This window comes from Aegilops tauschii, chromosome 2 (assembly GCF_002575655.3).
Source record: "Aegilops tauschii subsp. strangulata cultivar AL8/78 chromosome 2, Aet v6.0, whole genome shotgun sequence".
NCBI classification, from domain to species: Eukaryota; Viridiplantae; Streptophyta; class Magnoliopsida; order Poales; family Poaceae; genus Aegilops; species Aegilops tauschii.
Window position 1 is genome coordinate 303,422,902 of NC_053036.3, and position 72,089 is coordinate 303,494,990.

General features: G+C 46.3%; 1 protein-coding gene and 1 long non-coding RNA gene across 2 annotated transcripts; one reads left to right on the forward strand and one right to left on the reverse strand.

Annotated features, from left to right (window-relative positions):
* The first annotated feature begins 32,038 nt into the window (after nucleotides 1-32,038).
* LOC109762917 (uncharacterized) lies at nucleotides 32,039-37,765 on the forward strand. Its single transcript, XR_002232796.4, has 4 exons — nucleotides 32,039-32,280; nucleotides 32,370-34,588; nucleotides 34,692-35,236; nucleotides 35,327-37,765. It is a non-coding gene; the product is annotated as an uncharacterized lncRNA (long non-coding RNA).
* On the reverse strand, nucleotides 37,617-42,224 carry LOC109762914 (fasciclin-like arabinogalactan protein 15). The gene is made up of 2 exons (XM_020321799.4): nucleotides 40,706-42,224; nucleotides 37,617-38,028 (listed from the first exon to the last, which is right to left on the reverse strand). Exons 1-2 carry the CDS (start codon nucleotides 42,015-42,017, stop codon nucleotides 37,955-37,957), a joined length of 1,386 nt encoding a protein of 461 aa, XP_020177388.1. The 5' UTR covers nucleotides 42,018-42,224; the 3' UTR covers nucleotides 37,617-37,954.
* Nucleotides 42,225-72,089: the final 29,865 nt, after the last annotated feature.

Consider the following 72,089-nt stretch of genomic DNA (forward strand, 5'->3'; position numbering starts at 1 on the left):
GCAAACAAACAAGCATACAATCAGTACTCATCTAATGCACAGGTAAAACTCGAGTAAAAGATCCAACCATAAAGTTCAACTTAAGAACTCCGGTTTGCAAAAAGAATCAACTCGAAAGAAGCAACGAAAGTCAAATGGCGAAAGAAAGAAGCTTCGTTTGCTAATCTGGATCTAGGTCAAATTTTATTGTAGCAAAAACTTGTTTGAGTAGGTTAAACGGAAAGATAATTTCGAGACGAAATTCTAGGCGCTTGAGTCGCCTAATTCCGATAAACGAGCGAGAAGTTAAACAGAAACGAAGATTCGATCAGAAATCGAATCTGAGAAAATAACGGAAAAATCCGACGAAAAAGAAAAACGGACGAACGGTTAAAGAACGGACGTTCGTTAACAGAGAAAAACCGACGAACGCGTTCGTTAAAACGAACGGTTCGGTGAACGCTCGCAAAATAATAAAACCGAAAAAAACTGATCTAGGGTTTTTTTTAAACGAAAGGTTTTTTTTAACAAAAAAAACCGGCAACGACGAACGGGGCAGCGAGGCAGTACCTCGTCGGGGCAGTGCTCCGGCGGGGCTTCGGCGGGGTGCGGGGCTCGGGGGAGGGCGAGGGGCGGCGAGGGGGCGGCTCCGGCGACGAACGGCGGCGGCGGCGGCTCGGGCTTCCGGCGGCGGCGGCGAGGGCAAGTGTGGCGGCGGCGGCGAGCGAGATGAGAGGAGAGAGAGAGGGGGTATATAAAGGGGGGGAGCCGGAGGTGGCTTGGGGGTGGGGCAAGGGCGGCGGCGGGGCTTCCCGTGTCCACCATGGACACGGCGGCAGCGGCGTCGTGCTGGGGAAGGAGAGAGGCGCGGGGTGGGCCGGCGGCCTGGGCTCGGCCCAGCGGGCGCGCGCGTCTTTTTTTTTTAATTCGTTCCGCGGAAAATAATTCGTAGAAAAATAAATAAAAGTCAGAAAAATATAAAATAAATTTTCCCCGTCTAGTTAGAAAATCTATAATAGGGTGGACATTTTTTTAACAAAAAATAAATATTTTGAAAACATGCAATATTTTTAATGCAATAAAAATTGCAAATAAAATCCAATAAATTCCAATAAATGATTTTAACATTTTCCCTCCAGTATCTCAATTGTTTTGGAGAAGTCATATTTTCTCCTCTCATTTATTTTGTTTAATGAAATATTTTTCCGGAGAGAAAATAATTAAAACCAAAATCCTCGTCTTATTATTTGATGAAAATCAAATACGAAAATTCGAGAAAATCCCCAACTCTCTCCGAGGGTCCTTGAGTTGCTTAGGATTTATCGAGGATTTGTCAAAATGCAATAAAACATGATATGCAATGATGATCTATGTATAACATACCAAATTGAAAATTTGGGATGTTACATCAAGTCATGAGTGAAGGTGAGAAAGTAACGATATCCACCGCGCGCGTCAACGCTCATCGGACCACAAACATCAGTATGTATGATTTCCAACAAGTCACTTGCCCGTTCCATTGTTCCAGAAAATGGGGTCTTAGTCATCTTGCCCATGAGGCATGGTTCGCATGTGTCAAATGATTCAAAATCAAGTGACTCCAAAAGTCCATCAGCATGGAGTTTCTTCATGCGCTTTACACCAATATGACCTAAGCGACAGTGCCACAAGAAAGTGGTAATATCATTATCAACTCTATATCTTTTGGCATCAATGTTATGAACATGTGTATCATCACTATGAAGATTCAATAAGTATAAACCCCTCACAATGGGTGATGACCATAAAAGATATTACCCATATAAATAGAACAACCATTATTCTTTGATTTAAATGAGTAATTGTCTCGCATTAAACAAGATCCAGATATAATGTTCATGCTCGGTGCAGGCACTAAATAACAATTAGTCAGGTTAATCACTAGTCCCGATGGTAATCGAAGAGCGAGTGTGCTGACGGCGATCACATCAACCTTGGAACCATTTCCCACGCGCATCGTCACTTCGTCCTTCGCCAGCCTCCGTCTATTCCATAGTTCATGCTTTGAGTTGCAAATGTGAGCAACCGAACCGATATCAAATACCCAGGCACTACAACGAGAGTTGGTAAGGTACACATCAATAACATGTATATCATATATACCTTTGTTGACATTGGGCCCCTTCTTGTCGGCCAGATACTTGGGGCAGTTCTGCTTCTAGTGGCCAGTTTCCTTGCAATAGAAGCACTCAGTTTCCGGCTTGGGTCCAGCCTTGGGTTTCTTCACGGGAGGAGCAACTGCTTTGCCACCCTTCTTGAAGTTTCCCTTCTTTCCCTTGCTCTTCTTGAAACTAGTGGTTTTATTCACCATCAACACTTGATGCTCCTTCTGGATGTTTGACTCAGCGACTTTCAGCATCATGAACAGCTCGGAGACTGACTTGATCATCCCTTGCATGTTATAGTTCAACACAAAGCTCTTGTAGCTAGGTGGTAGCGATTGAAGAACTCTGTCAGTGGCAGCCTCTGGCGGGAGCTCAATTCCCAACTCAGCCAGACGGTTGTAATACCCAGACATTCTGAGTATGTGCTCACTGACAGACCCGTTCTCCTCCATCTTGCAGGCATAGAACTTATCGGAGGTCTCATACCTCTCGATCCGGGCATTCTTCTCAAAGATAAACTTCAACTCCTGGAACATCTCATACGCTCCATGACATTCAAAACGCCTTTGAAGTCCCGACTCTAAGCCATACAGCATGGCGCACTGAACTATTGAGTAGTCATCAACACGCGACTGCCAGGCGTTCACAACGTCCACAATCACTGGAGGGGGTGGCGTACCAAGCGGTGCATCAAGGGCATAAGACTTATTGGAAGCCGTGAGGATAATCCTCAGATTACGGGCCCAGTTCACAAAGTTATTTCCATCATCTTTCAGCTTAGCTTTCTCTAGGAACACATTGAAATTCAAGGGAGCTACTGCGCGAGCCATTGATCTACAACATAATTTTGCACAAATAACTTAGACTATTGTTCATGATAAATGAGTTCAATTAATCATATTACCTCAGAACTCCCACTCAAATCAACATCCCTCCGGTTGTCTGAGTGTAACACGATCCAAATTCACAAACCCAAGTCCGATCATCACGTGAGATGAGGTGGTTTCAATGGTGAACATCTCCATGTTGATCATATCTACCATATGACTCGTGTTTGACCTTTCGGTCTCTTGTGTTCCGAGGCCATGTTTGTACATGCTAGGCTCGTCAAGTTTAACCCAAGTGTTCCACATGTGCAAAACTGGCTTGCACCCGTTGTATGCGAACGTAGAGTCTATCACACCCGATCATCACGTGGTGCTTCGAAACGACGAACTTTCGCAATGGTGCACACCTAGGGAGAACACAAGTTTATCTTGAAATTTTAGTGAGGGATAACCTTATAATGCTACCGTCGTCCTAAGCAAAATAAGATGCATAAAGGATTAACATCACATGCAAATCATAAGTGACATGATATGGCCATCAACTCGTGCTTTTGATCTCCATCTCCAAAGCACTGACATGATCTCCATCGTCACCGGCATGACACCATGATCTCCATCATCATGTCGCCATCGGGGTTGTCACACCAACCATGCTTCTACTACTATTTCTACCGCTTAGCGATAAAGTAAAGCATTACATAGTGCTTAAAGATTGACATGCAGGTCATACAATAATTAAAGGCAACCCTATGGCTCCTGCCAGTTGCCGTATGCATCGACATGCAAGTCGATATAAACTATTACAAACATGATCATCTCATACATCAAATATATTTCATCATGTCTTTGGCCATATCATATCACAACATACCCTATAAAAACAAGTTAGACATCCTCTAATTGTAGTTGCATGTTTTACGTGGCTGTTATGGGTATCTAGCAAGAACGATTCTTACCTACACAAAGCCACAACGGTGATATGCAAGTCGCTATTTAACCTTCTACAAGGACCGCCTTTGTCGAATCCGATTCAACTAAGGTGGGAGAGACAGACACCCACCAGCCATCTTTATGCAACAAAGTCACATCTCTGTCGATGGAACCAGTCTCATGTACGTGGACATGTAATGTTGGTCCGGGCCGCTTCATCCCACAATACCGCTGAATCAAGAAAAGACCAAGGAAGGAAACAATCTGAATATCAACGCCCACAAACCCCTTTGTGTTCTACTCATGATGTCATCTACGCATAGACCTAGCTTTGATACCACTGTTGGGGAACGTTGCATGGGAAATAAAAAAATTCTACGCTCACCAAGATCAATCTAGGAGATGACCATCTACGAGAGGAGAGATTGCATCTACATACACTTGTAGATAGCTAAGCAGAGGCATTAAGAAACGCGGTTGATGTAGTCAAACGTCTTCGCGATCCAATCATGATTCGTCTCGCGAACTCCCGATCCATCACGCGAACTCCCGATCCAAGTGCCGAACGGACGACACCTCCGCGTTCTACACACGTACGGCTTGATGATGCATTCACCTCCTCGATCCAGCGAGCGATGGTGAAGTAGTAGCTCGAGTCCTCCGGCAGCACGACGGCGTGGTGGCGGCGGAATCTCAGCAGAGCTTCGCTAAGCACTATGGAGAGGAAGAGGGATACGAGGAATAGGAGGGACAACATCGTGGCGCGGAGTTGTGCTCAAGAGTGCGGCTGCCCTCTCTCTACCTCTATATACAGGGGAAGGGAGGAGGGGGTGGCGCCCCTAGGGTTTCCCTTGGGTGGGCGGCGGCCAGGGTAGATGGGATATCCCCTAGGGTGACTTGGCCCCCAAGCCGGGTGGAGGGAACCCTAGAGGGGGGCGCCCCCCACCTCTCCTGGTCATGTGGAAAAGGGTGAGGGAGGCGCACAACCCCTTAGTGGGCTGGTTTGCCCCCTCCCCTTGGCCCATGGGGCCCCCTAACACTTGCCGGGGCCCCCGAAACCCCTTTCGGTCATGCTGGTCATCACCTGGTACCCTCGAAACACTTCCGGACTCCGATACCCTTCAACCAATATATCAATCTTCACCTCCAGACCCTTCCAGAGTTCATCGTCATGTCCGGGATCTCATCCCGGACTTCGAACAACCTTCGGTAACCACCATAATGACTCAATTATACTTATATCATCACCAAACGTTAAGTGTGTAGACCCTGCGGGTTCGAGAACTATGCAGACATGACCGAGACACCTCTACGGCCAATAACCAATAGCGGGACCTGGATGCCCATATTGGTTCCCACATATTCTACGAAGATCTTATCGGTCGAACTCAATGTCAAGGATTCGGCTAATCCCGTATGTAGTTCCCTTTGTATATGGTATGTTACTTGCCCAAGATTCGATCGTCTGTATCTCCATACCTAGTTCAATCTCGTTACTAGCAAGTCTCTTTACTCGTTCCGTAATACAAGATCCCGTGGCTCACTCATTAGTCACATTGCTTGCAAGCTCATTGTGATACTGTATTACCGAGTGGGCCCTGAGATACCTCTCCGTCATACGGAGTGACAAATCCCAGTCTTGATGCATGACAACTCAATAGACACCCTCGGAGATACCTATAGAGCACCTTTATAGTCACCCAGTTACGTTGCAATGTTTGCTACACACAAGGTACTCCTCTGGTGTCAGTGAGTTGCATGATCTCATGGTCATAGGAACATATACTTGACATACAGAAAACGATAGCAATAAACTTGACACGATCATATGCTACGTTCATAGTTTGGGTCTTTTCCATCACATCATTCTCCTAATGATGTGATCTCATTATCAAATGACAACTCATGTCTATGACTAGGAAACAATAGCCATCTTTGATCAACGAGCTACTCCGGTAGATCCTCACTAGGGACATGTTGTTGTCTATGTACCCATGATACGTCTCCAACATATCTACTTTTCGTAACGCATTTCCTCTTGTTTTGGACTCTAATTTGCATGATTTGAATGAAACTAACCCTGGACTGACGCTGTTTTCAGCAGAACTACCATGGTGTTGTTTTTGTGCAGAAATAAAAGTTCTTGGAATGGAACGAAACTTTGCGAGGAATCTTTATACAATAAACAAGAATTTCTGGAGACAAGACCCACCAGAGGAGGGCACCTGGGTGGGCACAGCCCAGCAGGGCGCGCCCCCCTCCTGGCACGCCCAGGTGGGTTGTCCCCACCCGGTGGCCCTGCAGACCCTGAAACCGACGCTATAAAATCCTATTTTTCCAGAAAAAAATCAGGGAGAAAGAATTATCATGATCCACGAGACGGAGCCGCTGTCACCTCCTGTTCTTCATCAAGAGGCCAGATCTGGAGTCCGTTTGGGGCTCCGGAGAGGGGGATCTTCGTTCTTCATCATGACCAACCCTTCTCCATCGCCAATTCCATGATGCTCCCCACCGGGAGTGAGTAATTCCTTCATAGGCTCGCTGTTCGGTGAGGAGTTGGATGAGATTCATCATGTAATTGAGTTAGTTTTGTTAGGGCCTGATCCCTAGTATCCACTATGTTCTAAGATTGATGTTGCTATGAGTTTGCCATGCTTAATGCTTGTCACTTTGGGCCCGGGTGCCATGAACTCAGATCTGAACCGTTTATGTTATCATCATTATATCCATGTTCTAGATCCGATCTTGCAAGTTATAGTCACCTACTACGTGTTATGATCCGGCAACCCCGGAGTGACAATAATCGGGACCACTCCCGGTGATGACCGTAGTTTGAGGAGTTCATGTATTCACTATGTGTTAATGGTTTGTTCCGGTTCTCTATTAAAAGGAGGCCTTAATATCCTTAGTTTCCAATATGGACCCCGCTGCCACGGGAGGGTAGGACAAAAGATGTCATGCAAGTTCTTTCCATAAGCACGTATGACTATTTACGGAATACATGCCTACATTTTATTGATGAACTAGAGCTAGTGATGTATCGCCCTAGGTTATAACTGTCTCATGATGAATATCATCCAACAAGTCACTGATCCAATGCCTACGAATTTATCTTATATTGTTCTTGCTAAGTTACTACTGCTATTGTTACCGTTGCATTCGTTACAAAACTACTGCTATCACTGTTACCGTTATCGTTGCTGCTACTACTATTATCAAAACTATCATACTACTTTGCTACTGATCATTTTGCTGCAGATAATTAATCTCCTGGTGTGGTTGAATTGACAACTCAGCTGCTAATACCTTCAAATATTCTTTGGCTCCCCTTGTGTCGAATCTATAAATTTGGGTTGAATACTCTACCCTCGAAAACTGTTGTGATCCCATATACTTGTGGGTTGTCAAGACCTTTTTCTGGCGCCGTTGCTGGGGAGCATAGCTATATTTGTTGAGTCATTTGGGATTATTATCAATTTATCACTATGAAGAATCTGAAGGATGCTAAGACTACGATTTTTCCCTCAAAGACGAGGGGAGGTACGGAACTGCCATCCAGTTCTGCTTTAGATTCACCTTCTGTTATAAGTAAACTTGCAACACCACCACATGCTATCAATTCTGGTATGTTGCAAGTTTTTGATTATGCTACTTCTGCTATGGATAATGCTTATGATGATTCTAGTACCTTGCTTGATAATGATGATGTGCCACTTGGTGATTTTCATGATGAACAAATTGCAAGAGTAATACAACATGATATTGTTGAATCTGATGATGAGCTTGAAACTGAAACTCCTGAAACACCTGCTAGAACTAGCCTTCCTACATATGAATTGCCTAAGGTACCGTAAGGTTATGTTATGAATGAGGAGACAACTAGAGATATACTTGCTTGTAAGGATAGACATGATCTAGAGAAATTATTATGCAAGTATAAAGAAAAATCTCTGAATGCTAGAATGAAATGTGATCCTAAGTTTGCTACCTCACCTATCTTTATTGATGATAAGGATTATGAATTCTCTGTCGACCCAAAGTCACTTTTCATATTCTTGGCAATGAGCATACGGTGCACTTTCCGAAGAAACAATTCCAAGTGAATGGTATTAATGTTATTGAAAAATCTCCGACAATCACTATTGGAAGTTTTCAAATACCTCTACCTACTGTTAAAAAGAAATATGAAATGCTTATTGTTGGGGACATTCATATCCCCATTGAGGTAACTTAGTGATTTACAAAAGTTCTTCGGTTTCATGCTAATCAGAAGTGGTTATTAATAAGACTTGATCAACCTTATTAATGGATCATTTTTTAGAGGTATGAAGTTGATGAATTTAGTAAGCACTACCTTCTGTCCCTACTTTTTGTTTTCTGTTTTTATTAGTTAAATAAAATAAAATGCCATGTTTTGTCTGTTTTCTGAATTTCCCGTGCAATAAAAATGACCCAAAAATAAAAGTTTTCAGAATGCTCTGAAAATTTAATACATTTTTTTCTGAATATTTAAGAATTTCTGGTGCAAATAATATCAGAGGGAGGTGCACCAGGTGGGCACAACCCACCTGGGCGCGCCAGGACCCCCAGGCGCGCCCTGGTGGGTTGTGGTCCCCACGTGGGCCCCCTCACTTATCCCTTCACACCACATCATCACTTACCTCCAGAAAAAATTCTCCATTGCTCTATCTCCCGTATTCTTGCTCTCAAACCCACGGATTTCGATCTCTTTGCTCGAAGCTCCGTTTTCGAAACCGTTTCGGGGGATTGTTGCTTGGTATGTGACTCCACCGTTTGTCCAATTAGTTTTTGTTTTAGTGGTTTATATTTTGAATAATTATCTACTCTTGTTGCTGCTGTAGATGAGCTTGCATGTTGAATTCTTAGAGTTCTAAGTAGTTTGAATGCTTGCTATGGCCTTATGTATCCCTATGAGTAGGTGCTATCAATTTTGTGAAGTTTTGTTGGAAAATTTTATGGACTAAAAATTTCAGAATTTTTTGTTCATAGGAAAAAGATGAATATCTTTAGGAAGTTTGCTTCCAAGAAGAACTCCAAGGGTGTTATTGGGGAGTCATCTGACAGTGATCTCCATCCTCGGAGGTTGGCGGAGGTACGACCGTGCGAATAGCCACATACCAGTTCATGGAAGAGGCTGGAATCCTCCAGGAGTTCACACAATATGCTGCTAATGCCGGCCTCACCGACTTCATCGCAGATGAGTGTGAACAGCATCAAATCCTCACAAACATCTTTGTTCAAAGTTTTAATTTCCTTTCTAAGAATAATCCTCCTGAAGTACAGTTTGATTTATATGCTGAAAACCATCAGATACCACTTACTGAATTTTGTAACATATGCATGATCCCTTCTGACGGGAGCTTAGTAGAGCCTAGGTCGGCTGAGTTTGAGGCCTTTTATCGTACCTTGACAGTGGGAGATGAGAGAGGGGTGTCAGCTATCACTGCCGCTGGCTTGCATTTTCCTGCTGTTCATTACTTTGCTCTTTTCATTGCAAAATGATTGCTTGCTAGAGAGAAGGTGGGTGCACTCAGTTCACCAGACCTTGCTACTTTACGTCATGCACTAGAGGGCGGCAACACTTATAGCTTGGGAGCTATTGTGGCTCGTCGCCTCCACATTAATAAGTCCAAGGGTAAAATACATGGCGGGATTTTCGCTACACGTTTGGCGGCTCACTTTAATGTTGAGATACGCCATCATGATTACCCTCTGACCAAGGTTTACCTAGACCGCACAACCATGGATCGCCGCCATTTCACTGATAACAATTCCCCTGGCATCCCTGTTCCTTATAACCTGGTTTTTAGCATTGAAACTCGTGATATTATTCCATTGCCTGCTCCTGCTTAGTTTGATCCTGTTGTCAGGGGCGGATATAGGATTATGCCTGCCGACATCATCGCCTACCGGAACAACCAGGCTGCTGCAGAGGAGGAGGAAGAGCCTCAGTAGTGGGATGAGTGGGTGCCCGCTCCTCGGTACCCCAACTACTATCCAGGCTACTGACTATTTACCAAGTTAGGCCAAAAGCCTAAGCTTTGGGGAGTACGTGTTTCTCACTGACATTACATTCATGTTCACATATTTCATTCCAGTTGTCGGCGTTCACACTTTTTCATTGTATCATCCATGCTTAGATTTATTCTTGCTTTCTTCTTGTGTGTTTGAAAAACCTTTAGAAAAACCAAAAACTCCAAAAATATTTCAGTGTGTTTCTCTGAATTTCTTTTCTTTTTATTCGAATCGTATCAAGGAGAAGACCACGATGAAAATGTTGAGTGGCTCTCTCATATGAATAATTGTTGATCTAATAAAGAGCCCATTTTACCTTGTCTTCTCCTGTTGAATAAAATGTTTTGCAGATTCCAGCTTAGTCCATGGCACTCTTGCACTATTATTATTTTCATATCGTTCGGTCGTGCAAGTGAAAGGCAATAATGACGATATTCGATGAACTGGCCGTGGCAGAGAGAAACAGGTATGAACTCGACTTGTTCTATTTGTGTAAATATGTTTAACCTAGTATCCATGATTCAACCCATTATGATTAAACATGTTTGCAATGACAATTGGAGATTATAGTTTCTCATGCCATGCATAAGTAGCTAGGAGTGGATAATGATTTATCTTGGATATCAACATTGCGTTAAAATGATTGTGATGTAGTATGATGATATGGTATCCTCCTCTGAATGTTCGAGTGGCTTGACTTGGCACATGTTCATGCATGTAGTTGAATCAAAACCAACATAGCCTCTATGATATTTATGTTCATGATGTTCATATCCTACTCATGCTAGTGTCCAATGTTACTTATGCATAATGCATGTTTATGACCGTTGTTGCTCTCTAGCTGGCCGCTTCTCAATCTAATTGCTAGCCTTCGCTTGTACTAAGTGGGAATTCTGCTTGTACATCAAAAACCTTGAACCCAAAGTTATTCCAGATGAGTCCACCATACCTACCTATATACGGTATTACCCTGTCGTCCTAAGTAAATTTGCATGTGCCACCTCTAAAAACTTCTAATAACTATCCTTTTTGTGTGCCTGGATCGTTCATGGAACGACAGGAGGTGGTCGGTATCTTTCATGCTAAGCGGGTTATTCTCAGGTCGAGTGTTTATTCACTCGCCATCGCACGAGAAAAGGGCGGTAATAGGGATGCCCAGTCCCAAATTACAAAAAGAGTTAATCTCTCACATATCAAATAAAAACTCCCAATGGAGTCAAAACCTTTACTTTTATCGCTTGGGAACCGCCACTAGCGTGCTTAGCATGGAAGATATTGATAACTGATGGTCGTGAAGTAAATGAGAAGGGTGCATGTCTCAAAATATCATTTATCTCTGTTTAAAAAATTGAGCTCTGGCACCTCTGCAAATCACTGCTTCCCTCTGCGAAGGGACTATCTATTTACTTTTATGTTGTGTCATCACCTTCTAAAACAAGCGCCAGAACCTGAGAGCACAGCTGTCATGACTTATGCATTGTGTGTAGCTAATGCTAGGTGCATCATGACTGGATCTTTTCTACCATGAATTACAATGTTTAGTCGCTGCTTGAACTTTGGAGGTGCCCTGCATTTATGTTTTGCGGTTTCAGAAAGGGCTAGCGAGATAGCACTATTGTCATATTATGTCATGGTTGTTTTGATAACGTGTTGTCGTTTGAGATATCTTATTATTGCTCGCTAGTTGATTATGTCATTGATCTGAGTTAATATAATCTTTAAGAGTTATTGTCAGCATGGTTAATTATAATGTTGGCTGAAAACCTAGGTGTTGTTTAAGCTTATTTATGCAAACAAGAGTAAAAGAGTTCGTAAAAGTTTTTCTTTTTCACTTTCAGTTTATGAACTGAATTGCTTGAGGACAGGCAAAGGTTTAAGCTTGGGGGAGTTGATACGTCTCTAACGTATCTACTTTTCCTAGCGCTTCTCCTCTTGTTTTGGACTCTAATTTGCATGATTTGAATGAAACTAACCCCGGACCGATGCTCTTTTCAGCAGAACTACCATGGTGTTGTTTTGTGTAGAAATAAAAGTTCTCGGAATGGAACGGAACTTTGCGAGAAATTTTAATAGAATAAAAAAGAATTTCTGGACCCAAGACCCACCAGAGGGGGGCACCTTGGTGGGCACAACCCACCAGGGCGCCCCCCCCTCCTGGTGCACCCAGGTGGGTTGTCCCCACCTGGTGGCCCCGCATACCCTGAAACCGATACTATAAAATCCTATTTTTCCAGAAAAAAATCAGGGAGAAAGAATTATCGCGATCCACGAGACAGAGCCGCCGTCACCTCCTGTTCTTCATCAGGAGGCCAGATCTGGAGTACGTTTAGGGCTCCGGAGAGGCGGATCTTCGTTCTTCGTCATCACCAACCCTTCTCCATCGCCAATTCCATGATGCTCCCCACCGGGAGTGAGTAATTCCTTCGTAGGCTCGCTGTTTGGTGAGGAGTTGGATGATTCATCATGTAAGCGAGTTAGTTTTGTTAGGGCCTGATCCCTAGTATCCACTATGTTCTAAGATTGATGTTGCTATGACTTTGCCATGCTTAATGCTTGTCACTTTGGGCCCGGGTGCCATGAACTCCGATCTGAACCGTTTATGTTATCATCATTATATCCATGTTTTAGATCCGATTTTGCAAGTTATAGTCACCTACTACGTGTTATGATCCGGCAACCCCGGAGTGACAATAATCGGGACCACTCCCGGTGATGACCGTAGTTTGAGGAGTTCGTGTATTCACTATGTGTTGATGCTTTGTTCCGGTTCTCTATTAGAAGGAGGCCTTAATATCCCTTAGTTTCCAATATGGACCGCGCTGCCACGGGAGGGTAGGACAAAAGATGTCATGCAAGTTCTTTCCATAAGCACATTTGACTATTTAGGGAATACATGCCTACATTATATTGATGAACTGGAGCTAGTGCCATATCGCCCTAGGTTATAACTGTCTCATGATGAATATCATCCAACAAGTCACCGATCCAATGCCTACGAATTTATCTTATATTGTTCGTACTAAGTTACTACTGCTATTGTTACCGTTGCACTTGTTACAAAACTACTTCTATCACTGTTACCGTTACAGTTGCTGCTGCTACTATTATCAAAACTATCATACTACTTTACTACTGATCATTTTGCTACAGATAATTAATCTCCAGGTGTCGTTGAATTGACAACTCAGCTGCTAATACCTTCAAATATTCTTTGGCTCCCCTTGTGTCGAATCTATAAATTTAGGTTCAATACTCTACCCTCGAAAACTGTTGCGATCCCATATACTTGTGGGTTATCAACCCACACATGTATTTCATTTTCCGGTCAATACAATTATAGCATGGATAATAAACGATTATCATGAACAAGGAAATATAATAACAACCACTTTATTATTACCTCTAGGGCATATTTCCAACAAGAAGGCTGCAAAGGAAAGGGCTCGTGAAGAAGAAAATTGTCGCCTTCTCAAAGATGATGTCGAGAAGAAAAAGGCTGAAGGAAAATATGAAGGTCACTCCAAACACAAACATGATCCCAGTGCAAAGCTAAAGAGTGCACCGAAGAAGAGGCCGGCTGAACAAACCGATAAAAATGCCGAAAGCAATTCTTCCGACAAATATGATCCTCCGCTCACTAAGGATGAGGTTGAAGCTACTCTCAGCGAGAAAGTGAACATCACAACCTCTAAGGTGCTGCCTGATCTTCTGGTTCGAAAGGTTCCTACTGCACCGCCGAAGAAAATTGCTGCTAGAAGAACTCCACCGACCACAGTCACCATAATAGATTTTGTGGATACAACTCCTTATACTGAGGCTATCAACTTGAAGGATTTGGTAGTTGATGCTCCTGTCGGCACTGCCAAGCCAGGCGAACCAATTCCAAAGAAGAAAATGAAGAAAATGAAGGCTCCAACCACCAAGCAAACTGCTCCTCAAGATTCTGCGCCGAAGGAAATGGCTGCCAATTTTGCCCCGACACCGATGCTGCCATTGGCTTCTATGCCTCCATCAGAGCAAGTTCAAGTGCAACATGCTCCAATGCCCCGTCTGGTGCACCTCACTATTACAATTATGTGTTCTCCATGGATAACCTTGCTAAGTTTGTAGACAATCCATTCGATGGTGAAGTGGCATCTTTGCCAATCCCTCCTAAAGTTGTTTCACAGGCAACTGAAGTTGTTCAAGAAATGAGAGAAGATTCCGTTGAAATCAACAACCTCATTGCCGAACTGAATGACCTGGATGGTCGAATGAAAACTACTTCTTCCAAGTTTGTCATTAGACAACTTGAAGACTCCTATAAGGATACAAACCGTGCACTGACTCTGCTCGCAACAGAAGACTCCACCTCCCAGCAGTCGTCGTGCCGAACGATTCCTCGAGCTTGGAAGACAAAGACGACGATGAGGCTTCCGGTTGGACCTCATCGAAGGAGGAGGAAGAGGGGGAGCAACCCCATGCCGGCGGGGCGGTACATGGTGGCGGCGTCATGGTGCCCCTGTGATACGTCTCCAACGTATCTGTAATTTTGATTGTTCCATGATATTATATTATCTGTTTTGGATGTTTTATATGCATTAATATGCTACTTTATATTATTTTTGGGACTAACCAATTAACCTAGAGCCTAGTGCCAGTTTTTGTTTTTCCTTTTTTTGAGCTTTGCAGAAAAGGAATATCAAACGGAATAAAACTTCACGATGATTTTTCTTGGACCAGAAGACACCCAGGGGACTTGGAGTGCAAGTCAGAAGATCCACGAGGCAGCGGCAAGGGTGGAGGGCGCGCCCAGGGGGTAGGGCATGCCCCTACCATGTGGACCCCTTGGTGACCCCCTGACCTAGATCTTCCTCCTATATATTCACATATATTCCAGAAACACCAGAAGCATCCACGAAAACCCTTTTCCACCGCCGCAACCTTCTGTTCCCATGAGATCCCATCTTGGGGCCTTTTCCGGCATCCTACCGGAGGGGGATTCGATCACGGAGGGCATCTACATCAACTCTATTGCCCTTCCGATGAAGTGTGAGTAGTTTACCACAGACCTCCGGGTCCATAGCTAGTAGCTAGATGGCTTCTTCTCTCTCTTTGATTCTCAATACCATGTTCTCCTCGATGTTCTTGGAGATCTATCCGATGTAATCTTCTTTTGCGGCGTGTTTGACGAGATCCGATGAATTGTGGATTGATGATCAACTTCTTTATGAATATTATTAGAATCTTCTCTAAATTCTTATATGCATGATTTGATATCTTTTTATTTCTGTTCGAATTATCAGTTTGGTTTGGCCAACTAGATTGGTTTTTCTTGCAATGGGAGAGGTGCTTAGCTTTGGGTTCAATCTTGCGTGATTTCACCCAGTGACAAAGTAGGGGTAGTGAGACACGTATTGAATTATTGCCATCGAGGATAAAAAGATGGGGTTTATATCATATTGCATGAGTTTATTCCTCTACACCATGTCATCTTACTTAAGGCGTTACTCCGTTCTTTATGAACTTAATACTCTAGACGCATGCTGGATAGCGGTCGATGTGTGGTGTAATAGTTGTAGATGCAGGCAGGAGTCGGTCTACTTGACACGGACGTGATGCCTATATTACATAATCATTGCCTTGGATATCGTCATAACTTTGCGCTTTTCTATCAATTGCTCGACAGTAATTTGTTCACCCATCGTATTATTTGCCTTCATGAGAGAAGCCTCTAGTGAAACCTATGGCCCCCGGGTCTATTTTCCATCATATTAGTTTCCAATCTACTATTTTTTAATCTTTTATTTTCAGATCTATAAACCAAAAATCCCAAAAATATTTGATTGTTTATTTATCTATCTCTATCAGATCTCTCTTTTGCAAGTAACCGTGAAGGGATTGACAACCCCTTTATCGCGTTGGGTGCAAGTGTTTGATTGTTTGTGCAGGTATTGGTGATTTGCGCGTTCTTCTCCTATTGGATTGATACCTTGGTTCTTAACTGAGGGAAATACTTATCTCTATTGTGCTGCATCACCCTTTCCTCTTCAAGGGAAAAACCAATGCAAGCTCTAGAAGTAGCAGGAGGAATTTCTGGCGCCGTTGTCGGGGAGATCTACCCCAAGTCAAGATTAGTCTCCTGTCAACTTGCCAATTTTTGGTAACGTTGCCAAGGAGATCTACATCAAGCCTACCAAGTACCCATCATAAAACTCTCATCTCTTGCATTACATTATTTGACATTCGCCTCTCGTTTTCCTCTCCCACTCTTCTAAAATGATTTTCGAAAAGATTTGCCTTTTTATTCGCCCTTCTTCCATTCGTCTTTTTCATTTGCTTTTTGTTTGCTCGTGTGTTAGATTGCTTGCTTTGCCATGATGGCTCAAGAGAATACCAAATTTTGTGAATTTTCCAATACTAATAATAATGATTTTATTAGTACTCCGATTGCTCCCGCCACTAATGCGGAATCTTATGAAATTAATGCCGCTTTGCTGAATCTTGTTATGAAAGATCAATTTTCCAGCCTTCCTAGTGAAGATGACGCATCGCATCTAAATAATTTTGTTGAGTTGTGTGATATGCAAAAGAAGAAAGATGTGGATAATGATATTGTTAAATTAAATCTATTTCTGTTCTCACTACGAGTTCACGCTAAAACTTGGTTTTCATCTTTGCCTAAAAATAGTATTGATTCATGGAATAAGTGTAAAGATGCTTTTATTTCCAAGTATTTTCCTCCCGCTAAGATCATATCCCTTAGGAATGATATTATGAATTTTAAGCAACTTGATCATGAACATGTTGCACAATCTTGGGAGAGGATGAAATTGATGATACGAAATTGCCCTAGTCATGGTTTAAATTTGTGGATGATCATACAAATTTTTTATGCCAAATTGAATTTTGCTTCTAGAAATCTTTTAGATTCGGCTGCGGGAGTTACTTTTATGGAAATTACTTTGGGACAAGCTACTAAATTCCTAGATAATATTATGGTTAATTATTTTCAATGGCATACCAAAAGACCTTCTACTAGTAAAAAAAGTGCATGCGATTGAAGAGATTAATGTTTTGAGTGGAAAGATGATGAACTTATGAAATTATTTGCTAGCAAGAGTGCTCCTATTGATCCTAATGATGTGCCTTTGTCTACTTTAATTGAGAATAATAATGAATCTATGGATGTGAATTTTGTGGGTAGGAACAATTTTGGTAATAACGCATATAGAGGTAATTTTAATCCTAGGTCGCTTCCTAGTAATTCCTCTAATAATTTTGGTAATTCCTACAAAAATTCTTATGGAAATTATAATAAGATTCCTCTGATTTTGAGAATAGTGTTAAATAATTTATGAGTTCGCAAAAGAGTTTCAATGCTTTGGTTGAAGAAAAAATTGCTTAAGATTGATGATTTGGCTAGGAACATGGATAGAATTTCTCTTGAGATTGATTCTTTGAAAATTAGATCTATTACACCCAAGCATGATTCTAATGAGTCTCTTAAAGCTATATAATTTCCATTGATGAATGCAAAGAAAGAACCGCTAAGATGCGTGCTAAGCGAGATTGGTTTGTAAAAGCGTGTTCTTCTAGTTTTTGTGAAAATAATGATAGATCTTAAAATGATTGATGTGACTCCTATTGAATCTTTGTTTTCCAATGTAAATATTGATAAAGATGGGATTGGAGATGAGTCAACTTTATTTAAAAGGCGTCCCAATGATTTGGAGTTTATAGATCTAGATGCAAAAATTGATAAAAGTGGGATTAGAGAGGTCAAAACTTTAAGTAGCGATGAACCCACTCTTTTGGATTTCAAGGAATTTAACTATGATAATTGTTCTTTAATAGATTGTATTTCCTTGTTGCAAGCCATGTTGAATTCCCCTCATTCTTATAATCAAAATAATGCTTTTACTAAACATATCGTTGATGCTATGATGAAATCTTTTGAAGAAAAGCTTGAATTGGAAGTTTCTATTCCTAGAAAACTTTATGATGAGTGGGAACCTACTATTAAGATTAAAATTAAAGATTATGAGTGACATGCTTTGTGTGATTTGGGTGCTAGCGTTTCCACGATTCCAAAAACTTTACGTGATGTGTTAGGTTTTTGTGAATTTGATGATTGTTCTTTAAATTTGCATCTTGTGGATTCCACTATAAATAAACCTATGGGAAGGATTGATTTTATTATTGTTGCAAATAGGAATTATGTGCCCGTAGATTTCATTGTTCTTGATATAGATTGCAATCGTACATGTCCTATTATTGTTGGTAGACCTTTCCTTAGGACCATTGGTGCAATTATTGATATGTAAGAAGGAAACATTAGATTTCAATTTTCGTTAAGGAAGTGCATGGAACACTTTCCTATAAATAAATAAAGTTGTCATATGAGTCTATTATGAGAGCTACTTATGGATTGCACACCAAATATGACAATACCTAGATCTATGTTTTTATGCCTAGCTAAGGGCGTTAAACAATAGCGCTTGTTGGGAGGCAACCCGATTTTATTTTTGTTGTTGCTTTTTTTGTTCTGTTTTTCAATAAACAATTCATCTAGCCTCTGGTTAGATGTGTTTTTGTGTTTTAATTAGTGTTTGTGCCAAGTAAGACCTTTGGGATGGCTTACGGTGATAGTTGATTTGATCTTGGTGAAAACCAAAAACTTTTGTGCCCAGTAAAATAATTCTCATTTTTAATAGAAGCGCGACAAAACACTGATTCTTTTTTCAGAAGATTAAGATACAAATTGCCTCTGCTGTCGCAATTTTTCAGAATTTTTGGGATTATAGAAGTATTCGAAGTGTCCAGATTGCTACAGACTGTTCTGTTTTTGACATATTCTGTTTTCTATGTGTTGTTTGCTTATTTTGATGAATCTATGGGTAGTATCGAGGGGTATGAACCATGGAGAAGTTGGAATACAGTAGATATTACACCAATATAAATAAAGAATGAGTTCACAACAGCACCCAAAGTGGTGATTTGTTTTCTCATACTAACGGATCTTATGAGATTTTCTGTTGAGTTTTGTGTTGTGAAGTTTTCACGTTTTGGGTAAAGATTTGATGGACTATGGCATAAGGAGTGGCAAGAGCCTAAGCTTGGGGATGCCCAAGGTAATATTAAAGGACAACCAAGAGCCTAAGCTTGGGGATGCCCCAGATGGCATCCCCTCTTTCGTCTTCGTCTATCGGTAACTTTACTTGAGGTATATTTTTATTCACCGCATGATATGTGTTTTGCTTGGAGCGTCTTGTATGATTTTAGTGTTTACTTTTTAGTTTGCCACAATCATCCTTGCTATACACACCTTTTGAGAGGGACACGCATGAATCGTGATTTATTAGAATACTCTATGTGCTTCACTTATATCTTTTGAGCTAGGCAATTTTGCTCTAGTGCTTCACTTATATCTTTTTAGAGAACGGTGGTGGCTTTATTTTGTAGAAATTATTGAACTTTCATGCTTCACTTATATTATTTTGAGAGTCTCTCTAAACAGCATGGTAATTTTCTTTGGTTATGAATTTAGTCCTAATATGATAGACATCCAAGAGGGATATAATAAAAAAATTCATATAGAGTGCATTTAATACTATGAGAAGTTTGTGATTCCCGCAGCATGCACGTATGGTGAACCGTTACATGATGAAGTCGGAGCATGATTTATTTATTGATTGTCTTCCTTATGAATGGCGGTTGGGGACGAGCGATGGTCTTTTCCTACCAATCTATCCCCCTAGGAGCATGCGTGTAGTACTTTGTTTCGATGACTAATGGATTTTTGCAATAAGTATGTGAGTTCTTTATGACTAATGTTGAGTCCATGGATTATACGCACTCTCACACTTCCACCATTGCTAGCCTCTCTAGTACCGCGCAACTTTCGCCAGTGCCATACACCCACCTATTACCTTTCTCAAAACAGCCACCATACCTACCTATTATGGCATTTCCATAGCCATTCCTAGATATATTGCCATGCAACTTCCACCGTTTCGTTTATTATGACACGCTTCATCATTGTCATATTGCTTTGCATGATCATGTAGTTGACATAGTATTTGTGGCAAAGCCACCATTCATAATTTTTATACATGTCACTCTTGAGTCATTGCACATCTCGGTAAACTGCCGGAGGCATTCATATAGAGTCATAAATTGTTGTAAGTATCGAGTTGTAATTCTTGAATTGTAAGTAAATAAAAGTGTGATGATCATCATTATTAGAGCATTGTCCCATGTGAGGAAAGGATGATGGAAGCTATGATTCCCTCACAAGTTGGGATGAGTCTTCAGACTTTAAAAAAAAGAGGCCAAGAAGCCCACCAATAAAAAATGAGAGAAAAGAGAGAAGGGGCAATGGTACTATCCTTTTTACACACTTGTGCTTCAAGGTAGCACCATTATCTTCATGATAGAGAGTCTCCTACGTTGTCACTTTCATATACTGGTGGAAATTTTTCATTATAGAACTTGGCTTGTATATTCCAATGATGGGCTTCCTCAAATTGCCCTAGGTCTTCGTGAGCAAGCGAGTTGGATGCACACCCACTTAGTTTTCTTTTGAGCTTTCATAAACTATAGCTCTAGTGCATATGTTGCATGGCAATCCCTACTCACTCACATTGATATCTATCGATGGGCATCTCCATAGCCTGTTGATACGCCTAGTTAATGTGAGACTATCTCCTTTTTGTCTTCTCCACAACCACCATATTCTATTCCACCTATAGTATTATGTCCATGGCTCACGCTCATGTATTGCGTGAAAGTTTAAAAGGTTTGAGAACATCAAAAGTATGAAACAATTGCTTGGCTTGTCATCAGGGTTGTGCATGATTTGAATATTTTGTGTGATGAAGATGGAGCATAGCCAGACTATATGATTTTGTAGGGATAGCTTTCTTTGGACATGTTATTTTGAGAAGACATAATTGCTTTGTTAGTATGCTTGAAGTATTATCGTTTTTATGTCAATATTAAACTTTTGTTTTGAATCTTATGGATATGAACATTCATGCCACAATAAAGAAAATTACATGGATAAATATGTTAGGTAGCATTCCACATCAAAAATTCGGTTTCTATCATTTACCTACTCGAGGACGAGCAGGAATTAAGCTTGGGATGCTTGATACGTCTACAACGTATCTATAATTTTTGATTGTTCCATGCTATTATATTATCTGTATTGAATGTTTTATATGCATTAATATGCTATTTTATATTACTTTTAGGACTAACCTATTAACCTAGAGCCCAATGCCAGTTTCTGTTTTTTCCTTGTTTTCGAGCTTCGTAGAAAAGGAATACCAAACGGAGTCCAAAAGGAATAAAACTTCACGATGATTTTTCTTGGACCAGAAGACACCTAGGGGACTTGGAGTGCAAGTCAGAAGAGCCATGAGGCGGCGGCAAGGGTGGAGGGCGCGCCCCCTACCATGTGGGTCCCTTGGTGACCCCCTGACCTAGATCTTCCTGTTGCGGAACGTAGCATGCAATTTCAAAAAAATTCCTACGATCACGCAAGATCTATCTAGGAGATGCATACCAATGACAGGGGGAGAGTGTGTCCACGTACCCTCGTAGACCAAAAGCGGAAGCGTTAGTTTAACATAGTTGATGTAGTCGAACGTCTTTGCGATCAAGTACCAAACATACGGCACCTCCGAGTTCAGCACCCGTTCAGCTCGATGACATCGCTCGAACTCTTGATCCAGCAACGTGTCAAGGGAGAGTTTCATCAGCACGACGGCGTGGTGACGGTGATGGTGATGTGATCCGTGTAGGGCTTCTCCTAAGCACTACGACAATATGACCGGAGGAGTAAATGGTGGAGGGGGCACCGCACACGGCTAAGAAACAATTGATGTGCTTTGGGGTGCCCCCTGCCCCCGTATATAAAGGAGGGAGGGGAAGGGGGCCGGCCTAGGGGCGCGCCAAGTGGGAGGAGTCCCACTTGGACTCCTAGTCCAGTTCGGAGTCCCCATGGGGGGCGCGCCCCACCCCCTTGTGGGCTGCCCTCTCTCTCCCCTATGGCCCATGTGGCCCATTACTTTCCCCCGGGGGTTCCGGTAACCCCTCGGTACTCTGATAAATACCCGAAACACTCCGAAACCGTTCCGGTGTCCGAATACTATCTTCCAATATATAAATCTTTACCTCTCGACCATTTCGAGACTCCTCGTCATGTCCGTGATCTCATCCGGGACTTTGAACAATCTTCGGTCACTAAAACACATAACTCATAATACAAATCGTCATCGAACGTTAAGCGTGCGGACCCTACGGGTTTGAGAACTATGTAGACATAACCGAGGCACATCTGTGATCAATAACCAACAGCAGAACCTGGATGCTCATATTGGTTCCTACATATTCTACGAAGATCTTTATCGGCCAAACCACAATGACAACAAACGTCATTCCCATTATCATCAGTATGTTACTTGCCCGAGATTCGATCGTCGGTATCCTCATACCTAGTTCAATCTCGTTACCGGCAAGTCTCTTTACTCGTTCCGTAATGCATCATCCCACAACTAACTCATTAGTCACATTGCTTGCAAGGCTTATCATGATGTGCATTACCGAGAGGGCCCAGAGATACCTCTCCGATACTCGGAGTGACAAATCCTAATCTCGTTCTATGCCAACCCAACAAACACCTTCGGAGATACCTGTAGAGCATCTTTATGATCACCCAGTTACGTTGTGATGTTTGATAGCACATAAGGTATTCCTCCGGTATTCGGGAGTTGCATAATCTCATAGTCAAAGGAATATGTATAAATCATGAAGAAAGCAATAGCAATAAAACTTAACGATCATTATGCTAAGCTAATGGGTGGGTCTTTTCCATCACATCATTCTCCTAATGATGTGATCCCGTTCATCAAATGACAACACATGTCTATGGTCACGAAAGTTAACCATCTTTGATTAACGAGCTAGTCTAGTAGAGGCATACTAGGGACACTATGTATTATCTATGAATTCACACATGTATCAAGTTTCCGATTAATACAATTCTAGCATGAATAATAAACATTTATCATGATATAAGGAAATATAAATAACAATTTATTATTGCCTCTAGGGCATATTTCCTTCAGTCTCCCACTTGCACTAGAGTCAATAATCTAGATTACATTGTAATGATTCTAACACCCAAACACCCATGGAGTCTTGGTGCTGATCATGTTTTGCTCATGGAAGAGGCTTAGTCAAGGGGTCTGCAACATTTAAATCTGTATGTATTTTGCAAATCTCTATGCCTCCCTCCTTTACTTGATCACGGATGGAGTTGAAGCATCTCTTGATGTGTTTGGTTCTCTTGTGAAATCTGTATTCCTTCGCTAAGGCAATCGTTCCAGTATTGTCACAAAAGATTTTCATTCGACCCGATGCACTAGGTATTACAACTAGATAGGATATGAACTCCTTCATCCAGACTCCTTCATTTGCTGCTTCCGAAGCAGCTATGTACTCCGCTTCACATGTAGATCCCGCCACGACGCTATGCTTGGAACTGCACCAATTGACAGCTCCACCATTCAATATAAATACGTATCCGGTTTGCGACTTAGAGTTATCCGGATCAGTGTCAAAGCTAGCATCAACGTAACCATTTACGACGAGCTCTTTGTCACCTCCATAAACGAGAAACATATCCTTAGTCCTTTTTAGGTATTTCAGGATGTTCTTGACCGCTGTCCAGTGATCCACTCCTGTACCTCCTTGCTAAACTTATAGCAAGGCACACATCAGGTCTGGTACACAGCATTGCATACATGATAGATCCTATGGTTGAGGCATAGGAATGACTTTCATTTTCTCTCTGTCATCTGCAGTGGTCGGGCATTGAGTCTGACTCAACTTCACACCTTGTAACACAGGCAAGAACCCTTTCTTTGACTGATCCATTTTAAAATTCTTCAAAACTTTATCAAGGTATGTGCTTTGTGAAAGTCCAATTAAGCGTCTTGATCTATCTCTATAAATCTTGATGCCCAATATATAAGCAGCTTCACCGAGGTCTTTCATTGAAAAATTCTTATTCAAGTATCCTTTTATGATATCCAGAAATTCTAAATCATTTCCAATCAAAAATATGCCATCCACATATAATATTAGAAATGCTACAACGCTCCCACTCACTTTCTTGTAAATACATGCTTCTTCGAAAGTCTGTATAAAACCATATGCTTTGATCACACTATCAAAGCGTATATTCCAACTCCGAGATGCTTGCACCAGTCCATAAATGGATCGCTAGAGCTTGCACACTTTGTTAGCTCCTTTAGGATCGACAAAACCTTCTGGTTGCATCATATACAATTCTTCTTTAACAAATCCATTAAGGAATGCAGTTTTGACATCCATTTGCCAAATTTTATAATCATAAAATGCGGCAATTGCTAACATGATTCGGACAGACTTAAGCATCGCTACGGGTGAGAAGGTCTCATCGTAGTCAACTCCTTGAACTTGTCAAAAGCCTTTCGCAACAAGTCGAGCTTTGTAGAAAGTAACATTACCATCATCATCAGTCTTCTTCTTGAAGATCCATTTATTCTCTATGGCTTGCCGATCATCGGGCAAGTCAACCAAAGTCCATACTTTGTTCTCACACATGGATCTCATCTCAGATTTCATGGCCTCAAGCCATTTCGCGGAATCTGGGCTCATCATCGCTTCCTCGTAGTTCGTAGGTTCGTCATGGTCTAGTAACATGACTTCCAGAACAGGATTAGCGCACCACTCTGGTGCGGAACGTACTCTAGTTGACCTACTAGGTTTGGTAGTAACTTGATCTGAAGTTTCATGATCATCATCCTTAGCTTCCTCATTAATTGGTGTAGGCATCACAGGAACAGTTTTCTGTGATGAGCTACTTTCCAATTCAAGAGAAGGTACAATTACCTCATCAAGTTCTACTTTCCTCCCACTCACTTCTTTCGAGAGAAACTCCTTCTCTAGAAAGGATCCATTCTTAGCAACAAATATCTTGCCTTCGGATCTGTGGTAGAAGGTGTACCCAACAGTTTCTTTTGGGTATCCTATGAAGACGCACTTCTCTGATTTGGGTTCGAACTTATTACGCTGAAGCTTTTTCACATAAGCATCGCAACCCCAAACTTTAAGAAACAACAGTTTAGGTTTCTTGCCAAACCACAGTTCATATGGTGTCGTCTCAACGGATTTAGATGGTGCCCTATTTAATGTGAATGCAGCTGTCTCTAATGCATAACCCCAAAATGATAGTGGTAAATCGGTAAGAGACATCATAGATCGCACCATATCTAATAAAGTACGGTTACGACATTCGCACACACCATTACGCTGTGGTGTTCCAGGTGGCGTGAGTTGCGAAACTATTCCACATTGTTTTAAATGAAGACCAAACTCGTAACTCAAATATTCGCCTCCGCGATCAGATCTTCGAAACTTTATTTTCTTGTTACGATGATTTTCCACTTCACTCTGAAATTCTTTGAACTTTTCAAATGTTTCAGACTTGTGTTTCATTAAGTAGATATACCCATATATGCTCAAATCATCTGTGAAGGTTAGAAAATAACGATACCCGCCGCGAGCCTCAACACTCATCGGACCACATACATCAGTATGTATTATTTCCAATAAGTCAGTGGCTTGCTCCATTGTTCCGGAGAACGGAGTCATAGTCATCTTGCCCATGAGGCATGGTTCGCAAGCATCAAGTGATTCCAAAAGCCCATCCGCATGGAGTTTCTTCATGCGCTTTACACCAATATGACCTAAACGACAGTGCCACAAATACGTTGCACTATCATTATTGACTTTGCATCGTTTGAATATTTGAATATGTGTATCACCACGATCGAGATTCAACAAAAATAGACCACTCATCAAGGGTGCATGACCATAAAAGACATTACTCATATAAATAGAACAACCACTATTCTCTGATTTAAATGAATAACCGTCTCGCATCAAACAATATCCAGATATAATGTTCATGCTCAACGCTGGCACCAAATAACAATTATTCAGGTCTAAAACTAATCCTGAAGGTAGATGTAAAGGTAGTGTGCCGACGGCGATTACATCGACCTTGGAACCATTTCTGACGCGCATCGTCACCTCGTCCTTAGCCAATCTTCGTTTAATCCGTAGCCCCTGTTTCGAGTTGCAAATATGAGCAACAGAACTAGTATCTAATACCCAGGCGCTACTACGAGCATTAGTAAAGTACACATCAATAATATGTATATCAAATATACCTTTCACTTTGCCATCCTTCTTATCCGCCAAATACTTGGGGCAGTTCCGCTTCCAGTGACCAGTCCCTTTGGAGTAGAAGCACTCAGTTTCAGGCTTAGGTCCAGACTTGGGCTTCTTCCCGGAGCAGCAACTTGCTTGCTATTCTTCTTGAAGTTCCCCTTCTTTCCTTTGCCCTTTTTCTTGAAACTACTGGTATTGTTAACCATCAACACTTGATGCTCCTTCTTGATTTCTACCTCCGCAGCCTTGAGCATTGCGAAGAGCTCGGGAATCGTCTTGTTCATCCCTTGCATATTATAGTTCATCAGAAAGCCTTTATAACTTGGTGGCAGTGATTGAAGAACTCTGTAAATGACACTATCATCCAGAAGATTAACTCCCAGCTGAGTCAAGTGGTTATGGTACCCAGACATTCTGAGTATGTGTTCACTAACAGAACTGTTCTCCTCCATCTTGCAGTTGTAGAACTTGTTGGAGACTTCATATCTCTCAACTCGGGCATTTTCTTGAAATGTTAACTTCAACTCCTGGAACATCTCATATGCTCCATGACGTTCAAAACGTCTTTTAAGTCCCGATTCTAAGCCGTAAAGTATGGCACATTGAACTATCGAGTAGTCATCAGATTTAGCGTGCCAGACGTTCATAACGTCAGCAGTTGCTCCTGCAGCACGCCTTGCACCCAGCGGTGCATCAAGGACGTAATTCTTCTGTGCAGCAATGAGGATAATCCTCAAGTTACGGACCCAGTCCGTGTAGTTGCTACCATCATCTTTCAACTTTGCTTTCTCTAGGAACGCATTAAAATTCAAGGGAATGGTAGCACGGGCCATTGATTTACAACATAGATATGCAAAAACTATCAGGACTAAGTTCATGATAAATTTAAGTTCAATTAATCATATTACTTAAGAACTCCCACTTAGATAGACATCCCTCGAGTCATCTAAATGATCATGTGATTCATATCAACTAAACCATGTCCGATCATCACGTGAGATGGAGTAGTTTTCAATGGTGAACATCTCTATGTTGATCATATCTACTATATGATTCACGTTCGACCTTTCGGTCTCGGTGTTCCGAGTCCATGTTTGTACATGCTAGGCTCGTCAAGTTTAACCCGAGTATTCTGCACGTGCAAAACTGTCTTGCACCTGTTGTATGTGAACGTAGAGCTTATCATACCCGATCATCACGTGGTGTCTCGGCACGACGAACTGTCGCAACGGTGCATACTCAGGGAGAACACTTATACCTTGAAATTTTAGTGAGGGGTCATCTTATAATGCTACCGTCATACTAAGCAAAATAAGATGCATAAAAGATAAACATCACATGCAATCAAAATATGTGACATGATATGGCCATCATCATCTTGTGCCTTTGATCTCCATCTCCAAAGCACCGTCATGATCTCCATCGTCACCGGCTTGTCGTTGTCGTCTCGCCAACTATTGCTTCTACAACTATCGCTAATGCATAGTGATAAAGTAAAGAAATTACATGGCGATTGCATTTCATACAATAAAGCGACAACCATAAGGCTCCTGCCAGTTGACGATAACTTTTACAAAACATGATCATCTCATACAATAGCGTTTATCACATCATGTCTTGACCATATCACATCACAACATGCCCTGCAAAAACAAGTTAGACGTCCTCTACTTTGTTGTTGCAAGTTTTACGTGGCTGCTACAGGCTTCTAGTAAGAATCGTTCTTACCTACGCATCAAAACCACAACGATGTTTCGCCAATGTGTTGTTTTAACCTTCAACAAGGATCGGCCGTAGTCAAATTTGATTCAACTAAAGTTGGAGAAACAGACACCCGCCAGCCACCTTTATGCAAAACAAGTTGCATGTCTGTCGGTGGAACCGGTCTCATGAGCGTGGTCATGTAAGGTTGGTCCGAGCCGCTTCATCCAACAATACCGCTGAATAAGATGTTGGTGGTAAGCAGTATGACTATGATCGCCCACAACTCTTTGTGTTCTACTCGTGCATATCATCTACGCATAGACCTGGCTCGGATGCCACTGTTGGGAACGTAGCATGCAATTTCAAAAAAAATCCTACGATCACGCAAGATCTGTTTAGGAGATGCATAACAACGAGAGGGGGAGAGTGTGTCCACGTACCCTCGTAGACCGAAAGTGGAAGCGTTAGTTTAACGCGGTTGATGTAGTCGAACGTACGACACCTCTGAGTTCAGCACACGTTCAGCTCGATGACGTCCCTCGAACTCTTGATCCAGCAAAATGTCGAGGGAGAGTTTCGTCAGCACGACGGCGTGGTGATGGTGATGTGATCCGCCCAGGACTTCGCCTGAGCACTACGACAATATGACCGGAGGAGTAAACGGTGGAGGGGGGCACCGCACACGGCTAAGAAACAATTGATGTGCTTTGGGGTGCCCGCTTGCCCCCGTATATAGAGGAGGGAGAGGGAAGGGGTCGGCCAAGGGGGTGCGCCAAGTGGGAGGAGCCCCACTTGGACTCCTAGTCCAATTCGGACTCCCCATGGGCTGCCCTCTCTCTCCCCTATGGCCCATGTGGCCCATTACTTTCCCCGAGGGTTCCGGTAACCCCTCGGTACTCTGATAAATACCTGAAACACTCCGAAACCATTCTGGTGTCCGGATACTATCGTCCAATATATCAATCTTTACCTCTCGACCATTTCGAGACTCCTCGTCATGTCCGTGATCTCATCCGGGACTCCGAACAATCTTCGGTCACCAAAACACATAACTCATAATACAAATCGTCATCGAATACTAAGCATGCGGACCCTATGGGTTCGAGAACTATGTAGACATGACCAAGACACATCTCTGATCAATAACCAACAGCGGAACCTGGATGCTCATATTGGTTCCTACATATTGTACGAAGATCTTTATCAGTCAAACCGCAATGACAACATACGACATTTCCTTTGTCATCGGTATGTTACTTGCGTGAGATACGATCGTCGGTATCCTCATACCTAGTTCAATCACGTTACCGGCAAGTCTCTTTACTCGTTCCGTAATGCATCATCCCGCAACTAACTCATTAGTCACATTGCTTGCAAGGCTTATCATGATGTGCATTACCGAGAGGGCCCAGAGATACCTCTCCGATACTCGGAGTGAAAAATCCTAATCTCGATGTATGCCAACCCAACAAACACCTTCGGAGATACCTGTAGAGCATCTTTATGATCACCCAGTTAGGTTGTGATGTTTGATAGCACACAAGGTATTCCTCCGGTATTCGGGAGTTGAGTAATCTCATAGTCAAAGGAATATGTATAAGTCATGAAGAAAGCAATAGCAATAAAACTTAACGATCATTATGCTAAGCTAACGGGTGAGTCTTGTCCATCACATCATTCTCCTAATGATGTGATCCCATTCATCAAATGACAACACATGTCTATGGTCAGGAAACTTAACCATCTTTGATTAACGAGCTAGTCTAGTAGAGGCATACTAGGGACACTATGTATTGTCTATGTATTCACACATGTATCGAGTTTCCGGTTAATACAATTCTAGCATGAATAATAAAAATTTATCATGATATAAGGAAATATAAATAACAACTTTATTATTGCCTCTAGGGCATATTTCCTTCACTTCCTCCTATATATTCTCATATATTCCAGAAACACCAGAAGCATCCACAAAAACACTTTTCCACCGCCGCAACCTTTTGTTACCGTGAGATCCCATCTTGGGGCCTTTTCCGGCATCCTGCCGGAGGGGGCTTCGATCACGGAGGGCATCTACATCAACTCTATAGCCCTTTCAATGAAGTGTGAGTAGTCTATCACAGACCTACGGGTCCATAGCTAGTAGCTAGATGGCTTCTTCTCTCTCTCTCTCTCTCTTTAATTCTCAATACCATGTTCTCCTCGATGTTCTTGGAGATCTATCGGATGTAATCTTATTTTGCGGTGTGTTTGTCAAGATCCGGTGAATTATGGATTTGTCATCAGCTTATCTATGAATATTATTTGAATCTTCTCTAAATTCTTATATGCATGATTTGATATCTTTGTATTTCGGTTCGAATTATCGGTTTGGTTTGGCAAACTAGATTGGTTTTCTTGCAATGGGAGAGGTGCTTAGCTTTCGGTTCAATCTTGCGTGATTTCACATAGTGATAAAGTAGGGGCAGCGAGACACGTATTGAATTGTTGCCATCAAGGATAAAAAGATGGGGTTTATATCATACTGCATGAGTTTATTACTCTACATCATGTCATCTTACTTAAGGCGTTACTCCGTTCTTTATGAACTTAATACTCTAGATGCATGCTGGATAACAGTCGATGTGTGGAGTAATAGTAGTAGATGCAGGCAGGACTCGGTCTACTTGACACGGACGTGATGCCTATATTACATAATCATTGCCTTGGATATCGTCATAACTTTAGGAGGGGTGTTTTGGCTCCTGGGTCCAGATGATCCTGAAATCTGGGTCGTGGGTTTGCGTTGTTGGATCTGTGCCAGGCATTATCCAATTTGATATACTAGTCCAGAATAAGAGGGAATACACACGCATGGGGTCCTGTACGTAGAGCATCAGTTAACGGCAGGGGCTTCGCGCGCGGCGCTCCGTTAACGGCGGGTGAGCGAGCAGACGTTTCTCAAACAGGTCGCGCCGTCCGCAGATGCTTAGGCCCTGTTTGCTTGGGCTTTAGCTTTCGCTGCTTCTAGCCCCCTAAAAGCTCAAGCCCAGCCAAACAGCTATTTCCTACTACCAGGCTTCCGAGAAGCACATCTCCAAATTGCACAACGAGGTAAAAGCACGTCCAGAGTAGCTTCCCGCAGCTCCGCTGGCTTCTCATCCCTCCCGCAAAAGCCTGCCCCTCCACTTCCCCGAAATTACATAAAAAATGCCACCAATACTTATACCTTGTGCCCCTTCAAAAATTTCCATCGCGCACGCCCCCGAGCTAAGGAGAGGAAGAACAGACGAGGCGTCGCTAGGGTTTGGGGCCGCCGCCACCGCCATCTCCGGCCACCCCGGCGGCCGGAGCTAATCCCCCAGCTAGCAAGACCTCCCCTCCCTTCCTCCTCTCCTCCTCCGCACTCCCAGAGGTCGCTCTCGGCCTCCTCCCCGCCATATGTGGGCACGCCACTGGCCGGATCCGGCGTTGTCTCCCCGTGACTGCTGCTTCGTCGCCTCCGCCGACCAGATCCGAAGCTGCCTCCCCCGTGACTGTTGCTTCAGCGACACCGTCGGCCAGATCCGGCGCTGCCTCTCCCCCCGCTGCTGCCTTGACCACGCCGTCGGCCGGATTCAACCTCAACCTTCCCGACGACAGCGCCTCCCTCTGGCCGTGGTCAACCACAACACTGCCGAGGCTCCTCGCCGATGAACACTACTGCTTGATGTGCTAAAAGCTTGGTAGTTTGTGATATGCTTGTCTTTTATTTGTATCGTAGAAGGCACGCTTGTTGTTTACTTGGTGTATGAATGCTATGAACAAATTTGACAAATTGTTGTGTATGTGTAATGCTAATGAACAAATTGACAACATGGGAATTTGACAATTTGTTCATAGAGTGAATGTATGTATGTCTTTGCATATTTAATGGAAAATTTAAGTGATAGATACTCGGCACTACAAAAATTTCGGCTAAATTAGGTGGTCAGCATGATGTTTGTGCTAATATACAACTCAAATAAGATAAATCAGTGTTGAAATAATATCTTCAACATTCAGGGGCATTATAGACTTTCATTACCAGCTACAGCCTCACCAGCCGTCCTAAAAAAGTTACCAAACAGGCTTTTTGCTCTTCTCAGCTTTTACCAGCTCCAGCCTGCTTCTCAGCTTCTACCAGCTACGGCCGCTTCTCATTCAGCCACAGCCCAAACAAATAGGGCCTTAGTATTGTACGTTCCTGGACCCACAGGCCGCGCCGTCCGCAGATGCATCCCTGTCCACCAGGTTGCGTCCTCTATTTTGGGGGAAAAGGGGATCGGGACCAGGGGAGCAAGTGGAGTTGGCGGGCGGCAGCGGCGGAGAGCTTCTCAGATTTGCGACGGCGCAGGCATGGCTATGGATTTTCCCGTCTCTCCGGTAGACAAGTAAGATAACCCTGCATTCAAACGAAATTTTATTCTTTCGATTTAGTAGGTAGTGTCAAGACTGACAGAGGGTGGATGAACACCCACAGGCTGCCAATCTTCCTCGACGAGGAGGCAAGCGCTGCGGGCCTAATGGAGTTGATTGGTGCCGCTAGCCGCGGAGACGATGAATCGGCCAATGGATCCAGGGGGCTGTGGTCGGCGGATTTGGCCATGGGTCATACGGGCAGATGCTGAACGAAGGGATGTCCAGCGAGGAGAGAACTGTAGCTGGTGGTGGCGCCGCCATGTCTGGGTTCAGCGAGAGCGAGAGGGACAATGAAGAAGCTCTTGACTGCTCAATCAACAGGCAAGGTCGATCCGCAAGCAGGGGCGGAGCCAGAAAATTTAGCCATTGGGTTCATTTGTTGACTTTGCTGTGAAGATTTGATATAAATTAATTAAGTAAAAACAGGTGTATCCCGTGTTGAAAACACCCACGCAAGATAGGCTACCCCAGCATAATAATTCTGCAAGGAAGCTGGTTGGAACTCAGGATCTCCAGGCCACAGTGGAGAGACTCTACCACTTTGTTAAGTGTAAAATTTAACTTCACATCATCTTACAACAAAGATTATAACATTAAAAATAACTTAATGTCTGGAAATATGATATCACTTATCATATATCATGTTACATAAATACCAAAGAGTGCATGACATACCTGTTACATGTTATAGCCAGTTCAGGACCAAACGACTTCATAGCTTCAGATAAAGCTTCTCATCTTCCTGTAAGCATTGAAGAAAATGACCATTAATTTCTAATGACTCACTCTCAGTCTTGTCCTTATTGTTATCCCTAAAAAGATAGCAGCAATAACAAAAGGTCGTACGCATCTTGTCACTATACTAAGTCAACAACCATATTCATAAAATCATTCCAGATTAAATCTTGGTGAAGCATCTCCAACTCCAATGAAGCTCTAGGAATAATCACAGGTGGTATCCCGTAATGTCTTATGGTTAGATATGTTCGCCTAGTCTCATATTGGTTCTTAGAATTTTTTGATCAGCCGGATTGCTTGCAACATCAGTATCTGATGCACTTTGCCTGAGTCTAACAACTGGACTTGATGTGTCTGTATCGTTATCTATATCTGGAAATTGATTTTTAGTTGAGAAATATCGTTCCACAGTATAGATCAATGAACGTATAAGGGATAAGCAATTAGAAAACTAGGGCAAACATCAATATTATAGTGCCATACGAGACTAGAGAGGAGATGTGGAGATTGTGATTCATTACCACGAATTTGGATTAGTTCTTGGCCTGTCGCTCAATAACTGGCATATGGCGACCAATCCACGACGGAACGCCGAGCAAGAGAGACGAGATTGTTGAGTTATTTTGGGAAGTCATTGAGCGATCAGGAAAGACGAGAGGCGGCTGCCGAGTATTCGTACAGGGAATTGGCGAACGAACAGACCTAGGCACTCTACTTGGGCTTTTGGGCTTTCGATTGGCTAGTACGTGGGTGGGTGGTGGGATCCTGTTTTTCTTTCCTTCCTTTTTCTGTACGTGCGATCCTGGTTTGATGGGTTCAGCGATGATTTTCTGTTGGGTTCATACCAAAGAAATACTCGTACGCACGTAGGGCCACGGGGAAATCGTTGGGTTCAGCTGAACCCAACGGCTCAACGCTGGCTCCGCCCCTATCCGCAAGCCCCTAGCTGGGCAAAGAGGTAAAAAGCATCTGCCTACAGTAAGTTGTTTGGGTGCAGTTGATAATCTGAAAAATTGAGAATGGCGAGCAGTTTAGTCTAGCTTAGCGTAAAATGCAATGGTTCAGTACAGCTAGGTTAGTCCTGATTAATGTGAGTGAAATGTAGCTATCCATTTTGATAGCAGGCCGGTAGGCGTCTTGCCATGTCTTATAGTCTGTCATTTTTTTCATGATTTGTTGTATCCTAAGATGAAAATGGAAGTACCGGAACTTGCATATTTAATTGTTGTGGAAAATCACAAGGAATAAAATTTGGTCTATTCTTTTTTTGTTTGCAGAGTAAGAGTCGGCAATCAACCGCCGGACAGAGCTCCATGCCCGGAAAGGGTAGGCGCGCTCGAGCAGACTATGAGGGGTTGTGCTGGTAAATTAGGCGGCCATGTAGTTGAGCCTGCCATTGGATTAACTTTCGATTCTTTGGATGAAGCATATGATTTTTATAACCTTTATTCGTGGGAGCATGGGTTCGGTATTCGGTACGGCAAAAGCCGCCTGAATGCAGAGAAGACAAAGTGTATGCAAGAAGTGGTTTGCGGCTATTCGGTTAGTTTCCAGTCATCACTTGAGAGATGCGAAAACACTACTGGCAAACATAACGAGTAGCCGCAGCTAATTTGATTGTGTTTGATGTTCATGTTTCCGACAGGGCAAACCGACAAAGGAGAACAGCAGGTCATGTCGCTGCGAGTGTCCAGCCATGATCAAACTGCTTAGAACATCGGATAATGGCTGGTACATTACAGAACACAGGGCGAACCACAAACATGGTTTGTCGCAGACATGCGGGAAGAAGGTGAGCATGTAGATGTGTACACAAAGGATCTGGTCAAGCAGCTTCGGCAGAACAATGTCAATGTAACAAAAGTGTACAGTATAATATCAAGTTTTTTGGGGAACGTCGATAAGGTTCCATTTACCAAAAGGACACTCGCAACTTATGCGGCAAGATTAACAAGGAGCAAGCAGAGGATGATGTGAGGAAGACAATTGATGTATTTGCTGCCGCTAAAGACCAAGGGTTCGTTTTCAGGGTGCAGAATAGTAGCCATGTTTTTTTTGGAGACGTAGATAAGGTTCCATTCACAAAAAGAATTCCTAGAATCTGTGTTGGCTCCCTCAATCAGCTGGCCGAGCTCTGGTGTGCTCACATCAGGCTTAGCATGGAGCGCTGACAGCTCCACCTTCTACATGGTATGTACCCAAGTTCATCTGCATCTGCTCTCACTTTTCTAGATTTGTCCCTATTACAAAATGCTTAGCTTCAATCTATTTCGTTACTAGTGGAATGGTGAAGATAGCCATGGCTTGAGGGGGAGAATGCTGTCACTGAATCATATCTGCAAGCGGACCAGGAGGTAATCGTCTTGGGCCAGGACGATTCAGGCTAGGTTCGCGAGATTCAGGATAGCTGTGAAATACTGCACTTTGCGCTTCAGGCTGAGCAGAGTTATTTTGATTTTATGGACGCAAGTGCCACCGCCGGCGGAGTTCGATCTACACAAAGCACTCGCGGAAGCTGCAGCGGTAGATCAAGACGACGTTGAGCACGCCGAAGAAGTTGTAGCACAGCATGATCCCGATGTCGAGCCACATCTTGTCGAGGCGGAGAAGCTGGTTATTGAAGATTATGAGGAGGTTGTGATGGTTTGGGTGACAAACGAAGAATCAGAGAGCGAAGAAGAAATGTCTAGCCCCAAGCGTCGTCACGTGTGCTAGACTAGGAAACAAATCAATCGACCAGTTGGCTAGGTTCTTACAATTAAATGCATGGTTTTTGTGTTCATGCCACGGTGTATTTTGTTGGGCTTTTCTTAGTGTCCACTGCTTGGTGGGGCTGTCCTAAAAAAGGTTGACACTCAAGCGTGGCAGATGAATTAGCTTTGCTATTAATGTTGAACTATGTCATTTCGCATGAACTGAATCGTGCAGAGGAAGGCGATGGTTTGGGAGGGGGGATTGGGTAGTACTAATAAATATCTAGTGTTGACCGTCGCCGTTTAACTTCCAGTGGTCCAGTTGTGACGCGCCGTTTGAACAGATCCGTCCAGCTCTATCTGGACTGCAGCGGCGTTACACTGGAGATTCGCTTCCGTACAACTGATTGGTGGGCCAGGCCTTGTACTATTTAATTGAAATACATAAGTGAATACTTGCCAGTCTGGGAATCGCAGCGCACATGTGTGGTCCAGATTTCGGAAGCATCTTGCCAGTGTGGGAATCACAGCGCATAGGTGTGGTCCTGATTTTGGGAGCATCTGGACCCGGAAGCTGAATTGCATTTTCGCGTAACTTTGCGCTTTTCTATCAATTGCACGATAGTAATTTGTTCACCCATCGTATTATTTGCCTTCATGAGAGAAGCCTCTAGTGAAACCTATAGCCCCGGGGTCTATTTTCCATCATACTAGTTTCCGATTTACTATTTTGCAATCTTTTATTTTCATATCTATAAACCAAAAAACCAAAAAATATTTTCTCTTTTATTTATCTATCTCTACCAGATCTCACTTTTGCAAGTGACCGTGAAGGGATTGACAACCCTTTATCACGTTGGGTGCAAGTGTTTGATTGTTTGTGCAGGTATTGGTGATTTGCGCGTTCTTCTCCTACTGGATTGATACCTTGGTTCTTAACTGAGGGAAATACTTATCTCTACTATGCTGCATCACCCTTTTCTCTTTAAGGGAAAACAAACGCAAGCTCAAGAAATAGCACCCCCTGTTCGTGGGAGGTGGAGCAACACCTCGCCGCCAAGGACGCCGATGCTACGGCCATCATTGGCCTTCTTGCCAACCGACACGTGGTGGCGGAACACCTCGCCGCCGAGGCGCAACTCTCCGCCAAGCGCGGGCCTCAAGAGTAACACTAGGGATCGTGACTCCGGTTGTCACAAACCTCGGTGACACAGAGGACGACACCGAAGAGCAAGTGTCGAAGAAGCCCAGGAGCACCCACGACGGCGAGTCATCTGGCAATGGAGCCGCGCCGGTCGTGTATGACATCTCTGATGAGGAGGACCGCCGGCGTGGGGAGCTTCTTCATGTTGCGTGCAACTAGCACTGCCGGCGAGTGTGACAGAGAATGAACGCTGCCAATCCCTGATCTCAAACTTCTATGTAGACCGAGCAATGTGTGTGGTGTTTGTCGGTTTTATGTATGTTGTCGTCAGTAATAATAAGCCTCAACTGGTTGTTAGACTTGATGGTGTCTGGTTTGCCACCCTCCGTTCCTAAATATAAGACATTTTAAATATTTCAATACGAAATACATACAAAGCTAATTTCAATACAGACTAGAGCAAAATAAATGAATTTACACTCTAAAATATGTCTAGATACAAATTGAAATCTCTAAAAAAGTTTATATTGAAAGGTTTTTAGCCTTAATGCCTGAACCTGGTTTGTTTGGTTTCATTAATGAAGAAGATGGAACCAAGGGGGAACCCCTTTCATTCAAAAAAAAAGAAAAATACAATTTGTCATATAGTGTCTCCGTCTTAAAAAATAAGTGTGGCTGATTTGATAGAGTAGAAGGCACGGAGGATCAAAATGCAGAGAAACAAACTGATGAGTGGTCACGAACATACCCATGTTTTGGGAATTCCCTTTGTTTCGTCAAAAAGTATGTAGCATCTTAAACCACAAATCAAACAAATAAAGAAGAAGAAAAAAATTGCTATACACTGATGTCGATCTGATCTCCCGTATAAACAAATTTCCATCCACCTTTTTTTCTCCTAATTTCCTGATGGCCAAACAAGCAAAACCACCAGCTCTCCCTTCCTCGCTAGCCTTATATTAACCAAAACTCAGCATGATACTAGTACTTGGGTTCATGTTCATCTTTGAGCCTCAGGAGGCAAGCAAAGCAGCTAGGGAGACATCCGTGGTCGCCATCATCGGCCATGATCTACTGGCAGCTCGTGAAGTGTGATCGCCCACCGAAGACAGCCGCGACATGGCACGCCCCTTCCAACAACTTCCCTGCAACAGCGACAAAGAGAAGAAAAGATGGTAAGATGGAGAGAGTCCATGATTGGAAGGTAAAGAAAAGAAAATAAAATGAGTGCCACCGACAATTGAGTTTTTTTTTTGGCAAAAAGGAAGAGGATTAATGAGCTGCAAAGTTACTTCAATATTTTTTTTTCATTTTCAGGCGTTGGTGTTGGGTGCTGTGTCCCATTTAAAGGTGCACTGTCACTTCAGCATTGGTTACTACCTCTCTCACTTCGTCAATTTAACCAACCTAATACAAGCCATATATTAAAAAAATATACCAATATAAACTTCAGATGTTCTATTTTCAGACAATTTTTTTTTGTTATATAGTCTATATTAGGGTGATAAAATTGACAGCCTAGGTATACGCGTAGGACTTGTAAACTGAAACGGAGGTACTCCCTCCGTCCGGTGAAGAGTGTACATCTAGAAATTTTAGGACAAATTATGGAGTTAAATAAAAAATGCATTAGAAAGGTGCAAGCCACCATCTCTCTCCTCTTTAATTACCCAACCACCAATGAGCTAAGTGCATGTACAAATTAAGAAGACCATGTGTAGATTGTTATTGGTCTTGATTACCGTGTGATGAAAGAGAAGTATTTTTTTCTACTTTAAAGTGCATTGGAAAGATAGAAGTATACTCCTTTGTGGACAAATTTTGAAGCTAGATGACACTCTTTACCGAACGGAGGGAGTAGTACTGACGTGGTGCTAGTTGGTGACAAGAAGAGGACACCAACTAAACCCATGATCCATCTCGGCGCCATGCAACCTTTGTTGGCGCATTACTCTATTTCTTTGCACACAATAAAGATGGTAATTACCGACACTATTAGGCTAGTCATAGTGGGAGTAACTTAATCATTATAGTAATATGGCGCATTTCAATAATTTTTTGCTTATATGGCAAGTAATTAATGAGAGGTGGTAACATAATATATTACTATGACATAGCGTTTTTCAAGACAAGATGAGTCTACAAGTTAATAAATGAAGCCATCTTAGATAGTACTACTACCTCTCTCTCTCAGTTTACAGGGCATGCACGTACCCCTAGGTCGTCAATTTGACCAACCTAATACAAGTCATATATTACAAAAAATATACCAATATAAACTTCAGATGTTCTATTTTCAGACAATATTTTTTCTTTGTTATATAATTTATATTAGGATGATAAAATTGACAACCTAGGTATACGCGTAGGACTTGTAAACTGAAACGGAGGTAGTACATACTCCCTCCATTCCACAATGTAGTGCTTCCTCTATCTTCGTGCTTCAACTTTGACCGTAAATTTAACTACCAAGACCGATTGCGGCGGGAACAAAAATTATATCAGTGAATTCGTATTCGAAAGAAGTTTTTAATTATGTAATTTTTTCACCCGCCGCAGTCGGTCTCGTTCGTTAAATTTATGGTCAAAGTTCGACCTCGGGAAGCGCGGGCGCACTATATTTTGAAATGGAGGGAGTATTATGTTACTTTGCATTATGAAGGTAGTAACTTAGGCTAGTGTCATATGCACGGCACTAGTCTAAGTTACTCCTCACTATGAACAGCCTTATTAGTTGCTGACACAGCACAGCTGTCTGGCCACGTGTAATGAGGATTTTTTGCCGCTGACTGTAACTCTATTCTTTTGAAATAAATTATTTTTTACCACCACAAAAAGAAAGCATGCATGCATGCAATCATGCGCCACTAGGTGTTTATTGGATGATCGTTCGTTCCACTATCACGGCTTTCTTCATCGAGTAGAAGAAACGTCTCGTGTCATGCACCAACAAGCAAGCAAAGCAGAGAGGCCAGACCACACGGGTGAGCCAGCACAGACAGCTGTATGTAGTCGTGATAATGGCCCTCCCTGTCCCTGGATCCATCCCGTGACACTGACAACGCGGGGCCAGCTCACCACCACTTGAGGTTGAGGTTGAGACATAGATGTCAATGCACAGCTCATCGCTCGCTGTCTCCCCGTACAATGCGGTGCGCGCACACGCGGTTTCTTCCGCGCCTCCGTTGGATTCTTTATTACTCCCCTCCCCACCCAGAACCAGAACAACGTGCCACGAACCATTTTCACCGAATCGAATGACGTGCTTCACTCAATTCTACCCTTGCGGCATTTACTCCTACTAGTACCCCTTAATTAATTAATTTCACCCTTACACGCGGGCCCGCCTACCCAACTCGCCGGGCCCACTGAAAGCTTCTGTCTCTCTGTCCTGCGTGAGGTGACACATCTAAAGCCAATTATTAATGGGTTAATTAAAAGCACAAATTTTGTTGGTGAGGTGCTTTGCTTGGATGCCCGGCAAGGCAATGGCGAATGTGACTAGTAGAACCAACAGCCATGCGACGGCGACCCACCACCGATACACCCGCACAACCCTTTTCTACTGACCATCGACACGACCATTCTTGCTCAATCTCTGCGTCTAACGTAGTTATGTCACATCTAAGTTAATATCCATTCTGTTTATGATCTATTTTTTGTCTTAGTTTTTTCGCTCCTTGTTGCTGCATTATATATTTATGGGAGCTTAGATGTGACATCCTTCAAAAAAATTCTAGATGTGAATTAGTAAAAAGGTTATGTTAATAGTACTATTAAAAAAGATGTACTAGTGTGAATAACACAAGTTACTGTACTGACCTCGTCGGAGCTTGGGCTTGGCCGTGCCGGTGACGGCGGGGGCCTTCCTCACGGGCGAGGCGCCGCCGCTCTTGGCCGTGTCCTCCACCGGCGGGAAGAGCACTGCGTCGATGCCCTGCACAGAGATCCTCCCGTCCGTGTAGATATCCGGATCGAAGAGGTAGGCGGACCCCTCGCCGTGCCCGAACTTGACCGACCCGTCCGCCTCCCTCGCCGTCACCTTCTGCGGCAGCCGCAGCGTGTCGTACCTCACCGTCCCGAACCTCCGCACGGCGTTGTACATGCTCTCCTCCGTCTGGTACTCGGGGACCATGTGGTAGTAGAGGATGTTCTCCGGCGACCCGGGCTCGCTCAGCTGGTCCGTGGTCAGCCGTGCCATGGCCTCGTCATTGGGGGCCAGCACTGTGAGCACATAACCCTCCGAGACCAGCCGCCCCATCTCCGTCGCCAGCGACGTCAGGTTCACCAGGATATCCGCGAGCTCGTTGTACCCGCCGTACAGGACCAGCGTCTGGATGAAGTCCTTGACCTGGCTGTGCCCGTCGAAGTGGTGCTTCCCGGATCCGGGGCCGGGGGCCGGCGCCGGAGCAATGGAAGGGCCGGGGGCCATGGCGTCCCAGACCGGCAGCACGGGCGGCGCGCCGAGGGGCACGGGCGGCGCGGGCTTCTTCAGCCTGTGCGTCCTGGGGTCCACCTCGGGGGCGCCCGTGGGGAGCACGGCCGAGATGGCAGCCAGGCTGCGGCGGCGGTTGAAATCCTCCTGAACTGAGCGCGGCACCAGCAGCCGCTCGATACCGTGGATGACCCCGTCGGGCCTCACCACCGCGTCCGGCCGCGTGACCTCCGCGGTGCCGACTAGCATCTTCTGGCCGTCGGCTGACAGCTGGAGGTGCTCGCCGGAGAGCGTCATCCGCGCGGTGGAGGCGGGCCAGGCGGAGTGCGAGTGCAGGCGGGAGGGGAGGACGTGGAAGAGGAGCAGGCGCTGGAGGGAGCGCAGGTTGCGGGGCTCAAGGAGGAAGGCGCGGAACTCCGGGTCGAGGTCCCGCTCGAGGGCCTCGTTCCGGGGCGCGAAGATGGTGACGTTGCCCCGCCCCACGGCGTCCTCCAGGGACTGCAGCAGCAGCGCCTTCTCCACCAGCTCCGCCAGCTCCGTGTAGTGCGAGTCCAGCAGCGCCACCAGCACCGAGTTGGAGTTCACCCCCGTGGAGCTGTTGGCCGCTGAAGAGGAGGGCAATGTGGGCTGCTGCTCCGGCACCGCTGCCGCGGCGAGTACCAGGCAGAGGAGGACGGCGCCGAAGATCGGCGCGCCCATGGCGGCGGGTTGTAGCTGGCTCTGGATTAGGTGCGGTTGCTGCTCGCGTTTGCGGTGGTGGTGCGTTCTTTTCTTTGGGAAGAAGGCGGAGGAGTGAGAAACATGAGTGGGGTTCACTGCTACTTGAAGAGAGAGAGAGAACGCGTCGTGGGTGTCAGGCTGGTAAGTGGGGGCAGGGGGTGTCGGTGTGCGGCGCTTCACGGCGCGCAGCGACGCAGAGCTTTCCTTTCTTGCGTCCCGTGATCTCCCTTTGTTTTTGAGTTTTGTATTTGCGCGCGTGGAGGATGAGGAACTCCTTTTATTTGGGCGCTGCTTTTCTTTTCTTTACGGGTGGTTGTTGCGCTCGCGTGGCCTTTGGCCTTTGACTTTGCTTTTGGCTCACTTGTTGTCATACGCATACGCAGGCATCTCACCTTGCCCTTCTCTACACTGCACCCCCTCCACTCCGTGTAGCTTTCTTGCACCATGACCAGAGACGCGGTGAAAAGCTGGACGTTTACTTCTTCCTTTTGCGTTTCTTACCCTCATAAAACAATTGCATTGCATTTCTTCAGAAAGTGGTTCGCGATGTATCCGACGCTCTCAACTTGACTTTTGGGTCATTTGAGCGCCCCCGTCCCATGTAAACAGTTGGGTGAAAGGTGGAATATATGCTTGCTTGTCATTTTCATACCGGAACCATGTTGGATGCATGTGCATTTGCCAACTGCCGAGTGCCAGGCCAAGATGTTGACAGCCGAGCGGATCTTGCTACAGCCTAGGGGCATCCGCATAAGTCAAAGTAAAAGGCAGCCACATGCGCGTTCATTGGGCGTCGGTGTACATCGGCGCATGATTAACACGCGAACCTGCTGTATATTGAATTTCCCTCATCAAATCCATGATCAACAAGCGAATTTTTAGTAGCAGGATGGTTGGTGTCGTGCACCTGTGTTGGAGTACTAACAAATGCGCCAATTATATCACCATGAGTGTTTCTCAATTTTTCGCCAATTAGAGCAACTCCAACGCGCCGACCCAAACGAACGATGCTTTTGTCCGCCTTCGTTTGGATCGGTCCGCCGCCCGCTCGGCGTCCGCCTTCTTTAAGATTTGGGTCGGCGGTGCGCCGAACGGCCGTGACCCATTTCATGTCTGTCGGAGTTATTGGTCATGGGTAGCCTCATCTGCCCTCCATGACATTTCAAGACATCGGGGCAGACTGCACCCCTCAAGCCTTAAAGCTTGGTCGCCGCCTTCTCGTGGCCGGCTGGTCCAAGCGGCCGGCTGCCGGAAGGCGGAGGACCCCAGAAGACGGCCACGAAGCGGGCCGACTCCTAGCAAGCAGCCACCAGAGAGGCCGGCTCCTGGTAGGCGGCCTCAGGCGCCCTCAAAATCTGCACCCTCTTAAGCACGACGGGACGGGGCGTGGCTACAGCGAAGCCTGCCGCCCTCGAATCCGGGGCGGGTCATGGCCACAGTGCGCCGTACCATCCGGAGATCTCCCGCACGGCGCGACACTGTGGCCACTCCGCCCGTGACATCACCCAAGTCAGAAGGGACCATGCTTCCACGACGGGCTGTCGGTACGGGCTCCAGACGACGGGCCCCACCTGCCCGCGAGTAATCAGAAGGCGGCTAGCCTCGGCCAGTCGGCCAAGGGGGAGGCCGGCACCCAGAAGGCGACCCTTCCCCATCCTAGGAGTTTGTGCGCCATTAACCAGAAGAGATGGGGAATGGCTACAGTGAACGGCCGCCAGGCGGCGGGACTGTAGCCACGCCTTCCCCGACAAAACAAGAGTCATTAGAAGCACGGCTACAGTGATGAGCAACCGGCAAGGCCCGCGAGCGGCGGGCGCGGCCTGTCGGCCAAGTACAAGACAGCCGGCGGGGTCCACCAGTCGGCGGGCCCCAGCAGCCAGCGGAGAGGCCGGCCACAAGAGACGCTGACGGCCTGGATCTACACCCGGCTAGTTTACCATTGTACCCCTGGGGGCAGGCCTATATAAACCCCCCAGGGCACCCATACAAAGGGTTCAGATCTTTAGCAAACACACGCACACGTAGAGAGAGGAGAGAGCTAGCCTTGTTCTTCTTCCTCCTCTAGCAAACAGCTCAAGGAGCAACTTGTAGCTACTTGTTGAGATAGTGATCATGCAGAGACCCGCAGAGCGGGACTAGGGGTGTTATCTCCTAGGAGAGCCCCGAATCTAGGTAAAGTTCACTGGCGTACGTGTCTATGCCTTATCCCGCTTCATAGCACCGGTGACGTCTTACTATCCCCCACCATGATAAGCCACCCGTTGGCATATGTCGCAACAAAACCCCGACATTTGGCGCCCACCGTGGGGCTAGGTGCACCGTCGTCCGGAGATCTGTTCTGGACGGGAACCCTCTTCCTTCCTGGCGAGCGCAGCCAGCCCGGCACGCTAGATGGCGTTTGCGGCGACGCGCTGCATGGCGCGGAGGTCGCCTGCGCGGCGAGCTGCCTCACTGACCTTGTTGGCGAGATCCGCCTCTCCGACGAGCCTGCATCCGACGCAGGCACAGACGACCCCGAGAGCCGCCTCGTCAGCCTCCTCGACCAGCTCCACATCGCCAACGAGCCGGCCTTCGACTTGGAGTCGATCGGCTCCACCGACCCGATGCGTGTCGACTCCGACACGGCATCCCTCGACGCGTTCCCCACCAACGTGGTGGTCATCGATGATCCGCTTCCTCGCTCGGACAGCGGCGGCAGTACCGTCACAGAAGGGCTTGTCATTAGCCATGGCGAGCACTCTGGTGGTGACGGCCAGGACCCGCTGCACGCGGCATTGCGGGACTTGGCCGCACCCATTCCCGAAGACGCTGATGGCGAGGCGCTGGAAGCGCATCGCTAGGCGCTCTTCGATAGCGCCAAGAAGCTGGCCAGCATGAGACGCCTCTCGGAGGCTTACCAGTGCGAGATGGACCGCGCTATTGGTGGCACGCCGGCTCCTGGCGGGCCCAGCCGCATCGGCACGGTCCGGCAACACGGCGCGGCCATTGCCAGCATGTTCGGGGCAGACCGCCCTGTCTACGCCACGCCCATGGAAAACATAAAAGCTGCCCAGGCGGCAGCAGACGAGCTGGACAACCTCGAGGGCGACGAGCATCGCCACATGACGGAGCGCGTCCAGCGGCTCATTGACGCGGCTGCCGAACAGCAAGGAGCCGGCTGCCGCACCGAAGAGCCCAACCGGCGGAACGACGACCCGCCTCCTCGCCGAGAGCACGGCGCGACATCCCGGACACCGACTGACGGCGCCCGCGGACGACGAGACAAGGAGCCGGCTGCAAGCCGCAGCCGGACGCACATCTCCATCGAGCGCGACCAAGACGGCCGCCCACGAGCGGTGGAACGACCAGGCGACTATCAGCCCCCTCTGCGCAGAGAAAGGCGCGTCTCCCCGCCGCTTGTTGATCATCCGAGTCTCGGTGGCCGGCTTGGCCCCCGAGAAGGAATCGAAGAGAATGATGCCCACCACCGGATCGACCGTCTCAATCGATCCCTGGCGCTAGAAGAAGAAGACGCGCTGGGCCCGCCTTACTTCGGCCCCCGCATCCGCGACGAGCCCTTCCTCAAAGGGTTCACGCTCCCAAGAGACACGCCCAAGTACACCGGCTCCGTGAAGCCAGAAGACTAGTTGGTCGACTACTCCACGGCCGTTAGCATAGCAAACAACAACAAGCGCGTTGCCGTGAAGTATGTTCCGCTCATGCTCCAGGGCACCGCCCGGACATGGCTGAACAGCCTGAAGCCCCGCAGCATCAACAACCGGGTAGATTTCACTGAAGCCTTCGTCCGCAACTTCACCAGCACGTACAAGCGGCCGCCCAAGCCCCGCCAGCTCTCTTTGTGTGTACAAGGCCCCACCGAATCAACTCGCGACTACCTCACGCGTTGGGCCGAGCTACGCAACTCTTGCGAAGGCGTGCACGAGGTGCAGGCTATCGAGTACTTCACAGCCGGGTGCAGAGAAGGCATCCTGCTTAAGCACCGACTTCTCTGCGATGAGCCGGCAACCCTCGACGAGCTGCTGATCATAGCGGACAAGTACGCCACGGCCAAATCCTCCATGAAGACGGAGATTCAAGTTGATGCATCTGGCAAAGTGGCTCCTCAGGCCCCTCGGACTCCGGCTGGTGACACCAGTCGGCGCCAGCAGCAGAACGACAACAAGCGCAAGGCACCGCAGCCGGCTTCCACCAGCCGGCAAGTGGCGACAGTCGAAGACCAGCAGCCGGAGGGGCAACCCACTCCTAAACGTCAGAGGGGCGGCAAGCCAAATTGGTTGCCCGCCTTCTCCTATGAGCAAACCCTCGATGCACCCTGCAAGTTCCACAGCGGCGCAAAGCCATCCAATCACATCACTCGGAAGTGTCACTGGCTCACCCGGATCTCCAAGGGCGAAGGATTACTGCCTTCTCTGCTTGCTGGCCAGCCGCTGCCGCCTCCTCCTCCGCAGCAGGCGGCCCGGCCAGTTGCTGCCATCCAAGACGAGTACCCAGAAGAGCAACGAGCCTATGTCGTCTTCACCAGTGTGGCCGATGACAGGCGCAGCCGACGCCAGCAGTCCCGAGAGGTGAACGCTATAGCTTCTGAAGCCCCGGAGTTCATGCACTCGTCAGAAAAGCCAATCAGTTGGAGCCGAGCCGATCACCCGGAAGTAATGCCTTCTCCGGGTTCTTATGCTCTGGTGTTGGATGCCACCTTTGCTACGGAGAGGCGAGCTACTTGGTTCTCCCGAGTCCTGATAGATGGCGGTAGCAACATCAACATCCTGTACCGCGACACCATGGAGAAGTTGAGCATCAAGCAGAAGCAGCTCCAGCCCAGTCGGACCGTCTTCCATGGCATAGTACCCGGCCTTTCCCACTCACCAATCGGCAAGATCAAGATAGATGTCCTCTTTGGAGATAAAGATCATTTCCACCGAGAGCCCGTCTGGTTTGAAGTAGTTGATCTCGAGAGCCCTTACCATGCATTGCTTGGCCGACCTACCTTGGCCAAATTCATTGTGGTACCGCACTATGCCTACCTCAAGATGAAGATGCCAAGCACCAAAGGGATTATCACCGTCTCCGAAGATTACAAGAAGTCATCCGCCTATGCGGCCGCTAGTAGCCGGCTGGCCGAGTCCCTTGTGATCGCTGCCGAGAAGCGGCTCCTTGACCGGGTTGTGGCCATGGCTGGCAAGCAGCCGGACATGTCCCCAGATCCCAAGGAGTCGGAAGCTGAGGGATCTTTCAAGCCGGCCAAAGAGACAAAGAAGATACCATTGGACCCCGAGCACCCGGAGAGGCACGCTGTCGTAGGTACAAACCTCGACAGCAAATAGGAAAGCGAGCTCGTCGATTTCCTCCGTGAGAATTGGGACATCTTTGCATGGTCTTCTAAGGACATGCCGGGTGTTCCGACGGATCTCCCCGAGCACAAGCTACATGTCCGACCTGACGCCAAGCCGGTCAAGCAACCCCTCCGCCGCCTGTTGGAAGAGAAGAGAAGAATTGTTGGTGAAGAGATAGCCTGGCTCCTAGCAGCCGACTTCATTATGGAAGTGTTCTATCCGGATTGGCTGGCAAACCCAGTCCTTGTACTGAAGAAGAACAACAAGTGGCGCATGTGTATTGATTATACCAGCCTCAACAAAGCTTGCCCCAAAGATCCATTTGCCTTGCCACAGATTGACCTAGTGATAGACTCCACACCCGGATGCGAGCTGTTGAGTTTTTGGATGCATATTCAGGGTACCACCAGATCAAGTTGAACCCGGCTGATAGACTGAAGACCTCGTTCATCACACCATTCGGAACCTTCTGTTACCTGACGATGACGTTCGGCTTGAGGAATGCTGGCGCCACGTTTCAGCGTTGCATGCAGAAGTGCCTCCTCAAGCAGCTCGGCAGAAACGCCCACGTCTATGTGGACGATGTTGTGGTGAAGACGGAGAAGCATGGGACCCTCCTAGAATATCTCAAGGAGACTTTTGAAAATCTGCGCCGATTTCAGATCAAGCTCAACCCAGAGAAGTGCGTGTTCGGAGTACCAGCCGGCCAGCTCCTCGGCTTCCTGGTCTCTGAACGCGGCATCAAGTGCAACCCTGTGAAGATTAAGGCCATCGAGAGGATGGAGAAGCCTACCCGACTGAGATATGTCCAGAAGTTCACCGGCTGCTTGGCATCCATCAGCCGCTTCATCAGTCGGCTAGGTGAGAAGGCCCTTCCCCTATACCAACTCCTGAAGAAAACCACTCACTTCGAGTGGAATGACAAGGCGGATGAGGCTTTTCTCCAGCTGAAGAAGATGTTGACCATGCCGCCTGTCCTGGCCGCGCCGGCTGCTAAAGAGCCCATGCTCCTCTACATCGCCGCCACCAGCCGTTTGGTCAGCACAGTCATAGTAGTTGAGCGCAAAGAAGACGGCAAGGTTCTGTCGGTCCAGAGACCGGTGTATTATCTGAGTGAAGTGCCGTCGGCTTCCAAGTAGAACTACCCCCACTACCAGAAGATGTGCTACGGCGTGCACTTCACCGCCAAGAAGTTAAAACCCTATTTTCAAGAGCACCCCATCACGGTTGTTTGCACTGCCCCGCTTGCTGAGATCATAGGCAGCCGAGATGCTTCAGGCTGAGTGGCCAAATGGGCCATCGAGTTGGCTCCCCACACCATCTTCTACCAGCCCCGCACCACCATTAAGTCCCAAGCACTGGCCGACTTCCTCGTCGAGTAGGCCGAGACCCAGTACCCGCCGCCAGCGCCGGACTCCACCCATTGGCGAATGCATTTTGATGGTTCGAAGATGCGCACCAGTTTGGGAGCCGGCATCATCCTCACTTCTCCCAAAAGGTGACAAGCTCAGATACACACTACAGATCCATTTTGCCGCCTCCAACAATGTGGCCGAGTATGAGGCACTAGTACACGGACTCCGGCTTGCCAAAGAGCTCGGCATTCGCCGGATTCTGTGTTACGGTGACTCCGACTTGGTGGTCCAACAGTCATCTGGCGACTGGGACGCCAAGGATGCAAACATGGCAAGCTACCGCTTCCTCGTCCAGCAACTCAGCGGATATTTTGAAGGGTGCGAGTTCCTTCATGTACCATGGAACAAAAATGAGCCAGCTGACACCCTGGCGCGGATCGGCTCCACCCGACAAGCAATACCAGCCAGCATCTCCCTCTAGTGCCTCCGCAAGCCGTCGATCAAGCCTTCCCCAGAATCAGAGTCTATCTTCGTGCCGGCTGCTCCGGAAATAGTCAGATCCGACTCAAAGGCTGCAGCAGTCGGCTCGGGGACTTCGGCAGGCGGCTCGGGGACTGCAGCAGTCGCACCCGGCCCAGGGACTTCAGACCCCGACCCGGGGACTGCAGCAGTCGGCTCGGGGACTTCAACGACACCGCAAGCGGCGGCCGACTCCAACCCGCCACCTCCCAACCCAACCTCCCTCGTACAAGTGGCCATAGTTGCGGTAGAAGAAATTCAAGCACCATCACGGGCAGAGCCTATCGTCAAGTTTCTGGTGAACAAAGAGCTACCAACCGGTGAGATCTCGGCCCGACAGGTGCAACGTCGGGCAGCAACATACACCATCGTAAACAGGGAACTCGTGAGGCGCAGTGTCACTGGTGTGTACCCGCGCTGCGTAGAGCCGGAGAAGGGCCAAGCAATCCTCAAGGATATCCATCAAGGTGAGTGCGGCCACCACGCGGCCTCAAGATCACTTGTCGCCAAAGCTTTCTGCCATGGTTTCTTCTGGCCGACTGCTCTAGAAGATGCCAAAGACTTGGTCAAGAGGTGTAAGGGATGCCAGAAGTTCAGTTCCAAGCAGCATTTGCCGGCTTCTGCACTCAAGACCATTCCCCTTGCCTGGCCTTTTGCCGTCTGGGGACTGGACATGATGGGACCGTTCAAGACAGTACGCGGCGGCATGACTCATCTGCTCGTTGCCATGGAAAAATTCACCAAGTGGATAGAAGCAAAGCCAATCAAGAAGTTGAACGGTCCGACTGCTGTGACTTTCATCGCAGACATCACCACTCGGTACGGCGTACCTCACAACATCATCACCGGCAATGGCACAAACTTTGCCAAGGGCGCCTTGGCCCGTTTCTGTGCGACGCAGGGCATCCGACTGGACTTAGCGTCCGTTGCCCACCCACAGTCAAACGGCCAGGTTGAGCGAGCAAATGGCCTCATTTTGTCCGGAATCAAGCCCCGACTGGGCGATCCTTTGGAGCGATCGGCCGGCTGCTGGCTCGATGAGCTGCCGGCTGTCCTCTGGAGTCTGTGCACCACTCCGAACAAGTCAACCGGCTCCACACCCTTCTTCCTTGTATATGGTGCCGAGGCTGTCATCCCAACTGACATCGAGTTCGACTCACCTCGCGTCACCATGTACACGGAGGCAGAGGCAAAGGAAGCACGAGAAGACGGTGTCGATCTGCTGGAAGAGGGCCGGCTGTTGGCACTCAGTCGGTCCGCCATCTACTAGCAGAGTCTACGCCGCTACCACAGCCGGAAGGTCAAGCCAAGATCCTTCCAAGAGGGAGACCTTGTGCTCCGGCTGATCCAGCGAACAGCCGACCAGCACAAGCTCTCGGCCCCTTGGGAAGGCCCTTTCATCATCAGCAAAGCCTTGTGCAACGACTCCTACTACCCGATCGATGCTCAGAAGCCCAGGGCACGCAAGAGGGACGACTCCGGCAAGGAAACAGAGCGCCCATGTAATGCAAATCTCCTTCGAAGATTTTACAGTTGATGCAGTATGTACCACGCTACCTTTTGTATTAAGTACAAAGACTTTGGGCTCCTTGAGGAGCACTCGAGGGCTACCCCTTTTTTATCTATATGATAAGTGTTATGCCTATGAATGTGTTATTTCATTCCTCTGCCTGGAACCGAGTTCGACTAGTCGGCCCGGGGGTTTGCCGCCTTGTACTATGTCGATGTTTCCTGTAGTCGGACAAGTAATGTGCAAGCACCTAAGCCCTCTCTTGCCACAAGCCACAGCTCGCAGAGCGGCTGTTCGCTTGGCAAGAGTTAAAGGCAAGAAATAGTGCTCAAATGAAAAGTGGCTAAGGACCTAAACATCGACATTGGACAAGCCGACCCTTCGCCTCAGCAGCCGGCCGACCGGCTTCCTACTTAGCTTGCAACTTTCCAATCGGCCAAAGTACTTGTCCTCCCACAAAGGTGAAATACTTGACCAGGCCGCAGTCCGCAGAGTGGCTGTCCGGCTGGCAAGTAGGAGACCATGGGAGGGCAGCAAAGGAAAAAGCCAAGGAACAAAAAGCAAGAAAAGTCAGAACTCGGCAAAAGCACAGCATGTGCAGGAAATAATTTACATACCAAAAGGCCCTCGGCCAATATTCAACATAGTTTGAGTACACCCCGCGGGTGGAATTGTGCCAATTTAACAAAAGTTTGTTGAGAGGACTACTAAGCAGGAAAAGCCACGATAAATTGGCGGCCTAGACCAAAGGAGCAGCAGGCGAGTCCGGCAGGTTGGTGGAGTCGGGGGCGCCGGCTGGTGGAGTGGCCGGCTGGCGAGTCTCGGCTTGGCCGCTTTCAACAACAGTCGGCGTGCTTGCACGCGGCTCGGTGCTGGAGGCGCGGTCGAGTTGAGGCTGGCCGCCCGCTCCGACCTCCGGCGCGTCGTCTTCATCATCCTCGTCTTCCTCGTCTTCCCCTTCGTCGCTGGAGGCGATCTCCTCTGCCGAATCTTCGCCATCATCCGGGTTCAGTCCGAACCATTCTGGCGGCGCCTCGGCGCCATTCTCGTTCAGCTCAGGGACGAAGTCAGCAGTGTTGGTGTACTCGGCAATCGCTGCTGCGTGAATAGTGAGGTCACGCTCCACCGCCACCAGCTCGGCGCCGGCTTCCTGCTAAAACGTGGCCAACTGGGCTAGATCTAGCCCAGGATACCACGCCTTGGCGAACTCCAAGGCCCGCCGCGCTCCTGCTTGGGCCGCGGAGCCCTTCCACGCCTCAAGACGGCCGGCGGCCACTTCCAACCAGTCGGCGGTCCGGCTGGGCGTGCGTGGGGCTTGCCTGTCTGGCCAGAGGGCGGAGACTGCCTGAGCCCCAGCACGCTGCAGCCGGCGGAGCATCCTGTGGGCCGACTGGAGACGAGCTTGAATGCTAAGGAACTGCTCGCCAAGGGTCCGAGGGGCGTCGGCAGCAATCTTCGCGCCCTCCGCCCTTCGCGCCTAGCGGTGAGCCTCAATGGCCTGATTAGCAAGGGCGGAATGGCCGTGGAAGAAGTCTGCACAAGCAAACAAGAAGTCAGGAGTCAGAAGCTAGAAACTGGCTCGCTCGACAGCCAGCAGCTGAGAGAAGAGAAGAAAGCTCACCATCAACTATGTCTTCGATCTAGCCATAGCCAGCGGTCAGTGCCGCCTCCGTCTCAACCCAACCAGAGCGCTCGGTTTCAAACTCAGCCAGGAATTCTGGCTTTGTTGTCCTCTACCTGCTTCAGGGCTGTCTTGTGACGCTCCGCCTGGTCCTTCAGTTCCTTGGCCAAGCGGTCGCGCTCCTGGGCCACCCTGTTGCACTCATCCTCCTTGGCACGCAGTGCGGTGTTGGCTTCGCCCAGTTGGTGCTGCAAGACGGCGTTGGTTCCTGCAAGAACAAGAAAGAAAAGATATCAACAATCAAGAAGAAAGAAAAACAATTGCCGGAAGATCCGACCCGACTGCTCAGCAGTCGGCCCGCATCTCGGGGACTACAGCCCGCGGGTGCGCTGACGCGCCCCCGCAGAGAGAGAAGATGGAGTGCTTACTCCGGCTTTCCGTCAAGTCGGCGGTTCGTCGGTCCAGCTCCCGGACATTGGCGTTGAAGGTGGCTGCGCGGATGTTGTGGTAGTCCTGCAACGAAGCAACAGAAAGAGAAGTGAGCCAGAGCTCAGAACCTACTATGAAGTTCCAGGCCGCCTGCTCAGCAGCCGGCCTAGAACTCGGGGACTACACCCAGTGGGTGCGCTGGCGCGCCCCCACCAAAGATTACAAGAATCAAAAGCAGGAAGTAAATAACGTACCCGGACGATGGCCCATGTCTTCACGAACGCCTTCATGCACTGCGAGAGGGCAGCGGCTTCGGCCTTGAAATCGGCCTGGACGTCTTGTGCTGCCTTGATCAAGGCGCTCGTCCCGCCCCCCGCGCACCCACTCTACCGGCGTGGCTCTGGTGGCTTCGGCTTCAGGGGCCGACGAACTGGCGCTCCCGACCTCCATCGGCCTCGGCGCCGATGCCGCTTTCTCCACACAATGGCGCACTAGAGTGCGGGACGTGGGAGCCGAGCCCACCACCAGCTCGCCTCCGGCTGGCGTCACCAATGGGGCGGCCGGCTGGCTGCCCCGCGCATCCGCAGTCGGCGGTTGCGGAGGCACCTCCACCTCTGACAAGATGGCATCGCCGCCTTCCCTCTCCATGACTGGCTGCTCATCGCCGGCTCCCCCAGCTGGCGCCGAGAACTCTGGCGTTGGTGGCGCAGAGCGCGGGGGGGGGGGGTGATGAGCTGCGGGATCTGCTGGCATGAGGCATCTTCCGCCGCTTCCTTGGCCATAGCGTCTTCTTGGGCCTTGGCCGCAGCGTCCGCGTCCGCTTGCGCCGCCTTGGCTGCGGCCGCCTTGTTGGCCTCCGCCTTCTTGGCGGCGGCTTCTTTCTCCTCCCACACCTCCCATGCATTCCTTTCCTGCGCCTCCCGGAGATCGGCAGTCGGGTCTATACGGCGGTTGTTAGTGGAGCCCTCTGCCGCCCTGATGACGGAGGCGGAGTTTGATCGCTCAAGAGAGAGCGGGGCCCTGCTCAAAAGAAAAAGTAAAAATGAGTATCAGAAGGAGTCATCAAGATAAAAGAATAAGAGAAGACACAAGAGAAGTTGGAAACTTACGCCGACACCATCGGAGGTTGGAGCCATAGCTTGACCACCTGTATCAGCTTGATGGCAGGAAAGGCGTTTCTAGCACCTGGGCGCCGCACAGCGACGAATGCTCCGCACTGGGCCGCCTCCTCCTTGACGGCGGTGCCGAGCTTGGTGTAGAAGAAGGCTCCCCAGAGTTCGATGGTGGGGAGGATGCCAAGATACCCCTCGCAGAGGGTGACGAAGGCCGACAGCAGCACCACCGTGTTTGGCGTGAGGTGGTGCGGCTGGAGTCGGCAGAAGGTCATGAATGAGCGGAGGAAGCCGCTCGCCGGCAGGCCGAAGCCACGGAGGAAATGCGAGCGGAAGATGACGCGTTCGCCTTCCTCCGGCGCCGGCGAGATCTCGGCGGCAGGCGGCACGCGCGCCTCGACGTAGCCCTCTCCGGGCAGCCGTGTGTCGCGGAGGAACGTGAGGTGATCTTCGTGGACGTTGGAGCCGTCCTAGTCGCCGGGGTGCGCTAGGGTAACTCGAGCTCGACGAAGATGAGGGGCGGTGACGAGCGCGCGAGCCCGCAACGAAGCAGAGAGAGGGCTTAGAGAGGAGAAGCTCGAAGGCGACGGCGAGCCGCGGTAGCACTTCGACGGAGCGCAAGTGCGGCGGTGGCGAAGAAGAGGAAGAAGCAAGAGGAGGCGAGGGAGAGGAGAGCACGCGTGCCTTGGCCGCTCCCCTCCTTCCCCGATTTATAGCCCCTGGCTGCAAAGTCGAGGGGGCGGGGCGTGGGGTCATGGGATTAACTGCGCCCATGTCCCCATGACCCAGCATTTACCGCGCGGTAAGGGCGCATGGTAATGGCGCGAGGGATCCCAACCGCCCCGCCTCGGCTGCAGCGGATCCGCGCGCGTGCCGAGGCCTGGTAGTGGCGGGCCCGGCCTACCGCATGTCCCGTCACGCTCGTGGGCTGGCAGGCCGGCCCGGCTGGCTGACGCCGTGTGGCGTGCGAGCGGCGGGCGGCAGGCCTAGATGCCTAGCTAGCGCTCCACCTGGCTCCCGCCTTGACGGTTCAAAATTCATCAAGCGGCCATCTGCCGCATCCGACTCCTAGCAGTCGGCGTATCAGAAGACGGTCAAGATGAGCAAACAAGGCTACTCAGAATAGGAAGCTGCAGGGGCACCCCGCCTTGTCAGCCGCGGCGACCCACCAGCTTCGGGGACTACTGTTGGAGTTATTGGCCATGGGTTGCCTCAATTGCCCCCATGACATTTCAAGACACCGGGGCCGACTGCGCCCCTCAAGCCTCAAAGCTTGGTCGCCGCCTTCTCGTGGCCGGCTGGTCCAACGGCTGGCTGGCGGAAGGCGGAGTACCCCAGAAGACGGCCACGAAGCGGACCGACTCCTAGAAAGCGGCCACCAGAGAGGCCGGCTCCTAGCAGGCGACCCCAGGCGCCCTCAAAGTCTGCACCCTCTTAAGCACGACGGGACGGGGCGTGGCTACAGCGAAGCCTGCCACCCTCGAATCTGGGGCGGGTCATGGCCACAGTGCGCCGTACCAGCCGGAGATCTCCCGCACGGCGCGGCACTGTGGCCCCTCCGCCCGTGACATCACCCAAGTCAGAAGGGACCATGCTCCCACGACGGGCTGTCGGTACGGCCTGCAGACGGCGGGCCCTACCTGCCCGCGAGTAACCAGAAGGCGGCTAGCCTCGGCCATTCGGCCAAGGGGGAGGCCGGCACCCAGAAGGCGGCCCTCCCCTGTCCTAGGAGTTTGTGTGCCATTAACCAGAAGAGATGGGGGGTGGCTAAAGTGAACGCTCGCCAGGCGGCGGGACTGTAGCCACGCCTTCCCCGACAAAGCAAGAGTCATTAGAAGCACGGCTACAGTGATGAGCAACCGGCAAGGCCCGCGAGCGGCGGGCGCGGCCTGTCAGCCAAGTACGAGACAGCCGGCGGGGCCCACCAGTCGGCGGGCCCCAGCAGCCAGCGGAGAGGCCGGCCACAAGAGACGCTGACGGCCTGGGCCTACGCCCGGCTAGTTTACCATTGTACCCCTGGGGGCTAGGCCTATATAAACCCCCCAGGGCACCCATGCAAAGGGTTCAGATCTGCAAACACCCACACACGTAGAGAGAGGAAAGAGCTAGCCTTGCCCTTCTTCCTCCTCTAGCAAATAGCTCAAGGAGCAACCTGTAGCTACTTGTTGAGATAGTGATCATGTGGAGACCCTGCAGAGCAGGACTAGGGGTGTTATCTCCTAGGAGAGCCCCGAACCTGGGTAAAGTTCGCCGGCGTACGTGCCTACGCCTTATCCCGCTTCCTGGCACCGGCGACGTCTTACTATCCCCCACCATGATAAGCCACCCGTTGGCATATGTCGCACCAAAACCCCGACAATGTCCGCACGCAAATTTTGAAAAAGACTCGCGGCCTTAGGTCATGTCAGTGGCCATGTCGTCGCCCGAAGTTCATGCCGGCATACGCCAGCGCTGGCATACAATGCCAAGTTCAGAAAAACGCCACACAGTTCAGCTTGCGCACTTGCCAGCGCACAAAAGGGGGCGGGAGTTCGACCACGCCATCACGACCATCGAGGGAGTCCTAGATTAGGGGGTCCTCGGGTGTCTGGGCTGTGTGATATGGGCCGGACTGATGGGCCGTGAAGATACAAGGTAGAAGACCTTCCCCCATGTCCGGATAGGACTCTCCTATGTGTGGATGGCAAGATTGGCGTCCGGATATGTAATTTCCTTCTTCTGCAAGCTGACTCTGTACAAGCATAGGCCCCTCCGGTGTATATATAAACCGGTGGGTTTAGTCTGTACGGATCATCAGAATTCATACAAGCTAGACTTCTAGGGTTTAGCCATTACAATCTCGAGGTAGATCAACTCTTGTAACCATTATACTCGTCAAATACAATCAAGAAGGACGTAGGGTTTTACCTCCATTAAGAGGGCCCGAACCTGGGTAAACGTCGTGTTCCCTGTGTCCCTTGTTACCTTCGATCCTCAGACGCACAGTTCGAGACCCCCTATCCGAGATCGGCCGGTTTTGACACCGACATTGGTGCTTTCATTGAGAGTTCCACTGTGTCGTCGGCAGAAGGTTCGATGGCCCGTTCGATCATCAACAACGATGCTGTTTCCGGGGAACTTTTCTCCTCGGTCAACTTTTTGTGTTTGGCGGCTTCGCTCTGCGGGCCAATTCAATTGGCCACCTCGAACAGATCGATAGTTACACCCCTGGTCATCAGATCAGGTTCGAAAATCTGAATTACATCACTGATGTTCGAGGAGACTTGATCTTCGAAGGGATCTTGGTACCGACCGCTCCTCGCCCCCAAGAAGGAAACCTGTCGGATCCGCCATCTGGCTCCGTTCAAGAGTCAAGAGTCATCCCTGCCCTATCCTTAGATCCAGAACAAACCACCTCATCCGAAGATGGGAGTTTGAAATCCACCGGACTCTCTCCTACTATGGAACTCTCTGCCGAAGACTCAGAGGCGACTGTATTTTCGGCAAGCCTGGAATCAAACAGGACTCTCCCTATCACCGGGGAGCCAAACTCACCTCTAGACGCCAACTCTGAACTCTCAAGGTCTGCGTCCAGTGAGCACGGCCAGGTAGAGTCTACCATGCCCAGCTCCGCAGGTCCCCAGTTCCCCGTCCAGCCTTCGCTCCTAAACGAAGCCCTGGACTTAATGCGATCTCTCACCATTACGGAAGTATCACCTCCGAACCACGCCTAGCCCGGACTAGGGGCTGAGAGCAGGGAATTTTACGTCCCACCCACCACTCACTTAATAGCCATAGTTGAGGACTTGACCGACATGCTAGATTACACCTCCGAAGACATCGACGGTATGGACGACGATGTCGGAGATGAACCAGGCCAGAATCCTCCTATCACCGGGCGTTGGATGCCCACCTCCACATACGACGTGTATATGGTGGATACACCTAAAAAGGACGACGACGACGGCAGGAAGGATCCGATTGAGGACAAGCCCGTCGAGGCACTATCAAAACGTCGACGTCAGTGGCGCCGCTCAAAATCGCATCGCGAAATGGAAAGCAATACCGGCACCGGATACAACAACACTCCGGATGATGCCGAAGATCCCGAAGACCCCGCCGAGCCTGCGTCCGAGCAGGATGAATGGGAGGAGGGACATGTTAACCCCGACGAGCCTGTCGGGAATGAGGATTCGGAGGATAGTAACTATCTACCGGTCTCCGAGGAGGATGTCATCCTCGGAAATGAAGACTTCATCGTGCCAGAGGAACCCCTCGATCAAGAGCACTTGAAGCGAAAGCTAATCGCAACTGCGAGGAGCCTAAAAAAGAAACATCAACTTCAAGCCGAACAGGATACGCTCAACAACAGATGGACCCAGGTCCTAGCTGCCGAGGAATACGACCTCGAGCGCCCAACAAAGATTTATTCGAAGCGTCGGCTACTACCACAATTCAATGACGAGGCCCTTGAGCCAATACCGTCAAGATATAATCACGCTGATGAACCAGACCGACCACCACGCGGACGAGACAAAGCGACTGCTTATGCCGAACACCAGCCCTCGTCACCTCACCATCGAGGCAAAGAGTTAGCGGCTCCGGGCTACACCTACGACTTACGCCAGGACATGGACAATAGAGCCGGTCAGGCTAGATCAATCTATGGATCAAGGGGTGTGAGGGAGTCCTGGATTAGGGGGTCCTCGGGTGTCCGGGCTATGTGACATTGGCCGGACTGATGGGCCGTGAAGATACAAGGTAGAAGACCTTTCTCCATGTCCGGATAGGACTCTCCTATGCGTGGATGGCAAGATTGGCGTCTGGATATGTAATTTCCTTCTTCTACAAGCCGACTCTTGATACGTCTCCAACGTATCTATAATTTTTGATTGTTCCATGCTATTATATTATCAATCATGGATGTTTTATAATCATTTTATATCATTTTTTGGTACTAACCTATTGACATAGTGCCAAGTGCCAGTTGCTGTTTTCTGCATGTTTTTTACATCGTAGGAAATCAATATCAAACGGAGTCCAAATGCAACGAAACTTTACGGAGATTTTTTGGACCAGAAGGAACATAATGGGCCCTGGCTGCGCCTGGGGGTGTGCCCCGAGGAGAGCACAACCCACCAGGGTGCGCCAGGAGGCCCAGGCGCGCCCTGGTGGGTTGTGCCCACCTCGGGCCCCCCGGACCGCCTCTTTGCTCTATAAAAACCCCAATATTCCCAAAACCCTAGGGGAGTCGACGAAATATTGATCCAGCCGCCGTAGAGTCCAGAACCACCAGATCCAATCTAGAGACCATCTCGGATGGGGTTCGCCACCTCCTTTGGTGCCTCTCCGATGATGCGCGAGTAGTTTTCTGTAGACCTTCAGGGTCCGTAGTTAGTAGCTAGATGGCTTCCTCTCTCTCTCCCTGAATTCTCAATACAATTGTCCTTTGGAGATCCATATGATGTAACTCTTTTGCGGTGTGTTTGTTGGATCAATGAACTTTGAGTTTATGATCAGATCTATCTTTTTATATCCATGAAAGTATTTGAGTTTCTTTCATCTCTTTTATGCATGATTACTTATAGCCGCGTATTTCTTCCCCGGTATTTGGGTTTTGTTTGGCCAACTTGATCTATTTATCTTGCAATGGGAACAGGTGCTTTGTAGTGGGTTCGATCTTACGGTGCTTGATCCCAGTGACAGAAAGGGAGCGGACACGTATGTATCGTTCCTACTAAGGATAAAACGATGGGGTCTATCTCTACATAGACAGATCTTGTCTACATCATGTCATCGTTCTTATTGCATTACTCCGTTTCTCCATGAATTTAATACACTAGATGCATGATGGATAGCGGTCGATGTGTGGAGTAATAGTAGTAGATGCAGGCAGGAGTCGGTCTACTAATCTCGGACGTGATACCTAGGTAATCACCATTCCCTGGATATCGTCATGATTATTTGAAGTTCTATCAATTGCCCAACAGTAATTTGTTCACCCACGTTTGCTCTTTTTCTCGAGAGAAGCTACTAGTGAAACATAAGCCCCCCGGGTCTCTTTCTCATATTATTTGCCTTTGCGATCTATTTTCGTTTACTTTTATTTTCAGATCTGTTAAACCAAAAATACAAAAATACCTTTCCGCAATTTATTCTTATTTATTTTATTTGGCGTTAGATCTATCAATCTCCTACAATTTATCTCACGTCCGTTTGCCTATCTTGAGGCGCCGTACCCGGAAGGGATTGACAACCCCTTTAACACGTCGGGTTGCAAGGATTTGTTATCTGTGTGCAGGGGCTGTTTATGTTGTCTTGCTTGGTTCTCCTACTAGTTCGATAACCTTGGTTTCACATCTGAGGGAAATACCTGCCACTGCTATGTTGCATCATCCCTTCCTCTTTGGGGAAATACCGACGTAGCTTCAAGCCGCATCAAGTCTGTACAACCCTAGGCCCCTCCGGTGTATATATAAACCGGAGGGTTTAGTCCCTAGAGATCATTGATACGTCTCCAACGTATCTATAATTTTTTATTGTTCCATGCTATTATATATTCTGTTTTGGACGTTTAATGGGCTTTATTATACACTTTTATATTATTTTTGGGACTAACCTATTAACCGGAGGCCCAACCCAAATTGCTATTTTTTTGCCTATTTCAGTGTTTCGAAGGAAAGGAATATCAAACGGAGTCCAAACGGAATGAAACCTTCGGGAACGTGATTTTCTAAACAAAAGGTGATCCAGAGGACTTGGAGTGGACATCAAGCAATCAACGAGGAGGCCACGAGGCAGGGGGCGCGCCTACCCCCCCTGGGCGTGCCCTCCACCCTCGTGGGCCCCTCGTAGCTCCACCGACCTACTTATTCCTCCTATATATACCTACGTACCCCCGAAAACATCAGATATGGAGCAAAAACCCTATTTCCACCGCCGTAACCTTCTGTACCCGTGAGATCCCATCTTGGGGCCTTTTCCGGCGCTCCGTCGGAGGGGGCATCGATCACGGAGGGCTTCTACATCAACACCATAGCCTCTCCGATGATGTGTGAGTAGTTTACCTCAGACCTTCGGGTCCATAGTTATTAGCTAGATGGCTTCTTCTCTCTCTTTGGATCTCAATACAAAGTTCTCCTCGATTCTCTTGGAGATCTATTCGATGTAATCTTCTTTTGTGGTGTGTTTGTTGAGATCCGATGAATTGTGGGTTTATGATCAAGATTATCTATGAACAATATTTGAATCTCCTCTGAATTCTTTTATGTATGCTTGGTTATCTTTGCAAGTCTCTTCGAATTATCAGTTTGGTTTGGCCTACTAGATTGATCTTTCTTGCAATGGGAGAAGTGCTTAGCTTTGGGTTCAATCTTGCGGTGCTCGATCCTAGTGACAGTAGGGGAAACGACACGTATTGTATTGTTGCCATCGAGGATAAAAAGATGGGGTTTATATCATATTGCATGAGTTTATCCCTCTACATCATGTCATCTTGCTTAAAGCGTTACTCCGTTCTTATGAACTTAATACTCTAGATGCATGTTGGATAGCGGTCGATGTGTGGAGTAATAGTAGTAGATGCAGGTAGGAGTCGGTCTATTTGTCATGGACGTGATGCCTATATACATGATCATACCTAGATATCCTCATAACTATGCTCAATTCTATCAACTGCTCGACAGTAATTTGTTCACCCACCGTAATATATATGCTATCTTGAGAGAAGCCACTAGTGCAACCTATGGCCCCCGGGTCTATTTTCCATCATATTAATCTCCTGTCAACAAGTTATTTCTATTACCAAAAATACCAAAAATATTATCTTATCATCTCTATCAGATCTCACTTTTGCAAGTGGCCGTGAAGGGATTGACAACCCCTTTATCACATTGGTTGCAAGGTTCTTATTTTGTTTGTGTAGGTGCGTGGGACTTGAGCGTGGTCTCCTACTGGATTGATACCTTGGTTCTCAAAAACTGAGGGAAATACTTACGCTACTTTACTGCATCACCCTTTCCTCTTCAAGGGAAAACCAACGCAGTGCTCAAGAGGTAGCAAGAAGGATTTCTGCCGCCGTTGCCGGGGAGTCTACGCACAAGTCAATTCATACCAAGTACCCATCACAAACTCTTATCCCTTGCATTACATTATTTGCCATTTGCCTCTCGTTTGCCTCTCCCCCACTCCACCCTTGCCGTTTTATTCGCCCGCTTTTCCGTCCGCCCCTTTTTCGCTTGCTTCTTGTGTGTGCTTGTTTGTTGGATCGTTCGTCACGATGGCTCAAGACAATACTAAATTGTGTGACTTTTCCAATACCTACAACAATGATTTTCTTAGCTCCGGTTGCTCCTCTTACCGAAGCTGAATCTTGTGAAATTAATGTTGCTTTGCTGAATCTTGTCATGAAAGATTAATTCGCCGACCTTCCTAGTGAAGATGCCGCTACCCATCTAAATAGCTTTGTTGATTTGTGTGATATGCAAAAGAAGAAATACGTGGATAATGATATTGTTAAATTAAAGCTATTTCCGTTTTCTCTTAGAGATCGTGCTAAAACTTGGTTTTCGTCTTTGCCTAAAAATAGTATTGATTCATGGAATAAATGCAAAGATGCTTTTATCTCTAAGTATTTTCCTCCCGCTAAGATCATCTCTCTTAGAAAAGATATTATGAATTTTAAGCAACTTGATCATGAACATGTTCCACAAGCTTGGGAGAGGATGAAATTAATGATACGTAATTGCCCTACTCATGGTTTGAATTTGTGGATTATTATACAATTTTTTTATGCCGGATTGAATTTTGCTTCTAGAAATCTTTTAGATTCGGCTGCGGGAGGCACTTTTATGGAAATCACTTTAGGAGAAGCTACTAAACTCCTGATAATATTATGGTTAATTATTCTCAATGGCACACCGAAAGATCTACTAGTAAAAAAGTGCATGCAATAGAAGAAATTAATGTTTTGAGTGGAAAGATGGATGAACTTATGAAATTATTTGCTAATAAGAGTGTTTCTTCTGATCCTAATGATATGCCTTTATCTACTTTTATTGAGAATAATAATGAATCTATGGATGTGAATTTTGTTGGTAGGAATAATTTTGGTAACAACGCGTATTGAGGAAACTTTAATCCTAGGCCGTTCCCTAGTAATTCCTCTAATAATTATGGTAATTCCTACAACAATTCTTATGGAAATTTTAGTAAGATGCCCTCTGAATTTAAGACTAGTGTTAAAGAGTTTATGAATTCACAAAAGAATTTCAATGCTTTGCTTGAAGAAAAATTGCTTAAGGTTGACGAATTGGCTAGGAACGTGGATAGAATTTCTCTCGATTTTGATTCTTTGAAACTTAGATCCATTCCACCTAAGCATGATATCAATGATTCTCTCAAAGCCATGAGAATTTCCATTGATGAGTGCAAAGAAAGAACCGCTAGGATGCGTGCTAAGAAAGATTGCTTTGTGAAGGCGTGTTCTTCTAGTTTTTATGAGAATAAAGATGAAGATCTAAAAGTTATTGATGTGTATCCTATTAAATATTTGTCTTGCAATATGAATCTTGATAATGATGGGACTGGAGATGAGTCAACTTTAGTTAAAAGGCGTCCCAAAAATTCGGAGTTTTTAGATCTTGATGCAAAAGTTGGTAAAAGTGGGATTGAAGAGGTTAAAAGTTTAGATAGCAATGAACCCACTATTTTGGATTTAAAGGAATTTAATTATGATAATTGATCTTTGATAGATTGTATTTCCTTGTTGCAATCCGTGCTAAATTCTCCTCATGCTTATAGCTAAAATAAAGCCTTTACTAAACATATCGTTGATGCTTTGATGCAATCTTATGAAGAAAAACTTGAGTTGGAAGTTTCTATCCCTAGAAACCTTTATGATGAGTGGGAACCTACAATTAAAATTAAAATTAAAGATCATGAATGCTATGCTTTGTGTGATTTGGGTGCTAGTGTTTCCACGATTCCAAAAATTTTGTGTGATTTGCTAGGCTTCCGTGATTTTGACTATTGTTCTTTAAACTTGCATCTTGCGGATTCCACTATCAAGAAACCTATGGGAATAATTAATGATGTTCTTATTGTTGCAAATAGGAACTATGTGCCCGTAGATTTTATTGTTCTTGATATAGATTGCAATCCTTCATGTCCTATTATTCTTGGTAGACCTTTCCTTAGAACGATTGGTGCAATTATTGATATGAAGGAAGGGAATATTAGATTCCAATTTCCGTTAAGGAAAGGCATGGAACACTTCCCTAGAAATAAGATTAAATTACCTTATGAATCTATTATGAGAGCCACTTATGGATTGCCTACCAAAGATGGCAATACTTAGATCTATCCTTGCTTTTATGCCTAGCTAGGGGCGTTAAACGATAGCGCTTGTTGGGAGGCAACCCAAGTTTATTTTATTTTCTTGATTTTTGGTTCTGTTTAGTAATAAATCTTTGATCTAGCCTCTGGTTAGATGTGTTTTTATGTTTTAATTAGTGTTTGTGCCAAGTGAAACCTATAGGATCTTCTTGGATGATAGTTATTTGATCTTGCTGAAAATTCCAGAAACTTTCTGTTCACGAAAACAATTGTTTAAAATCACCAGAACGTGATAAAATACCTATTACAATTGCAGTAGATCAATAAACAAATTATCCAGGTCGTCCTATTTTGGTAGATGTTTCTGAGTTACAGAAGTTTGCGTTAGATACATATTACTACAGACTGTTCTGTTTTTGACAGATTCTGTTTTTCGCGTGTTGTTTGCTTATTTTGATGAATCTATGGCTAGTAAAAGAGTTTATAAACCATAGAGAAGTTGGAATACAGTAGTTTTAACACCAATATAAATAAAGAATGAGTTAATAACAGTATCTTGAAGTGGTGTTTTGTTTTCTTTCGCTAACGGAGCTCACGAATTTTCTGTTAAGTTTTGTGTTGTGAAGTTTTCAAGTTTTGGGTAAAGATTTGATGGATTATGGAACAAGGATTGGCGAGAGCCTAAGCTTGGGGATGACCAAGGCACTCCAAGGTAAAATTCAAGGACCACCAAAATCCTAAGCTTGGGGATGCCCCGGAAGGCATCCCCTCTTTCGTCTTCGTCTATCGGTAACTTTACTTGGGGCTATATTTTTATTCACCACATGATATGTGTTTTGCTTGGAGCTTCTTATATGATTTGAGTATTTGCTTTTTAGTTTACCACAATCATCCTCGCTGTACACACCTTTTGAGAGACACACACATGATTCGAAATTTATTAGAATACTCTATGTGCTTCACTTATATCTTTTGAGCTATATAGTTTTTGCTCTAGTGCTTCACTTATATCTTTTAGAGCACGGTGGTGGTTTTATTTTATAGAAATTATTGTTCTCTCATGCTTCACTTATATTATTTTGAGAGTCCTACAAAACAGCATGGTAATTTGCTTAAATTCTGAAATTAGTCCTAATATGATAGGCATCCAAGATTAGTAAAAACTTTCTTATAAGTGCGTTGAATACTAGGAGAAGTTTGATACTTGATAATTGTTTTGAGATATGAAGATGGTGATATTAGAGTCATGCTAGTTGAGTAGTTGTGAATTTGAGAAATACTTGTGTTGAAGTTTGTGATTCCCGTAGCATGCACGTATGGTGAACCGTTATGTGATGAAGTCGGAGCATGATTTATTTATTGATTGTCTTCCTTATGAGTGGCGGTCGGGGACGAGCGATGGTATTTTCCTACCAATCTATCCCCCTAGGAGCATGCGCGTAGTACTTTGTTTCGATAACTAATAGATTTTTGCAATAAGTATGTGAGTTCTTTATGACTAATGTTGAGTCCATGGATTATACGCACTCTCACTCTTCCACCATTGCTAGCCTCTCTAGTATCGCGCAACTTTTGCCGGTACCATACACCCACCATTACCTTCCTCAAAACAGCCACCATACCTACCTATTATGGCATTTCCATAGCCATTCCGAGATATATTGCCATGCAACTTACCACCGTTCCGTTTACTATGATACGTTCCATCATTGTCATATTGCTTTGCATGATCATGTAGTTGACATCGTATTTGTGGCAAAGCCACCGTTCATAATTTTCATACATGTCACTCTTGATTCATTGCATATCCCGGTACTCCGCCGGAGGCATTCACATAGAGTCATATCTTTGTTCTAAGTATTGAGTTGTCATTCTTGAGTTGTAAGTAAATAAAAGTGTGATGATCATCATTATTAGAGCATTGTCCCAGCGAGGAAAGGATGATGGAGACTATGATTCCCCCACAAGTCGGGATGAGACTCCAAACGAGAAAAAAGAGGCCATAAAAAAAGAGAAAAGGCCCAAATAAAAAAATGAGAGAAAAAGAGAGAAGGGACAATTTACCACACTTGTGCTTCAAAGTAGCACCATGATCTTCATGATAGAGAGTCTCCTATGTTGTCACTTTCATATACTAGTGGGAATTTTACATTATAGAACTTGGCTTGTATATTCCAATGATGGGCTTCCTCAAAATGCCCTAGGTCTTCGTGAGCAAGCGAGTTGGATGCACACCCACTTAGTTTCTTTTGTTGAGCTTTCATACACTTATAGCTCTAGTGCATCCGTTGCATGGAAATCACTACTCACTCACATTGATATATATTGATGGGCATCTCCATAGCCCATTGATATGCCTAGTTGATGTGAGACTATCTTCTTCTTTTTTGTCTTCTCCACAACCACCATTCTATTCCACATATAGTGCTATGTCCATGGCTCACGCTCATGTATTGCGTGAATATTGAAAAGGTTTGAGAACATCAAAAGTATGAAACAATTGCTTGGCTGGTCATCGGGGTTGTGCATGATTAAATACTTTGTGTGATGAAGATAGAGCATAGCGAGACTATATGATTTTGTAGGGATAACTTTCTTTGGCCATGTTATTTTGAGAAGACATGATTGCTTTGTTAGTATGCTTGAAGTATTATTATTTTTATGTCAATATTAAACTTTTATCTTGAATCTTTCGGATCTGAATATTCATGCCACAATTAAGAGAATTACATTGAAAATTATGCTAAGTAGCATTCCACATCAAAAATTCTGTTTTTATCATTTACCTTCTCGAGGACGAGCAGGAATTAAGCTTGGGGATGCTTGATCGTCTCCAACGTATCTATAATTTTTTATTGTTCCATGCTATTATATATTCTGTTTTGGACGTTTAATGGGCTTTATTATACACTTTTATATTATTTTTGGGACTAACATATTAACCGGAGGCCCAGCCCAAATTGCTGTTTTTTGCCTATTTTAGTGTTTCGAAGGAAAGGAATATCAAACGGAGTCCAAACAGAATGAAACCTTCGGGAACGTGATTTTCTGAACAAACGTGATCCAGAGGACTTGGAGTGGACGTCAAGCAATCAATGAGGAGGCCACGAGGCAGGGGGGCGCACCTACCCCCCTAGGCGTGCCCTCCACCCTCGTGGGGCCCTCGTAGCTCCACCGACCTACTTCTTCCTCCTATATATACCTACGTACCCCGAAAACATCAGATACGGAGCAAAAACCCTATTTCCACCACCGCAACCTTCTATACCCGTGAGATCCCATCTTGGGGCCTTTTCCGGCGCTCCGCCGAAGGGGGCATCGATCATGGAGGGCTTCTACATCAACACCATAACCTCTCCGATGATGTGTGAGTAGTTTACCTCAGACCTTCGGGTCCATAGTTATTAGCTAGATGGCTTCTTCTCTCTCTTTGGATCTCAATACAAAGTTCTCCTCGATTCTCTTGGAGATCTATTTGATGTAATCTTCTTTTGTGGTGTGTTTGTCGAGATCCGATGAATTGTGGGTTTATGATCAAGATTATCTATGAACAATATTTGAATCTCCTCTGAATTCTTTTATGTATGCTTGGTTATCTTTGCAAGTCTCTTCGAATTATCAGTTTGGTTTGGCCTACTAGATTGATCTCTCTTGCAATGGGAGAAGTGCTTAGCTTTGGGTTCAATCTTGCGGTGCTCGATCCCAGTGACAGTAGGGGAAACGACATGTATTGTATTGTTGCCATCGAGGATAAAAAGATGGGGTTTATATCATATTGCATGAGTTTATCCCTCTACATCATGTCATCTTGCTTAAAGCGTTACTCCGTTCTTATGAACTTAATACTCTAGATGCATGCTGGATAGCGGTCGATGTGTGGAGTAATAGTAGTAGATGCAGGCAGGAGTCGGTCTACTTGTCACGGACGTGATGCCTATATACATGATCATACCTAGATACTCTCATAACTATGCTCAATTCTATCAATTGCTCGACAGTAATTTGTTCACCCACCGTAATACTTATGCTATCTTGAGAGAAGCCACTAGTGAAACCTATGGCCCCTGGGTCTATTTTCCATCATATTAATCTCCCGTCAACAAGTTATTTCTATTACCGTTTATTTTGCTTTCTTTACTTTTAGTCTTTATCATAAAAATACCAAAAATATTATCTTATCATCTCTATCAGATCTCACTTTTGCAAGTGGCCGTGAAGGGATTGACAACCCCTTTATCGCGTTGGTTGCAAGGTTCTTATTTGTTTGTGTAGGTGCGTGGGACTTGAGCGTGGTCTCCTACTGGATTGATACCTTGGTTCTCAAAAACTGAGGGAAATACTTACGCTACTTTACTGCATCACCCTTTCCTCTTCAAGGGAAAACCAACGCAGTGCTCAAGAGGTAGCAATCATCATAATTCATATAGGCTAGACTTCTAGGGTTTACCCATTACGATCTCGAGGTAGATCAACTCTTGTAACCCCTATACTCATCAAAGACAATCAAGCAGGAAGTAGGGTTTTACCTCCATTAAGAGGGCCCAAACCTGGGTAAACATCGTGTCCCCTTTGTCTCCTGTTACCTTGGATCCTCAGGCGCACAGTTCAGGACCCCCTACCCGAGATCGGCCGGCTTAGGCTGTTGTGCTTAACATGCCTTTCGATGTACTTACATAGGACAATATTGGGAACGCCTGTTGTTTTCCATCGAGGTTAGTTTCATCCCATGGCCTATATATACTCCCTCCGCCCCATAATATAAGATCTTAATTCATCCAACACGTGAGTATATTGGATTGTAACATCCCAAAATTCTAAATTTTGGAATGTTATATTAGATAGATAGTTTTGATTGTTTGCTTGATTGATTGACTGAAAGTGAGTGAAATTCGAAACTTTTTGAAAGTTAAATGAGAGGGAATAAAAGGACTTCCCCAAACTTTCATTTTTGCATTTATGATCTCCATGAATTCAAATTCTTTTCATCACAAATCCCTTGAGTGAAGATGATATGACTTCTTCCATTTAATTAAATGAAAAGGGTATTTGAAAATATTTGAATTTCATTTGGAACTATTTTCAAATTCAGAAACTTTAAGCAACTCAATGATTTTCACGAGAGAGGATAAAATGACTTCTTCAAAACATATGAAATATGAGTTGGAAGTTTTAAAAGAATTAAATTTAAAGTCCCATTGGAATTTTTTCAATTTGGGGTTATTTGGTTTTTATTCAAATTATTTTTCTCCAAAAATAAAATATATGGAAAATATGGTAAAATGATTCCCTACATCAGAAAATTGGAGAGAAATAAATTTGAAATAATTTTGGTATTTTTAAAATGATTTTTATTGGATTTTATTGCAAAAGTAGCACTCTTTGCTTTATTTAAATTTGTGTGGATTTTATTTGACTTTAGAAAAATGTTCATGTCGTAGAAAAGCTTTTTCTGAAAATTTTGATATACTATATGCCTATAGTATATTTATTTTATATCGTTTTATTATTTCTTTTGTCTGCAAAAATTTAAAAAACAACAAAATCCTCGCGGACCGACTGGGCCGGCCCAGCTCCCAGGCCAGGCCACGACCCAGCCCATGTCGCCCGTTGCCACCGTCCCCGAGCGGGACTCCGCTCGGGAGTCCGCCGCCGCCATGGACGCCGTCCTCGCCACGGACTCCTCGCGCCGCCTCTCTCTTGCCCCTCTCCCACGCCTCCGAGGCCGCCCCCTCCATAAATAGCCCACCCCGGCCTCCCTCCTCTCCCCTCGCCTCTCCTCGCCTCGCCTCCGCCGGCGAGATCTGCCACAACCGCCACCGCCGCAAGCGCGCCGCACCGCTGCCTAGTCCGCCGCCCCGCCTCGCTGCCGACGCCGCCCGCGCCGCCGCTAACTGCCGCTGCCACGCCGCGCTACCCCTCTGCCAGCACCGCCGCTGCCTCACTGGCGTCGCGCCATCGCCGGAGCTCGCCGTTCGTCTCTGCCGGTTTTCGACAAACAACTGCTAGGTCCGTCCGGTTTTATTTTTGTTCGGTTTAGTTTTTTTGATCGGTTTATTATTAGGTTTAGTTATATAGCGAACACTCACTAGTTTAGGTTTGTAACGAACAGTTTTCGCTAGGTTAGTCTCTGTAGCGAACGTTCGTTCGATAGGATTTTTCTTTTTATTTTAGATTTTGGCAAGGGACCCATCCATGAATATTTTATTTACTAATTAGTCCCTTATCTTCAAACCCTCGCAACTTTTTGCTCGTTTAACCAAATCCAACGAAACCAACGCCCGCTTCTTTGTTACGATCCCCTCTATCTATAAAACAACTTAAACATGTTTTTAAAATTTTAAAATTTGAATTAGATCAGATTTGAATTTGAACTTCGTTTGATCATAACTTGAGTTTTATAACTCCGTTTGAGTTGATTCTTTTTGCAAATCGAAGCTCTTGACCTAAACTTTTTGATAAGACCAAATTCACATAATTTTGGTACTTTTAGAAATTGTTTTATGTTGCAAGAGTTATTTGCTAGGTTTTGATGTTTTCCGAACTGTCTTCTTCGTTCTTTCCGATCTTTTGAGTGATTGCTTATGTGTGGTTATTATTGCTTGCTTACGCTAGATTGACCGAAGTGAGACGAGTAGAACTATTAGGAGTTATAAGTGCGAATCATCTTCATCAACAATACAAGGCAAGTTCACACTTTGATCATATCTCTTTCATACCCAACTTTTATGCATTAGTTTCAACCCTCGAACACTGCATGGTTAGGACTTCATAACATGTGGTTATTGGGAAGTAGTTGATGAGGTAGGAACCTATTGTCCTGCATTCAAACCTTGGGAGTTACTTCTACGTTATGCTCAAAATATTCTGCTAAGCTCGTAGACGTGGATTGGTTGAGTGATTCATGACAGATGTGAGAGTTATTATTTAATGGTTAACTTAAGGTGGCTACTTTAATACACATCTGAGTGGAATGGTAGGGGCACCCTGGAGCACCCAGTGGTCTGACCGGGCACCTGGAGAACCCAGTGCTTGCCCAAGGGGATCCCGGAGGACCCGTGTGATCACCCTATGGAATGCCACCTAGGCTCAAAGGGATCATAACATTATTCATGCTAGAAACTTCCGTGTGCAGCCACAAGCTATTATGGGCTCTAGCATAGTTGAGTATATTGCATGACCTCTTTCAGTGGTGGGCTAGCAGATGTAGGGGAAAGTAGGTGTAACTGTCCACCCAGAGTAAAGAGTTAATGTTTCTGAAAGACTGTGTCTCGGTTATCCGTTTCTCAAACACAATGTAGTGCGAGAAATCCAACAGAGGAGATCGAGTCTTGTGGGGAAAAGTGCGCAAACCTCTGCAGAGTGTACAAACTAATCATGGTTAGCCGTGTCCCCGATTATGGACATCTTGAGTATCTGGTTCTTGGATTATCATATTGATCTCATCACTCTAAATTAATTTGTTGGGATGTTAATGATTACTTTAATTGGGATTGAGTTGGAGGAACCTTCTCAATGATGTTTCAACCACCATGATAGTTAAATAAAACATATTCTTTTGTTGTAGGAAAAAATTGGCTTTTCGCAAAAACATTATAACCATAGAGCCTCCACCAGCCAAATATGCATGTAGTGATAGCCTTTATTCATCATTGCTCTATAGTGTGAATTTGCCAGTACATTCAATGTACTGACCCTTTGTGGCTGCAACGTCTCATGTTGCAAGATTCTTACGACGAGTAAGTGATATGTTAGGGTTACGATTTCTACACTCAACTTTGCCGTTGGTGTTGATGGGAATCCACAACCTTGTTGTTACTTCCGCTATTTGGATTGAGGTAATAGTATTTACGTTACTTTATAC

Bases quoted from the DNA above. Each gene is read 5' to 3' on its own strand.
- LOC109762914 (XM_020321799.4), bottom strand. From the start codon at position 42,017: ATGGGCGCGCCGATCTTCGGCGCCGTCCTCCTCTGCCTGGTACTCGCC. The intron at 38,029-40,705 runs GTCAGTACAGTA...TCGCTGTTGCAG, and splicing joins CAAGCCCAAGCTCCGACGAG to GGAAGTTGTTGGAAGGGGCG.